Source organism: Gobio gobio (genome assembly GCF_949357685.1).
Source record: "Gobio gobio genome assembly, chromosome: 1".
NCBI classification, from domain to species: Eukaryota; Metazoa; Chordata; class Actinopteri; order Cypriniformes; family Gobionidae; genus Gobio; species Gobio gobio.
The window spans coordinates 63,903,880-63,971,118 of record NC_137097.1 but is presented as its reverse complement, the minus strand read 5'-3'; the positions used below and the strand labels follow the sequence as shown (position 1 = coordinate 63,971,118).

The 67,239-nt window shown below is 39.5% G+C and overlaps 2 protein-coding genes across 3 annotated transcripts in view; both read right to left on the bottom strand.

Moving 5' to 3' along the window:
• dnmt1 (DNA (cytosine-5-)-methyltransferase 1) overlaps positions 1-1,365 on the bottom strand; it is a 22,139-nt gene extending 20,774 nt beyond the window's left edge. The window contains exons 1-2 of the mRNA XM_079834813.1: positions 1,106-1,365; positions 458-500 (exon numbers count right to left, since the gene is read on the bottom strand). Coding sequence (XP_079690939.1) covers positions 458-500; positions 1,106-1,152 — 90 coding nt within the window. The 5' untranslated portion in view covers positions 1,153-1,365. The remainder of the gene's footprint in view (positions 1-457; positions 501-1,105) is intronic.
• A 5,135-nt stretch (positions 1,366-6,500) lies between these two features.
• On the bottom strand, positions 6,501-37,021 carry s1pr2 (sphingosine-1-phosphate receptor 2). Of its 2 annotated transcripts, none has more exons than XM_079834792.1 (2): positions 36,396-37,021; positions 6,501-9,380 (listed from the first exon to the last, which is right to left on the bottom strand). In XM_079834792.1, the coding sequence occupies exon 2, from the start codon at positions 9,282-9,284 to the stop codon at positions 8,178-8,180; it is 1,107 nt and encodes a 368-aa protein (XP_079690918.1). In that variant the 5' UTR covers positions 9,285-9,380; positions 36,396-37,021; the 3' UTR covers positions 6,501-8,177. The 2 variants fall into 2 exon arrangements, with proteins under 2 accessions (XP_079690918.1, XP_079690919.1); XM_079834793.1 differs by lacking the exon at positions 36,396-37,021 and adding an exon at positions 33,422-33,678.
• Between the last annotated feature and the right edge of the window lie 30,218 nt (positions 37,022-67,239).

The window sequence follows — 67,239 nt, the reverse complement described above, 5'->3', positions numbered from 1 at the left end:
TGTTAATTTTAACCTGTGTTGGTGTAATGCATTACTAAGCATTTCATTACTTTTTTACCCATAATAAAGTGAAAGTAAAAATGTTAATGTAACCTTCTCCCTTAAAATACATTGGTCAGTTCAAAAATAAGTTATGCAATTTTACTTTCTTGGAAACAACTAAAATAAAAAGCAGCTTCAAGTCTTCCCTAGTATTGCTCAACTTGTCATGGTTGATACAGGATTTAGAAAGTAATTAGTAACACAATACATAGTAATTATTAGTAGAGTAATCCAGTTACACATTGAAGATTAAGTACTAATTTTAAGGCTTTTTTTGGAGTGGGTTCCCCCTATAGTTTGCAGCATTTAGTTCCTAAATGAGAAGTTGCCTTGATTTAGATCCATGTAACACGCAGGAATAACCCGACCATTGTCTTTGAAAACATTTCAGAAGCCTGCAAAGAAAAACGCTCACCTCATCTGACAAACTGTCTCCACCTTCATCCAGCACCTGGAGTCTGGGAACATGAAGGTAAACATCTCATTAACATTGCACCACAAAGTGACGCTACATTCATTAAACACTTTACATTAGATTGTAATCGTTGATGTTGAGTCTCAACACTTGGGGTTTGATGTGCTCAACAGACGCTAGGATGTGATCACTCAAGTAAACAAATCACGCACGCATATTTATTTAGTTACTAACATCACATCAGATGATCTGATGCTAAACTACACGAAAGGCAGCTGAAATCAGCAGGGATGGGTCTAATGACTTGTGCAGTGATTGAGTAGAGGAAGACAGGAGGCGGGCAGGGCTTCCCTCGGACACATGTGTATTTGGCGCCAAATGTAGACTGACACATGCGAGTCAAATCGCATCAAAACAACCAGCCGCCGCCTGTTTTTACCCACTAAACTCGAGCTGACGGCAGGTAGAGCATTTGTAGCACGGCTAAATGCTAACTACAGTGTAAAATAAGAACTAAAACATTCAAAAACAAATACAGCGGCGGTTATGTGACGTGATCAACGCGAGCAAAGCCCGCGAACGAGCAAACGATCACATCCAGTCTATCGTTATGCAGTTGCTTTTATATACACACAAACAGCACCGTACCGTTCCTTGACATCCTCTGGCAGAGACAATGAGGTCCTGGTAGGCATTTCAAGTTCGAGTTTGAGTTCGATCAAAGGGAATTTCTATGTAAAAACACGACTTAAAACAACAACAAGTAAAACCGGTTATTAAAATCTGACAGTGCCAACCGCAGCGCGCGCTTGAAGGGCTCAACGGGCTTTATGTATTGTCGCTAGCAGCTGGGAAATACGCGCGGGCCGCTTTTTCGCGCGGAAACGCGAGTTGGACGCTACCATTCTCATTCAAAGCACGGGAGACAAAGGTGTCAGAGAAGTTGTGCGTTTCTATTTTGGTTTTAAACGATTCAGATACATTCTTTTGAGTATATGAAAGTATATTGGTATTATGAAAAATATACTTTAAGAGTGAAGGAATGTCAAATCGTAAGTTGTTTTCGAGGATTATTTTATTGTGCCCCCCTTCTACGGATTCAGAAGACTCAACCGATATAGGATGTACCACATTTAGCCTCGCTCAGGGGTGCACATTCACTTTCGCTCATTTCATTAACTCTTCCAGTGTAAATATTTAACACTGCGAGTGACCAATTGAAATCTGAAACCGAGCCGATCAATTCGATTGAGCCACTTCTCAATTAAGTTTATATATTTAGTATTTATTTGTCACAATGTTCAATTGTTTAATAAAGAATACAAAGGATCTTCAAACAAACAGATACACATATAAATAAAAATAAATAAACGCAAGAGTCCTGTGAAATTGAGGTAACGTTACCCTAAAATCAATATAAAACTAATGTTTAAAAAATGTCAGCATTTTTTACAGCATTTCCTGCAATGTATTGTAATATTTATATTGAACTATTCAAAAGAAAAGAAAATCACACAGATGCAGACTAATTGTAAACCTATTTAACAAATGTTCAAATGTTTAATAAAGAATACAAAGAATCTTCAAACAAACAGATAAACATATAAATAAACGCAAGGGTCCTTTGAAATAAAGGTTACCCTAAATCAATATAAAACTAATGTAAAAAAGTCAGCATTTTTTACAGCATTTCCTGCAATTTATTGTAATATTCATATTTATATTGAACTATTCAAAAGAAAAGAAAATCACACAGATGCAGACTAATTGTAAACCTATTTAACCTATAAAAATGTTCAAATGTTTAATAAAGAAAACAAAGGATCTTCAAACAAACAGATAAACATATAAATACAAATAAATAAACGCAAGAGTCCTGTGAAATAAAGGTAACGTTACCCTAAATCAATATAACACTAATGTTACAAACATTCAACAGCATTTCCTGCAATGAATTGTAATATTCATATTTAAATTGAACTATTCAAAAGACAAAATAATCACACAGATGCAGATTTTCTCTAACTATAATAATTGTACACCTAAATCATAACATTTATATGTAATAAAGAAATAAAAGTTAACAAATATTTAAAACAAGTTATTTGTTCTTTTAAAAGTTAAATTGGTTACTTATCAGATTGTGTTTTATTGTCTACACCGACCCCAACCCTAAACCTAACCCTTGCAAATACAATAATTAAAGGGATAGTTCACCCAAAAATGAAAATTAGCCCATGATATACTCACCCTCAAGCCATCCTAGGTGACATTCTTCTTTCAGACGAATTCAATCTGAGTTATATTTTAAAAATTAAAAATGTCCAGGGGCCTGTACCATAATGGTAGCTGAACAAACTCAAGGTTACAGGGTTACTTTTGAGTTGACAAAACCAAACCAATTCAATCCGGCTCTGTTGGTCCCATGATGCTGATCATCCGCTTTCTCTGTAAACTCTGTCAAGGCTTTGATCCTGAGTTTAGGAGTTTAGCTGTGACATCAGTAGTAAACAGCCAATCACATGCTGTGGATCAACTGAGATTCATTTCCCTCTTCTGCAGAATATGACATGATTGAAAAATATTAAGAATTTAAACAAATTTACACAGCAAGAAGAAAAGAGCTGTCTATGAAAGAGTACAACTTAAAGAAAAATCTCACTTCGTCAATGCAAGTAAAAGTTATGAAGTTAGTTTAGTTGATATATAGAGAGAATTGAACATTTAAGATCACATGTAGTCATTTAATAGCTTTATTTATTGATTTTAAAGCTTATTTGTATGACCTTTATATAGGCTATTTATATGAATTTTAACTAAGTGCCTATTAATGATTGATTAACTAAAATGATACATGTGTAATTGATTAAGGGTATAATAATTACATAAAAGATATCTAAATTATTATTATTATAAATAAGCATTGCTAAAAGCCAGACGCTTTAGTCTTTAAAAAACATTTGCTATGTAGTAACCTTTAATTTGGAGTAGAAAAAGGGGGAGTGGCTTTATTGCATCAGAGGTGTGTCACTTTGCTCACAGCTGATTGGTCCAATTTCAGTTTGTGATCTCTCATCCAGAACATAACCTGCCCTGGAGCAGGTTAGCCGTGGAGCGAAAGTTACTATGGAGATGAACACGGCTAAAAGCCAAACCACTTTAATGGTACCTAAAATCCAGGATTGGCACAAACTAAGCTTAAACATATCTAGCCAGCAAAACCGGCTTCATGGTATAAGCCCCTGGTCCTTCCAAGCTTTATAATGGCAGTGAATAGCTTAAAAGTATATCCATCCATTATAAAAGTACTCCACACGGCTCCGGGGGGTTAATAAAGGCCTTCTGAAGCGAAGTGACGTGTTTGTGTAAGAAAAATAAATATCCATATTTAAAACTTTACAAACTGTGATCTCTAACTTGCAATAAAGGGTTTGTTCACCCAAAAATTTAAATTCTGTCATTAATTACTCACCCTCATGTCGTTCGACACCCGTAAGACCTCCGTTCATATTCGGAACACAGATGAAGATATTTTATGTTGAAAGCTGATGGCTGAGAAAGGCTTCAGATAGGCCTCCATTGGCATTCAGTACATTTACTCTCCCAAGACCCATAAAAGGCACTTAAAACGTCGTTACAAAGTCCATCTCACCACAGTGGCTCTACAATAATTTTACGATGCGACGACAATAGTTTTTGTGGGCAAAAAAAAATCAAAATAATACCTTTATCCAACTTGTTATTGTCTTCCGTGTGTGCCTCCACGACGCATGCGCGAGAATATGACGTAGCGCCAGCGTTCGGGAATCCATGAAATGCACACTTAAGCCCCATTTTGAGCACTACGCCGAGACCTAAAGCACGATCAATGAAGAATTCAACAGCTTAGACACGCGCGTCTTCCTCTGCTTGTAAACAAATCGCTTCTGGGTCATGTGTCCGAACGCCGGATCTGCGTCATATTCTCGCGCATGCGTCGTGGAGGCACACACGGAAGACAAGAACAAGTTGGATAAAGGTGTTATTTTGATTTTTTTTTGCACACAAAAACTATTGTCGTCGCTTCGTAAAATTATTGTAGAGTCACTGTGGTGAGATGGACTTTGTTACGACGTTTTAAGTGCCTTTTATGGGTCTTGGGAGTGTAAATGTACTGAATGCCAATGGAGGCCTATCTGAAGCCTTTCTCAGCCATCAGCTTTCAACTAAAATATCTTCATTTCTGTTCCGAATATAAACGGAGGTCTTACGGGTGTCCAACGACATGAGGGTGAGTCATTAATGACAGAATTTTCATTTTTGGGTGAACTAACCCTTTAACTGTCATACGCTCGTTCACGAGAGACTGGCGTTCCAGCGTATATATGACGTAGGACGCTCCAGTGTGAATATGCAAGTTCTCGCGAGAAACAAGTTTTGTTTTGCTCTATCCTCTGCGCTTCTGCGTTCGTCACCCGAACTTAATCTACACCTGCATCCTACATCATGCACCGGAACGCCAGTCTCTCGTGAACGCGTATGACAGTTAATGTAAGTTACAGATCACAGTTTGTAAAGTTTTAAATTTGGATATTTTTCTCACACAAACGCATTGCTTCGCTTCAGAAGGCCTTTATTAACCCCCCGGAGCCGTGTGGAGTACTTTTATAATGGATAGATGCTCTTTATGGACTTCAAAAAAACAGAAACAGCCATTCACTGCCATTATAAAGCTTGGTAGAGCCAGGACATTTTTTAATATAACTCAGATTGTGTTCGTCTGAAAGAAAAATGTCACCTAGGATGACTTGAGAGTGAGTAAATCATGGGCTAATTTTCATTTTTGGGTGAACTATCCCTTTAAATGATGCAATATTGATGTGCGCAGGCCCAGTGGCCATAGCTGTATCCCTTCTAGTCTTTACCCACTGCCAACCACAACAATCTGACAATCATGATCAGCCCACATAATCATTCGTTTAACCTACAGATGGCGCAATAGGCCAGTACATTGACATATCAGTATCAGTTAAAAAACTCAATCTTTTCTTTGGCTGACCACAAGGTGACACTCTTGTACAGCAGTTGTAGTTACTGTTTTGGGTGTATGTCTTCTAAGGACAAACATGTTCTCACATATGTCGAGTGCAGTGGGAGTAGAGAATGAACATTAATCAGGCAGAATGTACTGAGAACAACTTAATATGTTTGCAGCTGTTTAAGCATGGCTGACGTCACTTCCTGCTAACTCTTGGCCATATTCCCAGCTGTGTCGTCTCCCAGGGTGGGTTGCTGTTCCCACCCAGGAATTCTGGACGTTTGACAACAACCAGGCCAGACCATCTTTAAGCCCACTCAGTCACAGATTCACAATCTTTTTTTTTTTTTTAGCTAAGAGTAGCCCCAGCTTATGGTCATGCCGTCCCAGCCACCCCTTTCCCATAACGCCATTCCCATTGATCTCGTCATACTCCCCCTTTCCTACAAAACCCTTCGGCTAAACATCTGCACTCCCAAACCTTGGAACTGGCACTTAATGGATCGTCAGAAATCAAGGCCAAGCAGTTGGGCAATGTTGTTAACAAACAGATTCATGTCATAGCGAGTCTGGCTTTAACCATGTTCGTGCATGCTAGCATTTAGTTTCCCTTTTTTATAGGCTCTTTAGATTTCTGTAATATGTGGGATAAAGCTCTTGTGTTCAGATTGTTAACCCAATACTGCGTAGGACTGAAATTCAAAGCAAATCGCGTAGTGCCATTAATCATTTGTCATGCTCACAACAACCACCTCAGAAGTGGCACTTTAAAAGTGATAGTTCACCCAAAAATAACAATTCTGTCATTTACTCACCCATATGTTTTTACAAACCTGTATGAGTTTCTTTCTTCAATATTTTAAAGAATGTTGGTAACCAGACAATTGACTGGTCTTTTTCCTACTATGGAAGCCATCAACTGTCTGGTTACCAACATTCATTTTTGGGGTGAACTATCTCTAAACGCATAAATGCAAGCATAAAGCAGCCTTAAAAAAAATAACTTAGAGAATGACAATCAAGCAATGACTTTTTTGTATTACTTTATTTAAAAAAAAAAAAAAAGGAATGAACTAATGTGAATGTACCTACATTAGTGTTTGGGATTGTACCGATTTAGCACAGGTAGCTTGCTACTAAACACAAGGCTATTGCACACAAGACATTCTACACGTATACACATTACATACATACTGTACATAGATACATACATACATACATACTTACTTTAATATATTTATCATAAAAAAAACAAGCATTGTTCCACAGGGTAGGCAATGTTTTACATTGAACGGAGTGATAGTGATGCACACACAGTCTTAAACTCTTCATGCATTAAAAAAAAGAAAGAAAGACCAAAATACATTAGACCGGCATTGGAAGAGCTGCCAAAGTGCTTTCCTCTGCTGAACTAAACCGATCAACAGAGGAAACTAAAACATGTTGGGATCAAACGGTGAATGGGTATGATTGTGTGAGTGAAAGTGTTGGGCTTATGACATTAACGTACGAGGACATTAAGGTCAATTCATAACAACAGGAGGAAGCATAGGAAACACCGGACTTCCTGTGGATGCAGGAAGTTAAATTTTTCTTCAGAAGACTTGACAGCGTAACACCGGATATATTTCAGAATGAATATGCCTTCAAAAGAGTGGAAGGCATTTGACCTATCAATGTCTTATCAATGGCCAATCAATTTAATTGTCGTTAAGACTTCACAGTGTGTGCCCCTTCTTCTTGCTGCAAGCTCAATAATCAACAGGAGAACAATAAAGTTCATTAATACTGTCGATCAGCGAAAATGTTCGCTTGTAACACTTCATTCTTATATTCAGTTCCATTCGTCAAGAGGGCACAAAACGAAGCACACGCTGCTGCAGCGACGCTACAACATTGTCATGCCAACAGACCCAGAATTTACACCAGCTGCTGTGAGAAACTCATTTCAGGAATTCAGTAATCGGATACTGATTGTGCTTTCCACGTAGGAAAAATTAGGAATGTTAAAAAAACAAAAGGACAAGATGGACAAATAGAAGTAACATTGACAATTGTACATAGGTTTGCCATACATATTAGTTTTTACACAGGTTAGACGTTCATGCAATACAATGAAGCGGAATACTTTTATTGTCGGTAATCAAAGGGTGTTATGTATATCAAGTAATTCGATAAATACATAGGAAAGGTTCTGCAAGCATGCGTGGTGGTTTGGCTCATGTGGAGTGCATTGTCGATCCTTACTTTTCAATCTATGAACCGTGACAGTTGTAGTCTAACTTGTGGATAGGGTACATCTTGCATTTGACTTCTGGTAGGTTAGTCAGCATATGAGAAACATACAATCCCAAATCGCCCAGAAGTCTACAAAGTGCAATATCTTAAATTTGGATTTTTCACGTTTTGTCAAAGAGCTAAAAAGACATATTCCCATTTGGATTTGCCTTAAAATGTCAAATATGTGATGGTCTTATTCTGTTACGGTCAGAAACCTTTGCAAAGATAGACGCAACTAAGGACACGAAGGAGTCCAGTACCACAGCTGAGATATCTGCTCTAAATGCAAGAGTCCAAAGACGTTGATTGTGATTCTCATTTCGTCCATGAGGTCTCTGAACACTTCTTCTGGTCTTCTGTGCCTCGTCTCCAAGATGGGGTCTCCCCTTAATCTGTAAGCACCTGGGCACGGTGGAGATGAAATCAGACACAGGTAGTGCAGGTCTGCATGATGGGAGTCGACTGGTGTTCGTGTTTGTTGGTGCAGTGCTCCATTGAACTTGAGCTCTTGAGTGGCACCATGCAGCGGTGAGGAGGTCTGCCGCAGTAGAGCAGCCCCCAGCAGCACAGGACCCTGAGGAACTCCTTCCTCATGTCCTTACTCCGCAACGTGTAGATCAACGGGTTCAACGCCGAATTCAGGGTGGCAATGCTGAAGAAGATGTCAGCGTTGTTGAGGATGGGGCATTGCTTCATCTTACAGGACGTGTCCAAGAGAAGGATGGTGAAGGCAGGCAGCCAACAAATGATGAAGACACCCAGCACGATCGTGACGGTCTTCAGGAGAGCGTAAGCTGGAGAATTGGTGGCCTCTTGGTGGCTGGTACGCACGATTAGGTAGATGCGAACGTAAAGGATCACAATAGACAGCAAGATGATGGTAAAGACGGTGACGACAAACCGGATGTAGTATCGGGTGTTGAGAGGCAGAACAGCGGAGCAATCCTCCAGGTTATTAATACAGTTCCAGCCGATAATGGGAAGACCTCCCAGAAGGATGGACATCACCCAGCACGCTCCGATCAGTAGGAACATGCGGCAAGTTTTGTTGGTGCCGTAAACCTTGACCTTGGTGATGGCAATGTAACGCTCTATAGCGATAGCCAGCAGGCTGAAGACCGAGGCGGACAGGGCGATGAAAGCAGTCCCCTCTCGTATGAACCACTGGACAGGCATCAATTTAAATGTCCTAGGGCCTGACAGACAGATGTTGGCAATATAAGCAGAGCCAGCCAGTAAGTCAGAGAAGGCCAGGTTTCCGATGAAGAAGAACATGGCCGAGTGGAACTTCTTGTTGCGAAACACGGCAATGAGCACCAGGAGGTTTTCCAAGATGATGATACTGCAGATAATGACAAATAAAATTTTCAGGGAGCTCATGCTTTGTTTACTGCGGTCATCTAAATCCTCTGCGGTCATCTCCTTGGCAAAGAGATAGTGGACCTCTATGAGGGTCGTGTTGAAGTACTGGGAGTATTTGCTCATGGTGACAGCTTGGCAAATCGCCGCAACCGGACGGCCAGTAGTCATTCACAGGGCAGCTTGTCTGGGCCAGCGGGGCCACAGGAAACGAGACGTCCAGCCCAATGTCACGTCTCAGCGGCCCAGGAAGCTCTTCGGTGTCACCTGGAAACAAATACAAAAAAGAACAATTACTGGCAGGCCAAATGTTAAAAAAACGAACCATGAACAAATCAAGTAATTCAACTTGAAAAGGTTGTAATTTCTGCACCTCTTAACAGCACCAAACAAGTGGGCGGGGCAAAACAACATTAACAAATTTGGGTGGGACTATCTGTATGTCCAAATAATGGCAGACAGGGAAGTGTTCGTTTAAAACTAAACAAACTGGACGATCGTTTAGTTCTAATCTCAAATGATACGCTTCACATAATGAAGTCTTGTCTGACTTTAACCTTAAGATGAAAGCTGGTCAGCCTGTACACATGAGGTCCTGTGTCCATCTGGTATTAAAGGTGTTTTCCAGTGATCAATTACACAAGTCGTCAGCCTAGCCGCATTACCATTTCCACCTGGTATTACCCTGAATTTCAAATGCACCACCTGTGATCACTTGTGTTTGGATTTCGTCTAGACCCTCCCCTCTTTATTTCCTCACACTCTGTGCCGCACACATATATACGACTAAATGCACAAACTCGTGTTACACATCTTACAAGTGAGCAGGAAAGGAAGTGAATGGAAAAGATAAGGTGGGGAGCTGTGATTTCCACCATAGCCTGTATGTTTTGGTACAGGACAGTGAAGTTTGAATTGCTCGTTGTGGCGCTCTCCCAAACACGTCCCAGAATGAACACGTTAGGAGAGCAAGGGGCGAGTATGTGGTGCTTCACTGTGGTCGGCGGGATGTATTACGGATGGACAACTGTTTACACTACACATGTGTTTTCAACTACCGTATGTAGTTCTACTGATCCAATCGCAAAACATTTACGAACCAATTTACACATGTATTTAACGCTTGAAAAATGCATCTTAATAGACCCTTTTCACATTTCCGGGTTTCTCAGAGCGGAAGTCGTCATAGTTGGTTTAAATATTATAGCTGTGAATGAGAGAATACATTAAATATTTTTTTTGTGTGCACATTTGCTCACATAGCAAAAGAAAAACGCCACAGTAGTGATTTCACAACTTGAACATGTTATATTGCACACTGTAAACACAATCAAAGCTTCAAAAAAACAGGAAAAATGGGACCTTTAAAGCATCCGTGACAACTGGAGTGAGCATGCTAGAAGAGCGTCTGTGACTAGAATCTAGAGTCTGCTGCAGACGTGAGAAAAAAAAACAAAACATGAAAGTCTAACAAGCTTCCTTCTTGTAGCGTGTGCTAGGTTTTATCTAAAGCACAAGCCGTAGTCCTGCATTGATCAGACACATGTTGGACACCTAAAATAGCTCAAGTAGAGTTCTGGAATTTCCCTTCTGAGTAAAGGCTCCATGCCAGAACTGTCCTTCAGCTACAATCTGTTCTTGCCCCATGAACTAAGATAAAAGTGCACGTGACAGACGGTCTTCTACACTTATGCACAACTGCACTATATGTAGGAGTGGATGCTTAGCCTTACTTCTCACAGACTCACGGGATGTGTCACATCATCTTGTCATCTGAATGTCTATCACATTTTACAAGAACAACCAAGATCTCCAAAACAAATGACGAGTGTCATCTCCACAAGGCCACAAAAGGCAATAAACTTTCCCCTAAACTAAAATCCCCTTTCAACTGCTGATGACTAAATACACAGTGGAAATGCTGAGATTGACATTCTAAAATGTTTAGTAAGAAATAATTGATGACGGACTGCTGAATGCATAAAAATTTATGCACAGATTTGAGTAACAAGGTTCTTTGTATGAGAGAGTCAGAGAGTGTGAACAAGCAAGTGTGATTACCTGCGTCTGGTTTCACAGACGAGGCTTAAGCCTAGTCCCAGACTAAAATGCATGTTTGAGGGGTTTTAACTGAAAGCAACTTGCACTTTTGTCTCGAGATGCACAGCAGGAATGTTTTTTTAAGGCACACTTATAAAAGCTACTTAATTGTCCTAATTTAACTATGGCCTAATCCTGGCTTAATCTAAGCCCCGTCTGTGAAACCGGGCTAGAGTCACATTATTACGTTTAATTATAGTATATGAGATTTTAGACTGGACAGCAGCTCCATTCAGCTTTTGGCTAGCTGCTAAACTTGCGTAATTTTGGAATTGTAATAGTTTGGCATACGATTTGCCTTTTATAATGTGGACAAGTAACATGCAACTGTAATGCCATCAAGACTGCAACTTCTTTATTAGCAACAAAGTTGTGGAAAATGTAACAACATGCGTTCCCCCACTTTTCAGAATGCTTCTACACGCCTGCAGATAATTTGTCCAAGTACTATTGATGTACAATTATAGATGGATTTGAAATGATAAAAAAACAAAAAAAAACAAAACTATTTTCTAAATATAGCTAAATGATCTTACTGTGTGAAGAATACATCTAAACGTACGTTTCATGTTTACAATTTTTATTAAACAATTTTTAATATTCCAACTCTATCTTCTGGTGAAACAGCAGATTTCTCTTTCTTCTGATTTTAAATAATTTAATTTAGTCCACTTAAACCTGGTCCCTTTCTTACTACCGATTGCAAACTCGCATTCAGATCTGCCTCCATCCAATCAACAAACTATGGATAGAACCAAGTGACTGACATACATTGTTTTTGTTTTTTGATAGTCCATTTCACTCTGATGTCACAATACGGGGGAAAAAAATCCATTTACATTGCGACTTATAGAATTATAGATTTAAAAATGTTTTTTTTACTAACATGATGGTTAATAACATGAAAGAAATTAAGTGTCAAACCACATGTGAACAGGCCTTTGTTTCAGGTCAGAATGGCAAACAAGAGATATCCAGGAGATAAAGCCACAAAGTATCTTTGAGCTGTGGCCTAGTGGTTAGGCACAAATGCTCACTACATTGAGCCCAGGGGCCTCATTTATAAAACGCACAGATTTTTCTTAGAGTGTGCATAAGCTAAAATCCACGGCAAAGTTCATATTTATAAAAATGGTCTTTGACGTGAAAAAGTGCTTACCACCACGTCAGGGTCTGAGCAGACGTACACACTTGTCTTCATGGCAGAGTCGGTAAATACTTCAGATATTTGGAAATCTATAAGCAGTAGCAATAATAATTATAGTAATAATAATAATAATATTATCCTGATAATAGTTATTGTCCCTAATAATAGTTATTTATCCTGACAGATAAATATACTCTAATTAAATTAGAATAGATAAATGTCTGTCACCCATTATTATTATTTTTACATGTGCAAATATCAGCATCGACAAAGGAATAAAATAAATAGGCTTACACGAAATATGTTTCATTTCAATAATAAACACATTAACAAAACAAAATCTGCAACAAGTGTAGGCAACACTGACTGACGCGCTCCACAAGTTAAAGGAATGTTTTTACAAAATTAAAGCACAATATTTTGTTTTTATTGTAAGTGTACACAAAGAGGAGGGGGGGGGGGGGGGGGGGGGGGGGGTTAGTGTACCTTAACCGTGCAGCAAATGTTTTGAAAATAGCCTGAAAAATGTACTTTACAAATTGTTCAATTAAAAAAACTTTCAAAATGTTTCAAAATAAAACATAGCCTGCATGGTTGTTCAAAACCCTGTTAGCATAAATCTGAAACCATTAAACCACAATTTCAAGATCATTTGCGATTTATAGATTTCACATGTGAAAGGGCACGTTCGTTTTTCCAGAATCACACGTACACACATTTGAGAAATGATCTTAGATCAAACGTAGGACAGTTTCTACGCAACATTTTATAAATGAGGCCCCTGGTGTTGTGTCATGTCCAGATGTCATCTCTCCTTAAACTCCGCCTTAATTTCCTGTCTGCCCACTACTGTCACAAATGACAAAAGACCCAATAAGTACATCCCATAATACTTAGAGTGAAGTCTGAGCACAATGGGATGTGCTTTGGTGTATACTTACATACTCTTGTGAATAAATACAGTGGACGAATCAAGATATTTGCCTAGAATGTCTCTCAATTCTTGACTGAATGTGGTCCACTGCTCAAGACCAGAGCAAAGCTGCCAAAGCCTCAACACTGAAAGATGCAAATCCCCCCGTCAGGCCAAAGTCACTGTAGAGACTATGCAACCATGTGGAATGGCATCTGTAGACAAAGGCAGGAATCTAAGACATCTGTGTGTGACGCACACACCTCACTTCGACATCACTGTTTGCTGCACAAAGTTCAAAACCCCTCACATGCATACTCACAGATGCAGACTTATGTAAACATACCAGGAAACGCGTCTCAGTCACCTACACAAACACACAATAAGGTACAGCTGCGTAGACAGTGCCACAAGCCTCTTGCCAAATGCCAATAATATCCAGCAAGGCCATTTCCTTGAGCAGCAGCGAAGAACAATGGCCTCCTTGTCCAGGTTATGTTTCACTTGATACTCTCCAAAGAGACACTGTGGTCCAAAATTACACCATGCACCAACTACCAAATGCAAGCTCTACAATTCAAACTATTTTCAGTAGACAATCAACAGCTTATAGCATCAGGCCAAAACTTAAATTACCCATCAAAATGTGCCTTCTCAGAAACCGAAGGATGCGCTACAAAACTGCTCTACGGTCCACCCACTGAAATTTCACTCTCAGAACAGGTTTGAGTGGGTAGTTTCGCTGCTGACAACTTATGTTTGTGATTTCACCCGGGCCGTCTGCAAGGTCTCGCTCACATGCACTCTGGGCCTCTGTGTTACCTTGGAGACCTTTGCCGACTTTCATCTAGGGATTTGACAGCGTGCGAAACCTGATGGGCTGGTTTGTCGGCAGCGCAGTCTCCGGCCTGCCCCACTTAACCATTATCCCCACCCTGTCCTTCAACTGCAGACTGGCAGGGATGCATCTCTAGAAGCTGGTCTCTGCAGTCCAGCTGGCTAAGAAGAGCAGTCTTCCTGTACACAGCTATGCTGTTATAGGCCAGAGGAAGTGTTTGTGGTGTCAAAAGACTGACATCCTGTTCAGACTTGATAGCTGACTGGTGGAGAGAGCAAGACAGTTAATGTGGGAAAGGTTCAGTGGAAGCGAGAGACACAAAAGCAGAGCAGAGGAAGTTTATTCGGATTCTTACAGGTGTAATACGTGCGGCAGGAAATGAGCTGAAGCACAGCAACAAGCCACTTGTTTGGTGTCAAATGTGCGACAGATAGACATGGATTAAATCAGAACTGTCATCATAGAGGTCACTGTTACAATTCGTAAGGCAACCATATGATTTCTATCTCTCGCTCCAAAATCAGTGAAACCTGAACCCATGACCCGAGTCTTGTGCAGGACCTCGCCCACATCCCCGTGACAAGTTGACAAAGGCCCCAGGTGTTGTTTGCGCTTCCCAGCAATACCTGATAAGCCCCAATTAGTCAGTGGCGTCTGAGCAACCGTGTTTCCCACAACGCACCTGTTACCTAGCATCGGTTGGACACCAGTTGCCTCTTTCTCCAGAGAGATCTTACATCTTTGCAGCTTTGCACAAACCGCCAGCAACCACGCACAGTTGGAAAAAACAAAACACCTAACTGACAGATGTTTCACTTCAGCTTATTATGGCTGCTTCTCGTGTTTGCCAGCACGTACATGTTAATTCAGCCTTATTATCATAGATGTTTGTTTATCAGCATATTTTTTCACACTCGCTTTAAACCACGTATTTTAGTCCAGATTGAGTGTCAGCCAATCTGCGGTCTACAGTAAATAGAAGGGCAAAGTTCTCTTTCTGCGCTAACGGTGCTGTTGTGCTTCAGACCCAGACACGCTATTGATTCGACATCCTGTCCCAGTCGTGATAAGTATCACCATCCACATGACCGCGTTATTTCACCTCCACCACAACTGCACCATTACCTAGAGCTTATTATGGTGGAATTTTATAACACATCAGGTTAATGCGAAGCACATTAAACTGCAAACCATACAAACGTGTGCCAACGAGCAGTTGGAGGAAACCTTTACCAGAACAACAGTTAACGTACGCTCAAAAAAAACGTTCTCTCGGGTTTGAATGCATTGTAGAGGGACTGTAATAGAAGTAATATCAAAATACAATCAGTTCATTGCACATGATCATTAAACTGATTATCCCTTGCCCTGGAGAGCTGTACAATTACGTCATACATAATTGAATTGATTCGCTGGCTGGTTCCATAATATCAGATGTAAAAGGGTGAAGCAGAGCACTTACAAACGGGTGGGAGGTAATGGGGGAGGAAAATTCCATCTGTTTCGCCAAAAGAGTTATGAGTCAAAGTTAGTCAATACAGTGAAGGTGATATAACACAGAGTCCCAAGACCACAAAGCTCTATTCATCACACTCCCATTCCACCCTGCTAATGACCCAGGCCTGACATGTACTTCACAGTCGGCCACTTCCACGACTGGAAAAATATGTCTTTTAAAAGTATATAGGCCAGTTTACAAAACCAATACTTCTGGTTAAGGACTCTGATTGGTTAACACAGCTTATCACACAATAGGCTTGCTGCGGTAGTATGTGTTACCGGTATTACGTGGTGTTCGGCCACACATCCATTACATCACTAACCAATCATGACACTGTTGTTTTGCTTTTTTATAGGAATAAAGACTATTTCGTTCAGATGGACAGCAGACGCTACAATTATAAACTGAAAGCGTCTGCTCTGCTCCATAGAGCATGAGCTGCAGAGTCGCAGCATCAGTGCAGCAGGAGTCAGATTTCACTGATCACATGAAGAGAGTAAGGAGAGATGACTGACAGGATGATGATTGTGGAGGATTCGGTGTGCAACAGATCATGAGCACCATTAGAGATGGGCGATTCTGCAAAAATATCATATGATTATTTTCAGGAAACTCACGATTTTATTTTGCAAGTGACTGAGCATTACAGCCTAACTAACTAATTCCCCTATTTAAAAAAAAAAAAAGTAGCCTTACAAGGTAACAAAATAGAAAAGAAAAAAGAATGACAGGCCACTTATGATTTATCTGTCAGGCCATCTGTTTATAAAATGTTTAACTGGCAAGGCTTTAAAATCTCATGCAAATAATAAACTTCCATGATTGTGAATTTCACAAAAAAAATCGTGATATCGCACACTCCTAAGCATCATTGATAAATTGTGAAAGTGTGCGGTCAGTTCCACTCCACCCACATATAGACAGCAGCTCCCTGATGCCAGGAATTACAGGCCTATAGACAGAGTACACGTGATCATGAATTCAAACATGCATTCAAAATACAACCCCCACCCGGTGTTATCAGTAAGACCTGTGTTGTCGCAAGTTTATATATTGGTGTGAACATTTCCATCCTTAGCATGCAATAATCCATACTATATTCATACCCGTTCACCATATCACTGCACAGCTCCCATAGAATTGTTATTTTTGTTGCATGTCAAAAATGTTAGTCTGTGATATTTTTAGAACTATAGTAATGCAATAGTGGTATAATATAATTGGTACCAAATTGGTTATTTGCTGAAATTGAAGTTTTTTTAATTATCGATATTAGTCACTTAATCAGTCTTAGGGTGCTTTCACACTAGCAGTTTTGGTGCGCACCCGGGTTCGATTGACGTCAGAGTTCAGGGTTTGGGGTACGGTTCATGTGAACTCCGGTACGGTTCGCTGCTGATGTGTACTAAATCGCGGAAGTGAACCGCTATTAATGGCAAATATTAATAATAAAAAATGTTGGTTTGTGTATTTCACTCATTTTCCTGGCAAGCGTAGAGCTGTAAATCTCATTTCTGCTCATCTTCAGTGTTCTTTAGAGCATTTGCAGTACATTCGTGGCAGATAGACGCAAGTGCCATTACCTAGTGAAGCTTTGGAAACAAAACCAACGGTACAAAAATACAAAAGTGAGGTGAGCAACACTATGCATTTTGCTGCCTTCACGCTCGCTGTCATTACTAAGCAACCAGGTAAACAGCTGCTGCTTTGATGACGCAAACGCACCCCGGTTCGGACCCAAATAATTTAATATGAGCACAGTCCAGCGGGGGCAAGGGAGAGCAATCGAACTCGGGTTCGGTCCAGGCAATCGAAACAAGTGTGAAAGCACCCTTAATTCCTCAATGTTTACATTTATATTATAAACAGCTAAAGCAATAGGGTCAACATGTCAAGGGTCACTGCATTAGCATTCACTTTCTAACAGAAGATCATTTAATTCCTAGAAACAGCCTTTAGTTGATACATTATTCACAAAAAGCACAACTTTAGTGTACCTTACTGCTTGAACATACAACACAAATATTATACAAATGCGGTGTTTATGAAATCTCATCTGAAAGGAATGTGACAGGTCAAGTCAATCTGTCATGTCAACCTCTATTGACAGTATTTGTGGCATGCTGTTGATTACCACAGAAAATTATTCTCAGAAACACTGCTACACTGCTGTTCAAACGTTTGGAGTTGGTACAATTTAAAATGTTTTTGAAAAATGTTTCTTATGTTCACCAAGGCTGCATTTATTTGATCAAAAATAAAAGTAAACATAAATCTTTTCGATGTTCTATATCTTTTATTATTATCAAAAGTATATTCAGTGTTGGTCGTGCTGCTTCTAATGTTTGTGGAAATCATGCTACACTTTTTTTCAGGATACTTGATGAATAGAAAGCTCAAAAGAGCAGCATTTACTTGAAATCGACATCTTTTGGGACATTATAAACTCTTACTGACCCCTAAACATTTGAATTGTATGTACAGCAATGCATACGTCATTGTATGCTTGCCCCCTACATACAATTGCACAGCTGTCAATGCATGTTTGAGTGTTACAAACTGTGGTACAAGTAAAACAAAAAATGTAATGTGGTAACCTGACTTGCATTTACCAAAACATTCCTTTATAAGCCACACAAATGTGTTTCTAGTGCATTGTTTGCTGGCAGAACAAAGGCTGTGGGTTATATAGTCTTCTTTCAAAGTAAAACCACGAAGTGTAATGTCTGCATACTGTCCTACAATAATGGCACCGTGACTAGCTGAGCTGGATCTGACGTTGCATATAGCCTCATTCTCACGAGTCAAGACACATATAGGCAGGCTGAAGCAAGCCTTAACACAAATGCACGCCGACCATCGTTGCGCACTCTGATGCCGCCGCTCTGCAACAAAGCCCGGGGCCTCCTCTAACTGTTTGACAGAGCGTCTCTCCATCATAACCATGCATCGATCAGCCGTGCGGAAATGGCAACATTCCTAGAAATGAAGTGTATTTTTAAAGGGATTCGCGTCAGAGTTCTCGAACCGAGACAGTACTCCTACAATGCTGACAGACAGACTGTTATGTAACAGACTGGCCTGAAACCAAAGCGTAGATGTTAGTAATGAGTCATAACATAATAATGCATGAGGTTCCTTGCTCTAAGGGTACGTTTTTAATACCACATATTGGGGTTAAACGGATCGTTGATCTGTGACCCAGGCTTCATAGCTCGGCATGTTCGCGGATTAATTGCAAAGTTTAACCATCATAGAGTGAAAGTTTAACAATTGTACGTGTTTTGTCTTGAGCTTTTTTAGACCATTCGAGCGTAAGAAGAGTCGGGTACTCACGTGCTATTATCTGTGCACACAGAGGCACGTTTTTAGATATATAGCACGCAAACACTGAATTGATTCCTCTTTCGCATCTCCTTGCGCTTGAAAGGACTAAAACACAAATTGTCTCGGCAAGTATTCTCATAAACATTTGTCATTTGTGTCTCAAGTGAATGTAAACAGTTGAGAAAGAAATCAGATGTTGCATTATGCATTATATTAGATCTGTGCATTTAGCTCTTAAAGTGACAGCAGCCTATAAATACCTGCCCCTAAACAAGTCATTAATGTTAAATCTAATTTATTAATATAAGGACTAATCTACACATTAATCTACATCTATATTTTTCTTACTGACTGTTCACTTGCATTAGTAATGTTTGAACTTTATTAGTTAGGCTAGAAGTGTATTTTGTGGTATTGACAATCGTAAAGTGTGCTTTAAGTAATAAATGGAAAGCAAAGTGACATTTGTTATCCCCCAATTATTTATTATTGTTATTTTTTTTCTTTGAACCATGAGTTTTGTGATCTGTTGAATCACTTCCACATATGTTGATCCTCTTTCAAAAGAACTTCTTTCAAGAAAAAAATTCTATTTTCTTATTAAGTAAAATTATTGAGTTCTTTTTATTGTTGTTTGCAAAATTATAATAATAATATTTATTGGATTTTATATTGTGAGTGACTGTACTTTCAAATATTATTTAGAAAATTATTTATGAATTAGTGAAGAGTATTTTACAGCAACTAAATATCTGAATTTTGCCATTATTTTTTAAAGAACTGTTAAAAGCACGCATTTAGAGAGAATTCCCCTTTTTTTCCACAGTATCTTTCCAAAGTATTTTTAAGCGATACACTGCAAGCAAGTATCTATAGTTCTAGGAAGGTGAAATGAAAATAATATAAAATATATATATATATATATATATATAAAATGACCATTTATGTTAAAAATAGGAGATAGGATAAAATAATCATGCTTAATCTACTGGTTTCTGACCAGTCTTTAGAAAACAGACTGAACAATGTCATTTTTTTAAGTGATGTTTTATTAAATAATTTCGGGAGGAGCACGTTCAGATAATTAAACCTAATTAAATATAAGTGGAGCACGTTCAGATAATTAAACACAAGTGGAGCACATTAAGTTAATCAATTTAATCAACGATAAGAGGTGTATATATACAGCAGATTTACCTCCTTTCCGTTGACAGTTTTTTAGCATCCCTCCACCACCCCATCTCCTCACTTTAATAAACTCTTATTAGATGTCAACACAATCCATAATACAATGCAGTCTAGCTCCAGACTATCTCTATCACGGGGGGATACTCTGGGTTCAGCCCGAAATTCAGAGCCCGGAGCCCTCCCCCGGACAGCACGTCAAATACACATAATCTTTACTCTATTTAATTTGATGCAAGTGTGAACTCGTGAAAAACACTTTCATTTTTTTTCCCCATCCTGAAATTTAGGGAGAACACTGACCACCTAGAAGAATAATAAAAAACAAAAACAAAGTAAAAGCAAGAGGAAGTTTCTGGAAAGTTTTAGGGAGTCTGTCCTCTGAGATTTTACTATTCTGACTCATCCGAATGCAATAAAGCACAAAATATCTGCCCTCAGCAGCAGACAACAGCCTCCCTTGAAATGATTTTCACTCTTATCTCCAGGACATGGATGAGCATCAGGCATTTAGATAATACAGAAGCTAGAGGGCAGATCAGAATAACACAACAAATGACAACATTATCTGCTTCTCATCTGTACAGGCAAACGTATAGACATAGACACAACACTTCAGTAAAAGACGTACACAAAGCTATTATGTCTCAAGACTTCACTCGTTATTTACACGGTATGTTGAGCTATAGTGGCTTGCTAGTAAAAAAAAAAAGTTTTAGCTGCAATACACACTCAAATGTCTTCAAGAACGTGGCAATAATCTTTGAACAGCTTCCAAGTGCAGTGCTTTGCAATGGAGCAGATACGGGTGATTTGAGATGGTCTGCTACTTCTCACGTACAAGAACTCTGAGGAGAACTCCATAGACATTTTATGAAAAAGCATAGCAAAAAAAAAAAGTTGCTTAAAGGGATAGTTCACCCTGAAATGAAAATAAAGCCATATTTTACTCACCCTGCTATTGTTCTAATGCCCTATGTCCTTCTATATTTTTCATACCTCAAAAGCAGAAATTTAAAAAATAGTCATGCACGCGTTGCTATAATGGCAGTGAATAGTGACCAGGCAAAAAACATTACAAAAATGTCGTCAGCACTGACTCAGCAGCCCCTCACGCAATGTTATCATGACAAACGGTACACAATATTCACTTCAGGAGGTTTTATTATTAGCATTATTGTATTATTTCTTATTATATACCTTATAGAAAAGACGAGAGTCGCGTTTGTTTCTATTGAGCCTGATTTCTCAAAATGGTGTGTCTGTGTGTGTGTGTGCGCACGTGTGTGCTTATCCGCTGACGGCTCGCACTCATCAGAGTAACGGCCGAGCTCAGTGTTTTGTTTCTTTCTTGCAAAACCTTATAGTATGCCTCCTGAACACTTTCCATATATGCAGCGTGTCTCACTGTATCATTGCGTGATACTTTTGTATATTTTTGTAATGTTTTAGCCTGGTCGCTATCCACTGCCATTATAGGAAGGAGCACGTGCAGGACTGTTTTTAAAATTTCTGCTTTTGAGGTCCGAAAAAGATAGAAGGACATAGGGCAGGGATCCTCAAATCTGGCCCACGAGATCCACTTTCCTGCAGAGTTTAGCTCTAACCCCAATCAATCAGCCAATCAATACCTTCAGGATCATTAGAAAAATCACAGGTAGGTGAATTTGATCAGGGTTGGAGCTAAACTCTGCAGCGCATTGGCCCTCCAGGGCAAGATTTAAGGAACCCCGACATAGGGCATTAGAACTATAGCAGACTGAGTAAAAGATGACTTTATTTTCATTTCAGGGTGAACTATCCCTTTAAGTTTGCAACATACCAAATAAATCCCAGCACACTGTTGTACAAGTTCTGATGCAATTGTACAGAGCTGTTGTGATTTCACCATTCATAGCAGCTCTAGAGCCGAAATAGCATCCTAAGGGAATAATAATTTCTCTTTTTCTACCATTTTTAGATGTGTATAACGAAAGACAAGATAGGAAATTATCATAGATTTACATTTACATTTACATTTATGCATTTGGCAGACGCTTTTATCCAAAGCGACTTACATTGGCCTTAATACTAATGGCCTTAATATTTGTGAAATATTATTACAATTTAAAATAACCGTTTTCTCTTTAAATATATTATATGTCATTGACATGTTCAGCATCATAGAAATGGGATTGGGTAATAATAATAGCCAGACTTGAACTCGGGTCACTGCATTAGCATCACTGGTCAACATGGCAGACCACGGTCACTTTCTAACAGAAGATAATTTCAATATCGCTAGGGCTTACTCGGATGAGTAGCACGCACCACTAATTAGTCCCTCATTCCAATAGACCACCTCTACCCCTGAAGAACAACCTGATATCAATCTACACGTCTTTACTTCTCTCAATTAATTCCGCTAATTAAGCGTTTGTTTAGAGTTTATGTAAAGCCCAGGCACCCTTTCATGGCCAGGAGGCAGTGGCAGGGTGCCAAACAGACTGTGTTCTGCTATAGTAATCCAGCGGGATTTGGAAAGTTGGGTATATGTTTGCCCCTCAGCTGCACGGGGGAGGGAAGAAAACGGTGTGAGAGAGAGAGCGAACTACTATTCCACTCAGCTTACATTTAGCTGCTTTATTTCCTCTCAGAACGTTAGTCAATATTGTGTGGCTTAAGTCTATTCTTCACTTCTCAGTGTCCTTTCCTCCCCTGCGAGGCATACATAAACAAAAGCCCATTAGAACGCATGGTTTATATTTGTAATCTCTGTTTATTTGCCGATGTGTTTCTTAGCATGTGGGCGAATGGCAACAGGAAACGAAGAGCACATGTGTAAAAGGAAACCGTGAAGTGGAGAAACTCTCGGTCTCACATTCTGGACAGTGGGGGTAGTGCTGGACTATGCATATTTTGTGAAATATTATTACAATTTAAAATAACCGTTTTCTCTTTAAATATATTATATGTCATTGACATGTTCAGCATCATTCCTCCAGTCTTCAGTGTCAAATGATTCTTCAGAAATCATTCTAATATGATGATTTGATGCTCAAGAAACATCTCTTACTTTTAGCAATGTATATATATTAGTGCTGTCAAAATGAATGCGTTAATAACGTCAAGACAGAAGCTGTCTGCATTTATTGTCGATGTGAATTAAGTCGTCACCGCAGCACGTCGAGTTTAAAATATCACTTAATGGCGAAGCATACAACTGATGCAGAGAGCTCTCCTCACCCCCCTCGCCAAAGGCAGGCCACACTAGATAGTAGTGGAGACGGATGGACAACTCCACAAGCATAGACTCACCACAACGATAGCTAAATGTGTGGCTACAGCATGTAGACCAGTTAATGTAGTGGAGGACGAAGGTCTACTTGAAATGATTTGCATTGCATATGAACTACCTTCAAGAGCCACCATTACAAGCAAGATTCACAACTTATATGAAGTGGAGAAAGCTAAAGTTGAGGAGGCGTTGAGACAGACAAACACGGTTGCGGTCACCGGAGACTACTGGACTTCAACCATAGCTACCTGGGTGTCACAGCCATAGACTGTAAAAAAAATATGGACGTAGTGTCCGTGAAGTCACCCATAGGATTCTGAAGAGCAGTTTTGAAATGTAAAGTAGGGTCGAGCTGGCCGTTGCCATCTTGGCAGCGCGTCACTCCTGGATAACAGAAAATGGGCAAAGAGGCGGGACGTGGGCGGAGCTGAGGTGACGCGATGACTAGCAGACAGCAGATAAATGGCTATCCACCTGTCACTCAAAGTGGCCACGCCCTTAATTATGCAGAACTTTAAGGCTTTATATAAATGTAAACGAATGAAGAAAAAAAAAAAATCACCCCCCTCACAGTTGTCATGAAGGGCAAAATTAGATATATAGACCAAAACCACAATTTGTACCAGGCTGTAAACATGTTTTATTCTACTGTAAATTGGGGCATTTTAACGTGGGGCTCAATGAGATTCTGCTCCCTTCTGGAGCCTGTCTCTAGTGGCCAGTCGATGAATTGCAGTTTAATGCTGCCTTCACGTGCTATCGGAAATTTCCTAATTCCCACTTTAGAAGTCGTGATTACGAGCTTGTTGCATTCAAGTGCTTTGTTGTCGGAGTGAACAGGAATCATGGTGGACACCAGGTTATTCATGCCTATTTATTGGGGAAATCTTATTAAAACCAACATCATATGTAGTGTCCCATGCACCGACAACCATATAAACATTCCAGATAGTCCGCTTTCTGCTGATTCTGTAATTTCAGTCAAATGCAGGCTATTTTCGCTGTGTACCAAACATACAATACGCTTCATATGATTACTCTTACATGTAAATATGTACTACATTAATGTCAAGATAAGACGACCAAGCTGTTTTGGAAAAAAAAAACAATAAAACCACACCTGCCACAGCAGTAGTTCTCCCCGCCACCATGTTTAAAGCTTATGACACGCCCATCTCGGGAATTGGGGTATCAAAATTATTTCCGAACTTCCCAGTGGTAAACACGACATCAGAGGGCGTTCATGTGCAATTTTTACCTAGGAAACTCGTATTTACGATAATTCCGATAGCACGTGAAGGCAGCATTAGTCACTTCCATATTGGCTTCAAGAGAAACTGCGGGAGGTTGCCGCTTGGTCACAGCACATTATTTTGACACACACTGGGAACTTCGGTCGCACGCTTTGACCATTATGAAGACAGACGAGAGGCACTATGCTGACGTTTGCGCTGAGAGCTTTCTGCAAGTAGGCAGCCAGTGGAACATTAACCTCAAAACTAGCATAATATGACCACTGATGGCAGCTTCTGTTCGAGCATATGCCTTGCATATCACAGTTCGCCCTGACGTGCGAAAATGTAAACAGGCTTGTGTAAGTAAAAGAAAGAGAAGTAATGGGAACCTGCTATTTCTGTTCTTTTTTTTCATGCGTTTAATAGACATGAGCAAGTTCCTTGAAAAACATCTATGAGCTTTGATGCATGTCTAGTCTTCATGCTCTGTTGAGTATGGTAATAAACATACATTTGCATAAAACATCCATATTTGTCCATACCCATGTTGATTAGAGTATTAAAAACTTGAAAAGTACTCATTTAAGGTACACTTAGAACTGATAAAAATGTGTGATTAAGTTGCGATTAATCACAAGTTAAGTAATGACAATCATGCGATAATCACGATTTAAATATTTTAATTGATTGACAGCCCTTATATATATATATATAGCTACATTTACAGGTTCACTCTTAACTGTCAGCCACAGGCTCTTAACTTATGTGATTCAGATTCGTGATGGACTCTTTGCCCGCCCCCCAGCCCCCCTACGGTTTAATGTCTACTAGATCAAAGGAACGGCCCACAAGAGGGTGATTAAAAACATCAGGAAGGATTAATTTAGTACCACAGCCATGGTCATGCCGTCTCTAGTGCTCATTACACAATTAGCTAATGCAATCTTACTTCATTATTTAATCAACCAAAGAACCTACTGCTGGTTTAGGCATGTCTAGACCTTCAACGTCAAAGATGAGAAGTCCACACATTAGCCGGGCACAGGAAGGCCACATAATGGAGTAAAGAATAACTAATGTGTGCTGAATTATTAACTGTCAACTATAAAATAAATAAGGACAAAACTGAGAGCACTGATAAGAGTTTTAACGCAGCAGCATCACCTCAGTATTAAAGCCACACAATCTGTATGTTAAATCTAAACCGCAGAAGATCAAGTTTCACTCGTTCGGTGTTTCTCACACTTTTCTGCTGTTGTCTCCACATAGGAAGTATCCTTTAATGAAAGGTCCTAGAACAGAAATCGCGCTTGCTTTGTTCTACAGCCCTGCTCCTGTTCCCCCGCTAACCCCACCCATGCTCATATTCTTCTGCTTTATCATGGGATGTGTGTGTCCCGTGTGTGTGCTCATGTTCGCGACAGACGGAACACTGCAAGATCTTTATGACAACATTGTACCAATGTGCAAATGGGACCCGCATGTGTTTCTCGCATGTGTCAGTTGTGCATGGTACAGTTGAGGTGGTGATATAGCGTGTGTGCGTAAGAGAGGGTGCTTTTGGGGGTTGTGGGTGTGAATGAAAGAGGGGGAGACTCCACAAAGGAAACAGGCACCCACAAAGACGAACAAAGCAGTCTTGATTGCCTTTTGTGATACGATGCTGTATTATGGTCTGGTACCTTTCATCCAACAATGATGGGATAAGAAACAGGGTGGGGGAGAACTGAAAGTGGGTATGTTAAAAAAGTGCCAAATTTATAACAGATGCATTAAGAAAGACTCCATATTCATGTTTGTGGGTGTGTTTAGATTCAAATATTCTTTGTATTAAATTACGTTAAACACAAGTATTGGCTATGTCTCAAAAATGCACAATGATCTTCCATTTTTCCCAGACCCTCCTGACATATTAGATCACGTCCCTTAGGGACAATAAAGACTAGATTGCCTCACAGATACACAGAGACGTTCAGTCTTTCATGATAAAAAAAAAGAACGTTTTACTTCCCCTCCTTCGTCTTATATCCTCCTACTATAGTCAAACACTCAATGGCGCACTTCGCTCTTTGTCAGAAGCATCATTCAAACCAAACGACACGTCCGTCTTTGATTTTTGAACCAAGAAGATTTGGACTGCAACTTCAAGAAACTATAATCTTCTATTAAATTATATAATATAAATATAATAATACATAAAATAATAATAAAATGTATAGGCCTATTTCTTATATAATCTCAAATGAAGTATATTCCAGCTTCTTCAGCTCAATTCTGCCACCACCTACCCACCATTTTTGTGGAACAAAATGTCAACGCTCCTCTTTTCCATGCAATGTTTAGTCCCATTGCAATTTTGCTTGGTTTATTAAAAAAAACTGAACCTTCATGTTAAAAAAACACCAGTAGACCAATGGGGATGCAAGTGGCTGCTAGGAGGTCTGCAAAAATGAAACATCAAGCATCAAAAAATTTTACTTTTCCCAAATTTTACATCATTACAGTTCCATGGCCCATACATATATATATATATATACACATACACATACATACATACATACATACATACATATATACAGGTTTTTTCCTACATTGAAAATTTTTTGGCGGTCGGCAAAACAAATTTTTGTCCCGCCAAAGCCTTATTTGATCAGTTATTGTGATTTATGAGTGATGTAGAACAGATGACTGCTGCACTTGAGTACATATTACGTTAATCAAAATCAAAAGGTCGGAAGACCGAATCCATGTTGCATGTGGCGCTATCAGACGTCTTCCTTTAATTACCGCTGGGTGTGAAATGCGCTCAAAAAACATTGACTGATTCTCTGACCAGCTGACATAAAGCATACTTTATATAAACAGGAAACAAATCCTATCCGGTTATGAAGTGTTTTCTGTGTGTTGACAAACCTTTCGCGATGTTCTAAAGACGGGATTCACACACAACGCGCCTGCTAATGTCCGATTCGCAACCTAATGACTCCTTTGAACCGAATCATTTTAACGACTGGTTAGAACTGATCTGTCCAACACTGAACTCACAAATCAGTTTAATCATTTACTCAGGACAACATCTGAAATGAAAACACAAGTGTGCTTACCCAATTTAGCAAGAGTGGATAGTAAGAATTATTTTTAATCATCCACAGTCTTTCAGCTTATTTATGTGGACAATGTGTAGTAAAATAAATAGCCTAAAATCATTTAGTTTAGACTGGAGTGAGGCGAACCCAGAACAAATTTGTTGTTAGCTAGCTGATTGTATATGGCAGAAAATTGTATATGGCAGAAAATTAGGCTATTTGTTCATTTTTTTAATACTATTTTTTAATATTGATATGATTACCAAAACAATTATCAGTAAATAGTGTAAAAATGAGGAACAAAAACAAACATCAAGGTATCAAAATAAGATAAGCAAAAGTTACAAACTTTATTTGAATTTATTTCAAATTTATTGTCAGTATTGCGCTTGCAGATCAAGTGGGTAGGGTATTTTTTTTTTACCGTGCGTGTGTGTGTGTATGGATGACCATGTCTGTCAGCCACCACCGAAGATCATTTTTGACCCAGGAAAAACCCTGTATATATATATATATAAATATATGTGTGTGTGTAATTCTGCAAACAACATTGTAAAATAGTATGCATGATATTATAAAGACAGAGTATGAAGGCCTTACATAAATACATAAATATAAATATATAAATACATAAATATATTAAGAATAAAATATGGTCTTTCCATGGCATCAAAAAGCTTGAAACCCTCTGCACGAAAAAGCAGGAGTTTTGCTTTTCTATTTTTACATACCTTTGGTTATGTCTTTTCTTGCTTAGGGTGCCTAGTGAGTCTGGACTGCCACTAGTACCCTCAAAAACAAGTGGTGCATTATGCCCTTTGTCATTTCATTTCCCATTGGGTGTGGTTTGGTTATCGATCCAAAGCAGATCAAATTCAACAGGCTAATCAGAGCTGGATATGTTACAGGGGGGGGGGGGGGTCAGAAATCATATCATGTGGGCCTTTAAGTGTATTACTGGCACAGCAAGGCATAAATCTAATATACAACATTGTCTGAGTATGTTTTTCTGTACTATTGAGTTTCAGGGGCCAGGCTTTGACATGTCAGCGCATTTGTGTTTTGTTTTGTATCACCACACATAAGTCTTATCAGTGACCCGTGCGTTCGCCACGGGTCACTTCAGAAGACATTTGTAAAGAGACCCTTCTCATCGTCGAGGGAGATGAGACCAGACCAGACCTAGGCTACGGATTACACAATATCAACGGTTTATTTGACTGTTTAAGGGAAGTGAGACCATTTTCCCCCCACTGGAAATGTCTGAAATCCTCTATATTTTAGTCTAAATGTTTAGTGCAAGTTATGCAAGAATGTTGGTTTCAGTAAAAAAGACAAGATGAAGTTGTGCAACATCTGTTTCAGCAAACTATTGGGAAAACAAGTAAGTGCAGTAACATCCCACTAGAGAGCACAGAGCCAGGCTATTATCATGCTAAAAGCCCCCATGTGGGCAGGATCCATGTCTTTCTGCCTCTCATGGACATTCATGACTTTGCGTTAGCATGAGGATGGGCCTGATCCTATCACAGATGCCACAACTGAAAGAACAGGTTTGATGGACAAAGCCCCTCTCCACAATTTAATCTGCCAAGCTCTGGCGAGCAATCCGGCTCTTCATTCCAACAGGGCTTCCTCGGTGGGCTTCTTCCAGGTGCACAAACAAAAGCAGTCAGGGTAACAATACGCTGTCTATCAAGAGGGGGAGGGTGTGCGGGTCTGGCATGCCGTTATCTCTTTCAGTACCTGCTGGAAACTTAATGCAGTTGGACGTACTGATGCCCGGTAGACGCTTGAAAACCACACTGTGACCACATCACTACATATCCAGCACTTTATGGAGTACTTCAAGCCACAAATCATTCAGAAATGTTTTACGGCTCACTAACACAAAAACGATCTCCAAACCTCTTCGTGGCCTGTAACACGGTTAACATTATCATAGCACAAGAGTGTGCCAGATTTACAGAGGAAACGATGCCGTTTCTTTACTTCTGAAAGCTGCAACATCATTTCAGCACACAAGTTATTACGTGGTTTTGCTGGTTTTACATTCAGCGACTCGACACAGTACCAAAATATACAATTTACACAATACAAAAAATGTGCTTAATAGCTCAAAAGGAAAATTCTGTCATCATTTACTCAACCTCAAGTCTTTCCAAACCTGTACGACTGTGTTTCGTTTTTTTTCGTCCAAACAATAAAAGTCAATGGTCTCTGATGCGATTTGGTTCTCAACATTATTCAAAATATCTTCTTTTGTCTTCCTCAGGAGAAAGAAAGTCATACGGGTTTTATAAATCATTATTTTTGCAAAAAAATTTTGGGTGAACCATTCCTTTAAAATCCAACTTAAATTCGAATGTATTAATATTAACCTGGTTAAACAGGTTAACATGCATAAGCTCAACAATATGCTAAATGATCATTACATGATTACATAAATGTCTCGTGAATGTCATGCTCTCAGCAGCCAGGATGCACAGCCTTTGACATCATTACAAAAGGTTTTCTAACTACCCACAATTATACGGCTAGTTGATTTTTTGTTTGCGTTAGCATTTTTTCCCTGTAGTCTGCAACACTTTCGGGAACTAATATGTGACCCAGTTTTAATGTTACAACCCACTAGTTGAGAACCACTGAAACATATTATACAATATATTGCCTAAAATACACCTTTCTGTTGCTGTTCTGAAGTTAAGATCTGCGTACACCTGCATCAATGTTAAGCCGGATTTGACGTTCTACTGTATATGGCAGATTTATATCAGTTAGGCGATGTTTTGCTAAATTAAACCCATAAATAGTGACTTTGCACAGATGCGAGACATGAATAGAAAGCGAGACCTTTAGAAGTTCTTCCATGACTCCAAAACTGTCCTAAAATGGACAAAGTCTTTCCCCAACTGAAACGCTGCTCAGTAAATATTTAGAACGTTTCCCCTGAGCCTTGTCTGTGTGAGACAGACAGATTGGGTTAAGTAACTGCGGTGTATACAACATACATTTATGGGACTGTGTTTGTGATTGTCTTAACACTAAATATGCATGCTACTGTCTGTAAATGCAGTAAGAAAGTCACTTGATTGTGTGTGTGTGTGTGTGTGTGTGTGTGTGTGTGTGTGTGTGTGTGTGTGTGTGTGTGTGTGTGTGTGTGTGTGTGTGTGTGTGTGTGTTGGAGAAGGTTAGCAGCCCAAGCAAAGGCAAGTCATTGCAGCGACACTCCCAGTTCTTGGCACAAATACTGCAAGCTCCATATTGCCGGCTGTGAGTTGTAACTTGCTCAGCAGCAGCCTCCAAAACAGAAGGCGTTTATTTTGTTCCAGCTGCCACACCCAGCAAAAGTGTTTTTCGGCAGAGGAAAGATGGCATGCTGCCTTATAACAGTGCAAGCCCTAAAGCACTGGAAACCCCAGCCTCTATCAATTATCACCAAAGATATTGATTAGCATAACTGGAAAAAATGCTGCCCTGGTTGACCAGACATGCATTGATCCCATGCGCGCCAACTATTCTTAGTTCACCCTGAACAACACAACATATTGGTTCGTCAAAGACATGCCTTCCTGTGCAAATTTCTTTTGTTCTCAGAAGAGTACACCCAAAATTGATTGTGACCATTTTCTTAACTGCATATTGTTTCAAACATAGAACATTAAAGTTTAGTTTTTAGGTTATTATCCTTGCCACTCAAAATTAAAAGACAAAAAATGTATGTAGTTATTGACTGAAAATCTTGACATGAACCGATTTGTGAACGCTTTTTTGAAGTCATTTCAATGAATCTGTTCACAAAACCCAAGTTCTCTCAAGTTATGACTTAAAATAGAGTGCAAATATCATATTGACTACTTTTATAGTGCTACTTTTTCCCCAATCCTCAATCACATCCATTATATGGCAGGGCATTTTGCAACTTATTTCTTGCCTACATTTTGTTAGTGGCCACATGTCGTCAAACAAACCAAAAGTGGAACGAAACCGCGCTTCTCGCTTGAGCTGCGCAGCGTGGACAGGTTATCAGCTCGGAGCAAGTTTGCCACACAAGTCCTGAAAAGAGAAGCCAAACCGTTTTGATCGCTCCCCGGTGGTTGGTCCCAGTATAGGTCATAAACCCCGCCCCTCTCCAAGTAATCGACTGGGATGTGAGACAAACTAAATCAAATATTACTTAAAAATATATTTTTTCATGATTGACAGCTTCTCTGAGCGAAGTAGTCACTGAGGCACCAACTGACTTTTTTCGGGATTTTCAGGAGGAGATTGGAGCTTTAGCTTAAATTTCTACATTTCCATAATGGTATATTTCACACAGACATAAGTTGTTGTTCTGCAGTAAACTCTACAAATCGATTCTCCAAGATTCTACAGTGCAAGAGAGTAAAGGTGCGTCGTCCATCTTTTTTTACAGTCTATGGCTCGGACCATTATTAGACAAGGCAGCGCAAGCTCAGAACAGGTTTACTCACAGGCCAATTTCGATCACGTCACGTAACACCGTTACTACACAGCGCTGCGAGATCTAGGGAGAAGCATTCAAATTATAAACTCTCTGTTATAAACTTCAGATATCAGATCAAACAACGTTTGACCAGGAAAAACACTGTGTCATGAACAAACAAGTTGTAGAAGGCTTATCAGTCCGCAAATCACCAACATTCATCATAGATTTAATGTAGTAACGCTAACTGTAACAATGGTATTGTGGCAGAAATAGTCAAACGTTTTTAAATTAATCACTTGAGGGTTAATACAACCTTTTGAGAGTGAAATTCAAGCACTTTTTTTAAAGAACTTACAAGTGCTTCACACTTTTTCCAGCACTTCAAAGCTCTAAATATTAAACAATTTGACACTTAGAACCGCCAGGGGTCGTTGTATACCTAAAACTGCCAGTGTTGTATACCAAAATTTACCCATGCACATGTCTACTGTTTTGAAATGGCTAAAAAAAACATATTTCACTGTATTACGCCACTGTCTTCACACAGTATTGTCTAGAGTCATTAAATGATTATTTTTTTGTCCTGTTGTTTTATGGTAAATGGTAAATGGACTGCATTTATATAGCGCTTTCAACAGACCCATGGCCATCCAAAGCACTTTCACATATTTGCCTCACGTTCTCTCATTCATACAGAATGACGGTGGTGTCAGCCATGCAAGGCGCCATCCAGCTTGTCGGGAGCAGCTGGGGTTACTTGCTCATAGACACCTCGACACTTGGTCAGGTGGAACCGGGGATTGAAGGTTTGTAGACAACCTACATGAACCACTGAGCCACAGCCGTCCTCGTTTATGTTCTAGGCTATTTTAAGCAGGCCACACTAAATCACTGAATATAGGCTAAACCAGACTGCCATGACAACAAAAACTAGAAGGAAATAAATAGGTGGAATAATATTATCAAATTGTGGCTCAAACTAATTATCGCTATCGTTGCCTAGTAACATAGAACATTAAAATATAAGTGGCACGAAAATGACAGCACGGCACGAAGGTAAAGCACTTATAGGTATAAATGCCCCCTTTTGAATCTGGTTTTATGTAAAAAAATTTAACAACAGGTGATTGTAAATAACACAATTTTAGTAAAAGTCAGAGACTGGGAGCCCGTTCTAGTGTCACATGTTAATATTATTAGTTACTGCACTTATTAATGCAAAATAATAGTAATTTTATGATTAAATTACCTTTATGATAAAAATCCCCCACCCACCAGCACTTCCAAATCAGGTGCTGGTGCCATCATCTCTAGTAGCACCGGTGCTACTTCTCTCAAATGTTAGTCCTGACTAACACCCAGGCCTGATTTGGGAAAAGAGAGATCGACATGAGCAGTTGCGTGATTTCATTTTTGGCTGGACTATTGTTTTAAATGCTCAGCCTGAGGGATTCAGTTTTCCTCAGAGAGGGCTCTCTCGGGACGTGCTGTAAGCGCTCTGTGCCTGTTGCCAAAATGATAAACGCAAAAGTCCTTGAGGAATCGCTCCGCCCACACAGTGACCTGGCCCCACCCGTAACCCCTCATGTGACCAAGCCCAAAAATCCCACACTTCCAGTTCCCACCACGGTCTGCAACATTTATTTATCTTTCCGTTTGCTTAGATTTCCGTTTATTTATTCGCTTTTTTTTATTTAACTTCGCCTCATGCACAATCCCTCCTCATTGACGTCTGCATGCACATATGCGACCTGTGGGCACGCGGAGCCAAGTCATTGGGAACGAGCCTCATTCTGAAACACATGTTTCTGGGACAGGGTTGAATGAAGGTCAGGGGAATTCAGGAGAAGGCGCCATCAAGTAACAATCAGACAGTCAACCTGCGACGCCACTCATATCTGAAGGCACAGCCTTTGCTGTGTCACGCTTTGAAATGAATCCTAGACGAAAACTCTGAGTGGCTCAGGCTGAGTCATAGTTATGCCTACTGTGGAAAGTCGGCAGACTTCCACGGAATTGAAATGCCTGTCATTAAAAAAGCCCTTCACATATTTAGGCTAATTTGATAGCAAGTTCCTGCAAAATCCAAACAGAAAATACAAAAAAAGTCTGGAGTGTCTGGTGATAGTCTATTCAAGGTACAGTGGGCAATATTAAATAAAGACCACAGCTGAAGCCTCTCTCGTGTAGACATGGGCTGAGAGTGTGAACGTGAGTGAAGGACGCCGGTGGTGGTCAGCTGAGACAGCGTGGCTGGTTTTGTTCTGGTTTAATGAAGCATGGCATCACATGATGCCAACGCGGACTGCATGCTGCCCATATCAGCTCTGTCTACAGATCGGATCGCAGCGTGATGAAAATCTGCTTTTTAGGCTATACTACACCCCACCATCACCTGAAAACAAGAGCCCAGACAAGAATCAAGACAGATCCAACACCTGATATTCCGGCTCATCTTAATTTTCCCACTTTAGTAATTCTGTTTCCATCCAATAAGTAGTTCGCTCTCCTTTAAAAAGCATCCAGAAATCCCCATGTGGATCTGCAAGCACTCTGCATGCAGTCACAGAACAGAGGAGATAATGCAATCACTCCATTGAAAGCTTTTAGAAGAATAACGTGACCTAGCACACATTTCACATTCACACTTGAGAATGACGGATGGACAGCTCTCAATGTGATAATCGATGTTTCCTCTCACATATCAGCTTATCTTGTATAGGGAGGCATTGTGTACCACAAAGGCAGATTACAAAACATCTCGACCCCATCCCTTTTTTCTTGTCCCGGAGAGAATGCACAATTTTGATTCCAAGTCAGACCCCTCAGAGAGGTGTCGTTAGTGAATGATTATTTTGGACTAAAGGGACGGATGAATTTCATAGCATGACCTAAATTCAGAAGCCAACGCAATGGCTTTTCAATGTAGCTTTGGATTCCAGGGGAGACAAAAATCAGTATGTACAATAGAGCTGACCTACATCTGTACAATTGTCTGGTTTCATAATAAAACACAGTCAAAACCTTAAAGGGATAGCATACCCGAAAAATTTTAAATTTGGTTAAGTGGATCAAAAAAATCGGACACTAGACGCTGACTTTTACTATCAAGCTTCATTAAAAAAAAAAAAAAGTCTTGCAACTGATCATTATGCATGTTTGAATGTGTGCAAGCATGTTTGAAATCAAAGATTTTCAACGAACTTTGAAAATGAAAACTTCACAAGAATCGGGTTTCAGGTGATGTAAGATGTCACTTTTTTATTCTATGGAAGAAGAAAAAAATGAACTGAAAGTGGCACAACCGTTTGTGTTTCACAGATGAAAGGACGTCATACAGGTTTACAACAAACACGAGGATGAGCAAATGATGACCGAATGTGCATTTTGAGTTGAACCATCCCTTTAAAATTCTGCCAGACAACAATATATCTTGTGTTCTGAGTAAAAAAAAATCCCCTAAACATAGGGGGAAAAAAACACCTTACAAGTTATTAAATGACAGAATTGTCATTTTTAAGGTGGACTATCCCTTTAAGAAACAGACACTAGACTCAGTCCAGCAGCATAATTCCCACAATAGAGTCTTTTGTCTTATTAATACGAGCTTTAAGAACAATGCCATCCTTACGGTGACGGATGGACGAATCCCCACGGCGTGTTTTGCAACGGCTAGAAATATCGCCAAGCTCCTTGCGTGCAATGAGCTCAGCAAGAGTCCGTCCCTGTTGACAAATGCTGGAATACACATGAAGTCCAGCAGGTCTGGATGATGCAGGTCAATGTTTAACTGCATGCGTGTTATACATTACACCAGTCACGGAGTGCCTTCTCGTAAACGATGCAAAACACTGATGCATGTCACACTTAATATTCAAACTGACACTGGTGGAATATGCATGTTTTGAGAGCTTAGATAAGACTCTCACACATTTCATTATCAGATCACTGCTTGCGAGGAAGATCAACGACTGGGCTGAAGATGATAGAAACGTGTCTGTGTTGACAAATGAACACATCACAAGTTACTGTTAAAGAGTGAAATTTGAGGAAAGTCTCACACATCTGTCTAAAACATTTGCTTAGGGTTGGTCATTAGCCACGTTAAAATACACAGGTCTATCGCACTGTTACAAAAAATGAATGGAGATAAAGTTATTGTAACACTAGGGAACATTTGACTGTATGAGATATCGTTAGTTAGGCTGTGAAACATAACTTACCCCATGTGCGATGTCCGGCGGAGAGAAGAAGCGCGTGCCGATGTTTTTAATCTTCATTTACAAAGTTTACATGAAATTCCGTAATTCCTGGTCGCTTGGTCGAGCCTTCAACGGTCCGTTTGGGAAAGCGCCAAATGATTTAATAAAAGTCAAAACTTTTGCGAAGTCAATGCTTCATATAATCTAATCATTAATACAGCCATGGTTGAGATAGACGTCCAAAAGCAAGATATAAACACTCTGCGTTAACGTCTTTAGGACGCGTCCATTTGTGTTTTCCGTTTAATAAAAAAAAAACAAATCGTTAATTCCACGAGCTGAACGCCAGAACAACAGCTTCGCGATCTGTGCGCGGCGACGTAATACACACACACACACACACACACACACACATGCACGCTCTCACTCACTCTCTCTCTCGCACGCGCACTCCAACTCGGCGTTGAGGAGCGTAGGACGACTGGGTAATGGTTTTTACACCCCTAATTTGCCTATACACGAAAATACATGTATTGCAATAACATATATAATTGCAGACGGTCGCATAAGGATGTTGTCTCCACACGATGAAAATGTTCAGGATCAAAAAGTCACATTTATGGTAGTATTTTAGTTTCTCTCTCCCCAGGGTAGAAATGAGGTCCAGATGTTTTTGTTTTTTTTTGGTTCCACCTCCTCACTTCCTCTCCACTCTTGAGTTGCTGAGGGTTTTTAGACTTAGTTTTGCCTCTGTTACATTTTTATTTGTCTCTTACATTCACAACATGTATCTCATTGACATAGAGCTATTGATTTTCACTATATTGCTTCAATAAACGTTTTTATACTACAAAGGCAGCAATAAATATGAATGCTGCTTTAATTATATGGAGCGATATTGTGGTAAAGTATCAAGTGGATTGCTATCGATTGAATTGATATATGTTAGGGTGTGCACTTTATCATTTTCCTCTTCCATAATTGTGGATTGTGGTACTCCCAAACTTCTGGAAGCTGATGTTTATGTATGTGGCCTGAACGACCAGATGCATTTGCACTTGGCACCATTGAGAATGTTTCGGGGCAGGGATTTACACATGGTTTCTTACTGTTATCCACATTGCCCTGGCTTCAACATTAAAGTCATCTTGTTTCAGTGACCTACACTATCAAGATTGCATGTGGTCAGGGGGTAATTATACGTCATCTGCACATACATGTGTAAAGCACCTTTGCTGAGTCACTATGCGCTCGGCTCAACGGTTGATTTTTCTTCTTCTTTTTTTATCGTCACTGATGTGTGCGTTGATATCTGCCAGTATAATTTTTTTTGTCTTGATGAACACGTTTCGCCTCAGGTGTGTGCCGTTTAGTCTAGGCTTGTTTGACATTGAGGCTATGTTGTATCGTGTTCACACAGGGAGGGCAGGTATGAATCATTCAAGATTTGCTTCACTGAACTCTACATTTAAATTCAAGCTTTCTGGTATCAAGAACCCAGTAATAAAAGACATTAATAAGGACCATGTGCTTAATTTCACCCTAATAAACCCCTCAAGCGTGTATGGAAATCAGTGAGTCATCATGAATAACGACACTTCCACCTCAAAGCTATTCCTGTTTCATTTTAAGCTGCATTGTCTGAGGTGATTTCACCTCTTTGAGATATAAATAATCAAATATGAAATTCACGCCCCTGTCTAGAGCAGTCTGTATGGATTCGGAGGTTGATACTTTGACAAACAGATTGATGCATATCAGAAAAGACCAAGAGACTCCGGTTTGAACTCTACATTTCTGTCAGCTCGGGGGAGGGGTCAGGAACCCTGACCTCATTTCCTGTGGTGACTTCACAAGCCGTGCATTGTGTGTGAGAATGTGACAGGGCTCCTGGGACTCCTCCACATCTGGCAGCTGTTTTGACCACCCCCATCCCTTTCCTCCACACCACCACTACCACCACCTGGAAGATCTTTCAATGTTCCTGGTACTCACCTCAGGAACTCCCCCAAAATAGCTCAATTGGCTTGAACTTCATTTCCAGGCCGTCGTGTATCTCACATGCTCTGAATTTGGTCTGCCACACTCTGGTTTGCACCATCAGGTTTTACCCAAAGAAGTTCCGTTTTGATGTGGTTTATGCCAACGTCTTTTGCGTGTGCCTCACCCTTCAGAGGACAGACGTTAGCGGGCATTATGAGTTCCTCTTTATAAAGGAGAACAGGTTTGTTTTTCAGAATCAATTTCATTGCTATTTTCCCATAAATGCTTCAGGCACTATTTAGGGACATTTAACACACTTCTTATTTCTGTTTTAGTGAAACGTCACATTGATGTCACTGTCTCTCTCACGGGGGCTTCACGCACATGTTCTCGCTAGATGCTCTGAGAGGATGCTGCTAATTTTAGATTGTACCTGACGTAGGCAAAATCAATACATGCTTCCTGTTTAAAGTTTGAATATGAAAGGCTCATATCCTCTGTCATTCTGCATTAAAAGATGTTTAGTTTAGAACGAATATAGGAATAATTTAATAGTTGAATCCTCCACTATGCGATTCTCAATATTAAAGGAACATGCCAACTTTTTGGGACTTTATCTTATTCACCGTATCCCCCAGAGTTAGATAAGTCCATACATACCATTCTCATCTCCGTGCGTGCCATAACTCTGTCTGACGCACCCACCGCTAGCCTAGCTTAGCACAAAGACTGGAGGTGAACGGCTCCAGCTAGCCTATACTGCTCAATAAGTGACTAAATAACGCCAACATTTTCCTATTTACATGTTCCATCTTCCGTCAACATAACCAACGTGACAATCTGCTTGCACAGAGAACGTGCTGGGGACTATTTTCAGGCGCTGTGTAATATCATTGCGCCGCTGCTGCAAAGTTCCTTGATTGTTACTCAGGAATGAGAGTATAGTTCCTAGCCATATTGGTCAACTTTAATCGTTTAAGAAAATCGCAACTTTTCATTTTCCGTCAGTCTTAGTACACAGTGTAACTATCCCCCTGTTTCCGGGGGGCGCTACGGTAAAAAAGAACGTGGTTACAACTTCCGGTGAGGCGGCAGAAGTAATACCAATGGTATTTTGTGTGCTAGTTAGTGAAGAGGCTAAGTGTTTTTTTGGATCATTGGCAAGGTTTCAAAAAAACAATTTTTACTATTCTTTTTATCAGATGGTGCCACAAGGGTTAAGTGAAGGTTACTTTGAAGCAACATGAATGACACACACTAAACATTTCAGTTTAGTAAATGTATTAGTTAATGTGTTAGTTCACCCAAAAATGAAAATCCTGTCATTAATTACTTACCCTCATGTTGTTCGACACCCGTAAGACCTCCGTTCATTTTCGGAACACAAATGAAGATATTTTAGTTGAAATCTGATGGCTCTGAAAGGCCTCCATTGGCACAATGCACTGTACACTCTCAAGACCCTTAAAAGGTACTAAAGACGTCGTTACAAAGTCCATCTCACTACAGTGGTTCTACAATAACTTTATGGAGTGACGAGAATAGTTTTTGTGCGCAAAAACCCTAAATAACGACTTGTATAGTGATGACGATTTCAAAACACGGAATCATGAAGCTTCGAAGCGTTATGAATCAGTGAGTTGAATCAGCAGTTTGGATCGCCAAATTTCAGCAGTTTGGCGGTTTGACACGCGATCCGAATCATGATTCGACTCACTGATTCATAACGCTTCGAAGCTTCATGATGCCGTGTTTTGAAATCGTCATCACTATATAAGTCGTTATTTAGGGTTTTTTTGCGCACAAAAACTATTCTCGCCGATTCATAAAGTTATTTTAGAACCACTGTAGTGAGATGGACTTTGTAACGACGTCTTTAGTACCTTTTAAGGGTCTTGAGAGTGTAAAGTGCCATTGTGCCATTGGCGGCCTTTCAGAGCCATCAGATTTCAACTAAAATATCTTCATTTGTGTTCCGAAGATGAACGGAGGTCTTACGGGTGTCGAATGACATGAGGGTAAGTAATTAATGACAGAATTTTCATTTTTGGGTGAACTAACCCTTTAATTAATAATATCACAATACACAATACAATTTTCGTTCCCTTAATTGTCCTTACTTTACTGACCTTCCACAAAAGTGCTGCTGTAAGACTACAATACCCTGCAATACATGAACAACCCGCTGTCTGTACTTCACCTGTCACTGATGCTAGCACCCATGCCTTGTGAGGGGATACGTGTAGGCTCAGGCTCGGCTCAATGTCCCCTTTTAGATTGTTTTCGACAGATTCAAATTGCTCGTCTCCTTACCATCACAGGCTACTGAATCTAGAAAATAGCTAAAAATGCTACCGTACGTGACACAAGGCCACTTCTTCACGTCATCCTCCCAACCAACTACCATGGAGGGTAAAGGTACTGTTGTTTCACCCTTTTGAAAGTTCGTTGAGGTTGTGTTCCCACATTGTTAGCAAATTTGGAGAGCTTGAATGACTATCAACTGTTGAATTTCAATAAGCTATGTTTCCATCCACCTATTTTAATGCGCATTTTGGGATATCGCATCAAAAAAAGCTGAATGGAAATGCCTAGATGCGCATGAATTCTATAAATGCGCATAAAAAGTTTGAGTCGGATACATTTTCTATCCGATACGAAAACGTGCGCATGAACTACGATGGAAATGCATAATGTCCCGCTTGTTTACTTCGAACCGGAAGACGCTCCCACTTTTGACGCAAGGCTTCATGGGGCGTAGGAAACTTGTGGATACAAATCACAACTTGTAAATAGGAAAATGTTGGCGTTATTTTGGCACTTGTTGAGCAGTAGGCTAGCTGGAGCCGTTTACCTCCAGTCTTTGTGCTAAGCTAGGCTAGCGGTGGGTGTGTCAGACAGAGTTATGGCACGCATGTAGATGAGAATGTGGTGTATGGACTATGTATGTGTGTGTGTGTGTGTGTATAGTGGTATATACAGATTTCTCAATGTTAAGTGGTCTCATAATTTTTTCCAGAACTGTATATATATATAAATATGCATTTATTTTTTGACAAAACAAGCATTTGCTACAAAATTTGCTACAAATACTTGATTCTGGTCAATTGCAACATTCTGAAGTCAAATATCTTTGTATAATAGTCGCTATACTTTATACTTTCATTGTGCCAACTAATTAGCTTTGCTCCGTTAGTATCTTGTAGGCCAATATCATATGCAGCCTCTGTCCACATTATAAAATCATTTAAACTCAAATCAATATTCAAGCATCTACTGTATACTGTTGTAGTTGTGTATGAACAGTCAGTCAGCCATTAATTATTGCTAAATAAACCATAACCGGGTGATCAGGAACTTGATGTAATGTGATTATAATGATCAGCTGATTGTACTTTAACCTTTACATATATCTGGTATGAGTATTGTGCATTCAGTTATCAGTGTAAACAGAAGTAAAAGAGAATATACGTATATATTCTGTGCTAGATAATTACAAGAAAAATTATGTAGGAGGGAAATACAGAACTGAGCTCACATTTCATTTCCTCTCCTTAATAGAGCGGCAACACCTCCAGCATTTGCAGATTGGCATCCCCCCCCCCTTCCTCTGTTTCCATCTTCAACACAGATCATTTATATTTTTAGAACATCAGTAGATTCTTCTGTCATGTGGTCTGCAGTCGTGTGATCAAGTGAGTCTGATGTCTTGTGATGAGTAAACAGTCATCGATTTGTTCACTTCGCATGCTATTGAATATGTTTGAGAGAATTTTGCTTTGTCAACTTTGCTGTGGCAATGTCGAGAGTGCCGAAAAAACCCACAATGTTTACTTTTTGGTTGCTTACTGTGGCCTGTTGCACACACTACATGAAAGCATTGTGTGCAAATAGTAGTATTTATATCGGGCCCTAGAAGAACACATGCAGTGTGTACCAGTGTGTCAGAAGTGAACTTGTTGCATGCAAAACTCGACTTAGTCTTATCATAGCATTGACCCTGATAGTGTTTTCTTTGTATTAAACTGGTATAGAAGAAAGTATTTAAATGAAATAATTATAAATAGCATCCTTAAAGGGATAGTTCATTAATTACTCACCCTCATGTCGTTCTTTTGAAATGCAAATGAAGATCTATTTAATGAAATCTGAGATCTTTCTGTTCCTCTATTGACAGTCTACGCAACTACCACTTTCAAGCCATAGGTACTAAAGACATTAAAGTAATCCATGTGACTCCTGTGGTTTAACCTCAGTTTTATGAAGCTTTGTTTGCACAAAAAAACACAATTTACCACTTTATTTACAAAATATTAAACTCCAACACGCGTTCACTCTTGCGTTGCATCATGGAGCTCTCGTGAACACCCGTTGTAGATTCATATTTTGTAAATAAGCTGGTAACTTGTTTATTTTGTGCAAACAAAGCACTCGCGCCACTTTATAAAATGATGGTTAAACCACTGGAGTCACATGGATTACTTTAATGATGTCTTTACTTCTGGGGCTTGAAAGTGGTAGTTGTGTAGACTGTCAATGGAGGGACAGAAATCTCTCAGATTTAATTCAAAAGACCTTGGTTTGTGTTCTGAAGATGAACAAAAGTCTTATGGGTTTGGAACGGCATGAGAGAGAGTAATTAATGCACAATTTTCATTTTAGGGTGAACTATCCCTTTAAGTAAAATAATCACAAAAGGCTAATAAACTACATTGTTTCGCCAAAATGAAGTGAATCCAAGTGAATCCTTGCTTTGCAAGGCCACAAAATGTATCATGGCTTTATCTTGCCAACTGACTTTGTGACAGTTTGACACCATGTTGAATTGTAAAGTTTTTGAAGAAACACTCTATGGTGAGGTGTCTGTTCTTCCACTTCTTCCCCTTCAGCCGTTACTGCAAAAGTAAATAATGGCACCTGGAGTCAAGATGCCTGATCTCTTCTTCCTCCTAATCATCCATTAGTGGCTTAAGTGTCAGTCGCGCCACATGTCTAACAGAGCTCACAGGTTGAAATCCCTCACGCCCCCCTTCACTCATACCTTTTATCACCTGCTCATTTTCCTTTTTATAAGACCAGCTTTGTTTTTTGTGGAACGGTGCTTAAACCATTTAATGGTTTTGCACAGCTGCATGCATGACGTTTTCCAGATTGTTTGTCCATGGGAGAATGAACAAACTCATCTAGCAGGTGATGCCCCTTATTTATCAACAGTTCGCCATCATGTTTTCATTCGTATTTCAGTGACTGCATTTAAACCATTGTATAAGACAATCATCAGTTCAATTCTTCCTCACAGGGATACTAGCAGAGCACATAAGTCGGTTCCCATGCTCCATAATGTGTGCTGTTTGAGTATGTGCGCATGTATTATGTTTACATTGGGTTTAAGTATGTGATGTTTAACTCAGGGCAGATATAAACAACTGTAAGGCCCAAAAAGCACTCCACCAGGGGGGCGTCAAGAGGAATAGGAGTAGGGTTTTGTGGCTTCCTGGAGATTAGGCCTTTATTTACAGAGAGGTGCTCAAGTGTCCTTAACACAACACAATACTAATCCACAAGTCCATTTTTACGCTTTTCTTTATTAACTACATTACTGAGAAGACCATGTTTTCCCTAAGAGGGCCGGTCATTTGTATGGTAATACGAGTCCTATAATGTGATTTAGCAAGGATTTTGAAGTCCCAGCCAGTCAGGACTTGCTGTCGTCGTATCGGGGATTTAAAACGTGTGAAAAGCACAACAAGGCCGGTTTGTACTGGTTTGAGGAATAAGTAATGCAACAAAAGACATATGGGTGGGAAAAGAGACACCATATTTTTTTTCCTGATACTTTATCTTCACAAACTCTAAAGGCAAAATCTGTTGTTTTGACCTGTAACCATATGGCAGCCATCAGTTCTGTGGCCCCTTTGGCTTGGAAACCCAACACTGACAGACATTCACTATCGCATTCATTATCTGACTTGCGCTGGATCAGAAGAAGGTACTTGAGTCTAGTTCCTGTGTTCTTGCCTCGCTGAAAAGACCTGCATAGCTGCTCACCAGCATCTGTTGTGTTTTGGATGCTGGTCCCCAGCATGGGTGCTGGTTTTCCCACCAGGCTTCTTAACTAACTTACCTAGCAAGACTTCTTTTGACAACCCACTTCACCATGATGGCGCACCAGCCAAGTTTTCGGTGACTGGGATTTTTAACCAAGAAGGATGTTCCTGGAGCAACATCCTTAATGGTCCTGGAACAACATTCCTATTTTAGGGGTATTTATTTTGGCAAGGGTTACACTGCCACATTATTTTAAATCTGTTGCAAAGCTACTTTATATTGTTAATCATATCTGTCACAGTTTAGTTCAGTGGTAACTCATCACGTTCAGGTGTACTCTGTGTATAAATATCCCCAGTCAGTTCCTGTTTATTCATCTTCGTCGTGTGAGTTTCTTTTTCAAAGCCATTACGTTGTGACAAAATCATAGCTAGGTCGGATTTTAATCATCTTTTGTTCAATGCAAATACCTCAAAAATATACACTACCATTCAAACGTTTTTGAAAGAAGTATCTTATGCTCACCAAGGCTGCATTTATTTGATCAAAAATACAGTAAAACGGTAATATTGTGAAATATTATCACAATTTAAAACAACGGTTTTCTATTTGAATATATTTTGAAAAGTAGGGGAGAGCCGGGCACAACCTAACGCTTTTTGACTGTCTCAGTTTGTGTAAATTCACTTTTTTTCCCACATTCATTTCCCACGTCTGGTACAATAATGTGGTTTTGTTTCATTAATACAGGGGTTACTTTTTTCTTGATTTACCCCGAAAGAATGGAAGTGAAATGTGACAACATGCCCCGTATGTGGGGTACATTGTAACATGACCATATGACAGCTTAAAATGTTTTCTGATATAATTTAAAAAAAATATCCAAGACAAACTAAAATATTTTGTCAATAAAATACAATTATTCACTTTTTCAAATAAAATAAGGGCATTTTTTAATCATTAAAATGATTAAAATATATATTTTATATATATATACATACCCAATTTTTGAGTTTGACAACAAACACATCGCTTTACAGCTATATAGCATAGTTCAACACATAATAATAATTAATAATTTCTGAACATTGACTCTCAGTCATTATTCACCCTTTTCTCATGGTTTCTCAAAAGAATTTATAAAAGTATATGCCCCACCTGCACAACTGGGATTTAAACTCGGCTTGTGTCTTCTGCTGGTGAGATCATCATTAAAGAACTATATAAACAGTTAAATAACAGATATAAGATTAAAATAATATCAGATTTGTCTTATTTTAAATAAACACAAAAAACAGAGATGAAAAATAAGCTTAAGAAATGTACTTTTGCTATGGTTAAATAAATGTTCCGTAGCCTAATATCTTCCAAATATTTTTTTTAATTTTGCCGCAATGTTTTCTCGAAATAATGTTGATATGGCAACTAAATACACTAAGTTTCATCATCCTCACATGTGTGGAAAGTGTTAAACCATGCGTGTTACAACTAACCCCGCGTTAGGTTGTGCCCCGCTCTCCCCTAATTTATTCCTGTGATGTCAAAGCTGAATTTTCAGCTTCATTATTCCAGTCTTCATTGTCACATGATTCTTCATAAGTCATTATAATATGATTTGTTGCTCAAGAAACATTTATCATAATTATAAATGTTTAAAACAGTTATGTTACATAATAATTGTACGGAAACAGTGACAGGATTATTCAGTAAAGTTCCAAAGAACAGCATTAAAAGTAAAAAGGTGTGTGTGTGTGTGTGTGTGTGTGTGTGTGTGTGTGTGTGTGTGTGTGTGTGTGTGTGGGCATGTTTTTGTGAAATATCAGGACACAAATGTGTATAATGACATGGGTATGACACAGGTATTACAAAAAGAGGGTGAAATATGAGGACGTTCCCCATGTCCTCACTTTTCAAAATGCTTATAAATCATACAGAACAAGTTTTTTTTCACAGAAAGTGAACTGCACAGTCTCCTGTGAGGGCTAGGTTTAGGGGCAGGGGCAGTGTAAGGGGATAGAAAATATGGTTTGTACGGTATAAAAACCATTACGCCTATGGAAAGTCCCCATAAAACATGAAAACCCAACGTGTGTGTGTGTGTGTGTGTGTGTGTGTTTGTGTATAGTACTTTTTTATATTTTTACTGATGTATTATACACTCACCTAAAGGATTATTAGGAACACCATACTAATTGATTCAACAAGGTACTGAAAGCATTCTTTAGATATTGATAGGATCACATCTTGCAGTTGATGGAGATTTGTGGGATGCACATCCAGGGCACGAAGCTCCCGTTCCACCACATCCCAAAGAAGCTCTATTGGGTTGAGATCTGGTGACTGTGGGGGCCATTTTAGTCCAGTGAACTCATTGTCATGTTCAAGAAACCAATTTGAAATGATTCAAGCTTCGTGACATGGTGCATTATCCTGCTGGAAGTAGCCATCAGAGGATGGGGACATGGTGGTCATAAAGGGATGGACATGGTCAGAAACAATGCTCAGGTAGGCCGTGGCATTTAAACGATGCCCAATTGGCACTAAGGGGCCTAAAGTGTGCCAAGAAAACATCCCCCACACCATTACACCACCACCACCAGCCTGCACAGTGGAAACAAGGCATGATGGATCCATGTTCTCATTCTGTTTACGCCAAATTCTGACTCTACCATCTGAATGTCTCAACAGAAATCAAGACTCATCAGAACAGGGAACATTTTTCCTCGTGCAAATTGTAGCCTCTTTTTCCTATTTGTAGTGGAGATGAGTGGTACCCGGTGGGGTCTTCTGCTGTTGTAGCCCATCCGCCTCAAGGTTGTGCGTGTTGTGGCTTCACAAATGCTTTGCTGCATACCTCGGTTGTAACGAGTGGTTATTTCAGTCAAAGTTGCTCTTCTATCAGCTTGAATCAGTCGGCCCATTCTCCTCTGACCTCTAGCATCAACAAGGCATTTTCGCCCACAGGACTGCCGCATACTGGATGTTTTTCCCTTTTCACACCATTCTTTGTAAACCCTAGAAATGGTTGTGCGTGAAAATCCCAGTAACTGAGCAGATTGTGAAATACTCAGACCGGCCCGTCTGGCACCAACAACCATGCCACGCTCAAAATTGCTTAAATCACCTTTCTTTCCCATTCTGACATTCAGTTTGGAGTTCAGGAGATTGTCTTGACCAGGACCACACCCCTAAATGCATTGAAGCAACTGCCATGTGATTGGTTGATTAGATCATTGCATTAATGAGAAATTGAACAGGTGTTCCTAATAATCCTTTAGGTGAGTGTATATATTATATTATAATGCATCCTTGCTGAAAAAAGTAAGATATAAAGAAACACTTTTTACTGTTGCGGTAGTATATCCTCAAGCTTACAGCAGATTGATTGAAATTAAGAATTGAAGATGCGGCTCGTTTTAATTCAAGCGTTAAAATTTGAGCTGAATTGGCCACACTCCACAGGAAGTAGAATTTGAATTACATCAAGCCATCAAAGTTTGTCTTGACAACCTTTCTATTTAAATTTTCATTTTTTTCCCCTTCTAGTTAAAATAATGATTTGTAGTTGCAGAAATTGTAGTTCATATTACTTCGTCAGTTCAATTCCTAAATCTCAACAACGTTGGTCTGTGGTCAGTCAACATTCAGACATGCTAACACGCTTCATGTGTACACAACCTTAAGCCACAGTGACAAATGATGATAGAGTTGGGACTATGTTTGTCAGAAAGAAAACAAGATATTGCTAAATTATAGTCAACATGCAACCAACCACAACAAAAAAGCAGAAACCGGCAGGGACCAGCAACTACGCTAGTGCGGTTTTTATTCAGCAGGGTGTTTAGGTATTAGAGAAATCAAAATATCTCATGCAAATTTCCAGTCTGTCCATATGGATGTGCCCTACACTCGCTCTCCACAAGTAAAAGGAGCCCAAGGGCGATTGTACGGCAAGGAAGATCATGTTCACAGCATGTACCTAACATATGGAGCACTCTTGACCCCTTTGATCTTGCAAACAAATGATCTATAATGGAGATCCTCATGTGGCCTCTCTACATGGATTACCATTAGGAATCACTTCAGCCTCCACAGAGCTAATCCAACATGCTCCCAACGGGACGCATTTCTTTCAGTGGGTAAAATGACAATTCTGAGGTTCTTTGAGTGGCAAATTTGGTCAGACTGAACCCAGATGCACCACGCATCCAATGTTTTGCTGTCTTAATGAAGCACGGCAGCACGCAATCTGTGGCATAACTGTAAAGCAGTCATGCAATTTGACCCAGAACTCCAGAAAGGTCAGAGAAAGAAAAATAAGTGATGGAGGAGAGAATCAAAGAAGGTTGGGAAAGGAAATGAGACAACAGCTGGACAGAAATTTGCGCGCGTGCATGCGGAGACGGGAGATGGAGGAAATGCAGTGAGGTGGATCAGTAGAGGGTGAAACAGGCTTTCGTAGAGCAGGTCATGCATATAACGGCGGAATCCAGAACTGCCAGACACGGACATCACAGAGATGTGTTTTCAATTAGTCAAATCTTGAAATATAACGCATTCTTAAAAACACAGAAATGTACGTTTTACCATTGCACTGGCCTTCACTCCAGCTGCCCTGAAGACAGAGCTCAAAGTCAGAGGTCAATGTCAGGGGTCATCTGATAGCGGGGGATACGACTCGGCCCAGAACAGAGGCTTTATTCTGTGCCTGTTGATGTTAGCCATCTTCACTCTGTGGCCCCCAACTTCCACATACACACACACCTGCAATTACGTCAAACAAGCTTGATGTTAAATGGCACAATTATGACCAAAGGCTGTGGTTAAGAAATTATAGCCCAATTGGCAAAGCAGTACAGAAAATATACACTTGACATACTGTGCAAATTGTTCAGTTCCTATAAAGTACATAGTGCCCTGTCACACCGCACTGGGCCACGGCCATTTTCATCAGCACGAAAGAGGCTAACAACAGCTGAATCATCTGCGTATTTCACAATAAATCTATTTTCAAGCCTACTTCGGCAATCATCGGGAATATAAAATATATAGGGGGGGGAAAGCACGCACCCCTGAGGGGACCCTGTGGAGGAAGACAGTACCCCTGACAGACATCCTACATTGTTATAACTTTATTTCATAATGTCAATCTACTAACATTTGTAAAATTATATATATCTATATATATATAACTAGACAATGGACTTGTAGTTCCCTGGATTGAAACAGGAGGGGGAATGTTTAGGGTTAGGTTCCGGTTTTATTTTATACGCTTTAAAAAACGGTTGTTTAAACTCAGCGGTTGGGTTAAATGTTCTCTCTTTATTTAACCCAACTATTGTTTAAAAATTACTACATGGCTGGCTTAAAATGAACCCAAATAGAATAATTAAAAATCTGACTCATAATTACTATGGCAACAATAATAGTCAGAAGGTGAACATTTATTAATCAGCAATGTAATAAATGTTTATTGTTTAATTATTATTCATAAAACATATTCAGGGTTTCTGCAGGTTCCACCAAGTCAAATTTAAGACTTTTTAAGGCCTTTTTAAGACCATTATGAATGAAATTTATCACGCAATAAAAAAATGTTTACAAAGGAAATGCAGAATCATAAAATTACTCACAAAGCAAATTAATTTATTCAAATTGAACAAAGTATCAGTAAACTTGTACTTCCCCGCAGCTCGATCCCACCAGAATTTCACAATATATATAAATATATTTTTTGGGTGATTTGTTTGAGAAAAATTACTTCGGTGGTAAAAATGTTGTGATGGTAATTTCCAGAAATGTACATGTTTTTTTTTTTTTTTTCATAATTAGGATGCCACATTTATCATATTATGTTGGATGCACAATAGTTACACACAACAATAAAACAAACAAAATGCATAAATATTGTTTGGTATCTTACAAAAAAAAAAAAAAAACGCTAGGCCAGTGGTGTGCTATCTAGCTTTAATAACACGATCACTTATAGGGTGGGAAATATGACCAAAAATCTTACAAGTAGGCCTAAACCACAGCAATAAGCAACTGCTTAATAAGATCTTAAGTAATTAAGTAATTTTTCAGAGTGTATGCTTTTGAATAAAAAGAAAAAACTTGTTATTCTTTCATGCTCAGTTGCATTAAGATTTCGAAAAGTTTGTGGTTACTGTTGTGCTGATGAGTGGAGATTATGTTTCGAATGTGGGCGGCTACATGGTGAAAATGGTGTGTTGCTTCACTCAATGAGCAAAAATATTGATGCAGTGAAGATTCTTATCTTACTTGTTTCTCCTATGCATTGCATTTAGTTATACATATATATATATATAAGTTATACATATATATATAAGTTATACATATATATAAGTTTTATATATATATATATATATATATATATATATATATATATATATATATATATATATATATATATTTAAATGTAAGAACTTATGTTAGTTCGATCAACAAGAGTGAATTACTCACAGAATCATTCAAATGAAAAAGATGAATTTTACCTGTCAGCACAATTCGCTCTGTTACTGTATGTCCTACTGTGTGGAAATGTCTTAGGCCCTGATTCAAACACGCAATCATTGCATTCAAGGTGGCTGTCAGAGCAGAAACTAAAGCTGATACCATACCAGGTGTAAACAAGGCCATAATGAGACATTTCACCTTAAAGAAACACGCTGACTTTTTGGGACTTTATCTTATTTACCGTATCCCCCAGAGTTAGATAAGTCCATACATACCATTCTCATCTCTGTGCGTGCCATAACTCTGTCTGACGCACCCAGCACTAGCCAGCTTAGCACAAAGACTGGAGGTAAACGGCTCCAGCTAGCCTACTGCTCAATAAGTGACTAAATAACGCCAACATTTTCCTATTTACAAGTTGTGATGTGTATAGTTACATCGTGTACTAAGACCAACGGAAAATGAAAAGTAGGCCGATATGGCTAGGAACTAAACTCTCATTCCTGCGTAATAATCAAGGAACTTTGCTGCTGTACCATGGGTGCAGCAGGAGCACCAAAACGTGCAAGACGCAAAGTAATATTTTACACAGATGCCAGCATGTTTTTCCAATGAGCCTGGGTTGCAAAAAAAGATAGACCTATCTACTATCTGCTTAGTATTTATTCACTTCAAACTATTCTCAAACTATCTAACACGATCTAAAATGTGATACGTTTTGACATTAGAAAAGGGGAACCATTAAAATAGAGATCATGGTGAAGATGACCATGCGCACTGCTCAAAATGAAAATACTCATAAATATTGATGTACCGACGCTTCAAATAACTTATTTGAAGCTTCCAAGCTTCAAAAATGATCCAAAAAAGCACCCTTTTGAAGCTTGAAAGCTTCAGTCCCACTACCTATTGTGTTGCAAAGAAAGAAATTCAAACCGGTTTGAAACATCGTGAGGGCGAGTAAATGATTGAGATTTTAAACTTTTCTTTTAATATTGATACCGCCGTGAGTGTGTCTAGTGTAAAAAAAAATTTAAACCCCTTGTAAACCCCTTGTTTAGCGTGCCAATAAAACGTCTTTGTGTCTTGCAATGTATACTAATGTAAGTATCATAAAATAACAAAGACACCGAAAGGAGACAACATGATGTCTGGGCTCTAAATGTCGCACTATCCTGACAGAGCTTCCAACAACTCACTCTGAAGACCTTTTTAAGGTCCAGACAGTCAGGTCCAGACAGAGATGTGACTAAATCTGCCAACTAAATTCCCTGTGGTGTTTTAGTGCAGATACTTGATAAAAGGTATATTGCGCCATTGTGGTTTTGTGCACAGCATGCATTTTTTTTTACACAATAAGTGTGATTGTGAAGGGAAAAACAATAATTATTAAGTATTTCCTAAGGGCAATGCATTTCCAGACAAGCTCACAACTCAGTTAAGGCATCTTTATTTTGCACTATTCAGCATTCAGTGGTATCATACTTCTTCTTTCATGGTTTTAGACTATCTAAAAATATAGCCAGCATGAAACGATCTTTGATTGCACTTTGTTTTAAAGTCTTTTTGTATGAACGCCGAATTATGTGTAGCAGGGAGTGGACACAGCTTTGGAAAAGTTTGCTGATGTTGTTACAGCTGTACCATAACTAGAATATGACTTCACAGACCACAGCCAATCAAAACGAAAAGAACTCATTGGCCAGATTCAATCAACAGAGCAATAACACCAGCTATTGAAGTCAAACTTATTGCCAGTGTTTGGGGGAGAAGTTTAATATCTGAACATTTGGCAGCAAGGTTCCACATAAAACTGAAAAGTTAACTTGCGATTGCTTTGTTTTGTCATATGGAGTAACACAAGCAACATTAAGGAAGAGTGGACAACATCAGCTTTCACCAAAGCCCTTCTTCCCCACTAACATTTAGATTGTGTTAGTTAAAACTGCTCGGTTCGGCTCTTCAACCACATTCGCAAGGCCTAGAGTGTAGGTTCCTTACCACTGTCGCCTTTGTTTTGCTTAGTTGGGGACACTTAATATTCAGTAATATTATTGATTTGACTGCACTGACACTTTTGGATGAGAGCAAAACTTAAAGGGATAGTTCACCCCCCCCCAAAAAAAATTATCTCATGATTTACTCACCCTCAAGCCATCGTAGGTGTTTATTATCTTCTCTTTTCAGACGAAAACAATCAGAGTTATATTAAAAAATATCAATGCTCTTTCAAGCTTTATAATGGCAGTGAATGACGGCCCTGATTTTGAAGTACAAAAAAGTGCATCCATCCATCATAAAAGTAATCCATACGGCTCCAGGGGGTAAAGGCCTTCTGAAGCGATGCAGAAGATCGAGCAAAACAAAACACCGGTCACGAATTAGAAGTCTAAAACGAGAATTTTAAAAAGAGAAATGTTAGAGGAGTTTAAGTTGCCCAGTCCCATTTGTTTGAACCGCGAGAGGCGTCAAAGCTTACGCTACTCCTACGTCATACATCATGCCAGCTAGGGTATACTCTTTTGGCGTAAGTCGACTTGCATAGGCCGTCTGCCGTAAGCAAATTATTTTACTGTATAAAGTTAAATATAGATATTTTTCTTACAAAAACACATCGCTTCACTTCAGAAAGCCTTTATTAAGAGTCGTATAGATTACTTTTACGATGTATGGATGCACGTTTTTGGTCTTCAAAATCAGGCTTGAGGGTGAGTAAACCATGGGATAATTTTCATTTCTGGGTGAGCTATCCCTTTAAACTGAATTGAGCTGAATGATGACACCACTTTTTCTGCAGAGCTGATTCGACTTTGTTTCATAATTGACAAATTTAGCTACATTTACACTGTTATTGAACTGCATTTAATCAACTGTGAACTGGCTCCAAGTGAATAACGACGCTATTGTTTGCTGTAGAGCTTATAGCTGAATTGAATTCATTTCATAATTGATGAATTTTACAGTTATCGAACTGAACTGAATCAACACTGAACTGACTTCAGCTCAATATTGACACTATTGTTTATCTGACACTATTGTATCACTGTAAAGCGGATTTGAAACTATTTGTATTGTATAAAGGGCTATATAAAAACGACTTGACATGCAGTACTATGCAACCATGTTGCAACCATCTGGTTATCACTCTAACACGCTAGCTTTTTCCTTCTGAAAAAAAAAAAAAAAAAATCCTTCTTAGTAGATCTTAATCTAGTAGTCAAATTGCACGGATGTGCTACACAATCTAAAATGAACTAAATTACCTTGACAGACTCTTTATGCACCAAATCCAAGACTGGGCTAAATTATAATCATAGTTGATGACTCAAAGTGTACAGGGAAAAGAGGCAGAGCACTAATCCCTGTAGACTAATGGGAGTTTCTACATCTGGCAGGTTTTAGGAAGGGTGATGTGAAAAACCAGGGGTGACACCTAAATCAGCCCAGTCTACTCAAGTCTTTGTTGAATTTCAGTCTTGAGGTTCCTGAGGCTTAAATCTCTGTGTGTTTATGTGTCTGCGTGTGTCTTGTGTTTATGTCATAACACAAGCTTCTTTGTGACCGTCTACTGACAAGTTATGCAGAGTAAATTCCAAAGTTTATCTAAAAGTTTGAGCTTGGCATGTTGCAGCTGCTGTGAAGAATGCTTCATAAATTGAGGAACACCATTACTTGATAGCCCCTCAGAAGACTGCTGTTCATCACCTCGCATAGGAATCCTGACAGGGTTGTCTGTGCTGGTGCTAACTGAAAGCAGATTGTTGCAAATGGGCTGAGAGTCCATGTTGAAACAGCGGAACGCCTTAGATTACGACTGTGGGTGATTAAAAATGGGGGATTGTTATTTTGTGCGTCATGCGTTGGCGCAGATGCTGACAATAATATTTTCTTCCTCTTTTGCCTGAGAAACTCAAACCAATTGTTCTTCTTAGCAAAAGAAAAAGTACCATGGTGGTTCTTTGATGATATTACAATGATACCCTGTTCAAAAACCAATAGGATTGTCCTGTTTTGTGAGTGTAGTGTCACTGTCACACAATTGCAAAGAAGTCATGCTTCGGTTGTATTCTTTGACCATACTCTCCTTGTCCTTCGAAAACATCCCACTCATCCTGCTTTTCCATCTCAAGGGTGGCTGACTCCTTATGTTCTCAAAACAAATGACTCAGGAGAATATAATGGTCGGTCTTTAAACAAGCAAACCTTTCACCTTTACCTCGCCCTTCCTAGCTCTCCGCACTACTATGGGTCACTGCCTGAGGCATGTCAGAGTTTACACTTAGGATCTCCGATCTCAAATATCAATCCCTTTGACTCTTCAAGGCTTAACTCTGTGAGGAAAACGGATCCATCCGGAAACATTGGGTATGTAACGGAAAACAGTGGGCAGGAGGCTGTTGTGCAGTCAGTAGGCCTCAATAAACTCTCACACATCTGGGAGTCAATTGATTTAACAGCCATAAAGAAATATGGCCTCCCTCTTCCTCCAGTGTGTGCTCACCCTCTGAGCCTCCCCACGCGCTTCCAAAAAGACTCTGGATTCCAGGAAAGTTGAAGTGGAGCTCTCGACTCTATAAATCAGCCTCCCCCTGTGACAGAGGAACAGGGGGTGAGGCCGAGAGCCATCCACCCCTCTTCTGAGAGGGGAACTGGACGCCGTTACACGTTCCCTGTCTGAAATTGCCCCCTCAAACTCTAGTCTGTAAAGCTTTTTATAGCCCTAGCCATACTGCCCCAGAGGTGTCAATGTCAGACCACTTCAAAAACAGACCATATTCTTTTAGCCATTAGTGTCGGTCCATGGCCATGGTGCCGTTACCACTTAACTGCCTGTAATCAGCAGAGCTCCTGCTTCCCTTTACCAGCTCTGGTATGCCTCACTGACGGGACAAAAAGGTGATGACAGCAGCTCCAGACACAAAGGATGAAGGAGGGATAGATGACTAGATGTGTCTGGACGTCCAGGAAGGATGAGGTTGATTTTTAATGAAAGGTGTTTGCGTGATTCAGATTTCGGCCTACGTAAGGTGTATGTGTTTCCACAGGGATAATAGAAGAACCTTCAACTGACACGTTGTAGAGGCCAAGCCCATATGAACCATAACTTGTCCTCACATGCAGATTAAACTTTGAGAAGGCGATTAGTAATGGGCAGGATTCAACAGTGAATGACACATCCATCAAAGCATGTGCACTTAATAACACGTGGCTGAACTTACACAAATAACCAAAAACAGTGAACACCCGTAAACATTTCCGAGGTGTTTGTTTCTTAGCAGGACAGGGCAAAGGATAGTTAGGTGGTACAGAAAGACTTTGCAGCTGATATTCTCTGTTACGTAGCCTGGTGGGGTGGAGCCACTGTGGCCTGCCCCCTCTCTCCTGTGGGACATTCTGCCTGTGCAAACAAACCAACCCCCGGGCCTCTGGTCTAATGGGAACCAGACTTACCCCAGCACCAAGGCCCAGCAAACTCCCCTCTTTTTGCACACACAGTCATCATGGGTTCCAGCTGAGGGACGCAGTCTAATTATCCCAAACAGACCTGAAACTATTCCCTCTTTCGTTTCCCACATAGCAGAGCACCATGGTGTCCCACCTTTTAAGGCCACTCACCCTTGTGACCCCTCAAAAACAAAATGCATGTACAATAGAGCCAGAGGCATCATGCAATGTAATTGTGGAAATTGATAATTACATTTGGCCCAATAAATGACTTCCAATTAATTATCCCCATGCAAAAAGATATATTGTACTAATTATAGCTTAAGGCAGGGGTGTCCAATCCTGCTCCTGGAGGGCCACTGTCCGGCAAAGTTTAGCTCCAACCCCAATTAAACACACCTGAACCAGCTAATCAATGTCTTATTAGGCATACTAGAAACTTCCAGACAGGTGTTGAGGCAAGTAAGAGCTAAACTCTGCAGGACAGTGGCCCTCCAGGACCGAGTTTGGACACCCCTGGCTTAAGGTCTTCACTCAAAATTAAAAATGTATATTCACCGAACATATATATTTTTTTAAATCCATGTTGGATTTTAAGTCCTATGTCCAAAAAACTGTATACACATGTGCAAAATTTGCCAGAGGAAGACCGTTGGTATGAAGATTTCAAATGCGAATGCGCGGGAGAGCTAGCAGAGCCAAAACAGCCTTTGCTGAAGGCCGAAACAAACAAGAGAATAGAGATATTCATCTTCACAAGACGTTGGTGAGTATTGAGCACTGAAATTATCCTCCAAAGTTTTGCTTTATGACCCGGTATGATGTTTTGTAGAATCATGAGTTTCTGCATTAATTGGTTTCATGATTATGTTCCCAGTTACCACATAATAATTATGATTTTCGGTAACACTTTACATTAAGATTCCCTTTGTAAAGGGTTTATAAAGGAGGTGTTCATTAATGACTAATTAACTAATTTACAAATGCATTATAAATCGTTGATAAGCAGTTATAACTGCATGAATAAAAAGGGCGACTTTAATGCAATGCCTGCCAAATAGTGAGCCCTTTTTAACTCACATGTTATAAATGCTTAATACATGTATTTATTCACACTTATTTAACTCAAATAATATTCCTGATTCCCGAAGTGAACAGGTTTCCACTTTACATTAAGGTTCACTTTCACAGGTTATAAATGTTTGTAACTCATTAATAAATGGTTTGCAAGTGTCCACCCTACATTAAGGTTCACAATTAACTAATAATATTTATTCAAGTTATCGTTTTTTTTCTCTCTCAAAATAAAGTTTGATCGTTTCATCTTGATAAACGAGAAATCCGTTTTTATACACTGCTGTGGATAGGCATCATGAGCTTTTTGTGGAATATCATGGGTAAGACGGTAACTTCTGGTAAGGAACATTTTAAGAAAAGTGGCAATCATGAGATATTAATGATAAAACCACACATCCAACACCCTTCAGTCTCACTATGATAGTCTATTTTTACTGCATCATTAACTAAATCGGGAATCTGGTTTTGAGTTGAATAAGTGTGAATAAATAGATGTATTAAGCATTTAATACATGTGAGTTAAAGATGGCTCACTATTTGGCAGACATTGCATTAAAGTCACCCTTTTTATTCAACTGGTTATCAACGATTTATAATGCATTTATAGGTCATTAATAAACACCTTTATGAACTCTTTACAAAGGGAACCTTAATGTAAAGTGTTACCTGATTTTCTTATTCGTCCATTCATTATATAATTAAGTAACTTCTGTTCTGTCACTTGCCAGATGTGATGCACCTTTTCATTTTTATTTGCAGGTTTTTAGCCTATGCAGTGCTGCTTGTTCTTCACCACATCAAGTTGTCTACACCACATTAAGACATCCATCCTGTTATGCAGAAGAATGTATTCAGAGTTGTTCCTCATTTCAAATAAGGTATTTTACCAAATATCCTATGCTGGAATTGATGCAAGTGATGTGATAAAATGTCAACCCTGCTGCCTGTGTTCTGTGTTTTGCTTGATATATTTATATGTTTTTTAAAGCATTTTTGTCTTTTGGGACAGTGAGAAATAACCAATTGTTACTACAAAATGGCATTACAATGCTCAACATATTATTATTATTATATCTATCTATCTATTGTCCATCCTGTCTAAATATTTTAATTTCAATTGATCATGTTTGTTTGATTTACATAAAGGAATACAAAAGTTTTTGCATAAGCAATTGCATGTTTTTCTTTGGTCATGTCTCATCTCACATATGGCAACACACGAGTCAAGCCCCCTGAAAAAAACAAAGGTGCATGATGTCCCTGCGCAGAGCCGTCAATCTCTTTCAGGTCAGTCAGTCGTCGTAAACTTATCAGACTTCCCACCTCCAGTCATTCAAACACAATGTTCTTTCCTTCATCTCTCCTTTCTTCTCTAATGATTCATCTCTCCAGTTCCTGTTTTCTTACTTTCTCTTTCTTATTCAGCCGTCTCTTTTTCCATCTCACTTTCTCGCTTTCTTTCTTTTCCACCCCCCACATCTCTCTCGTCTCCTTCATCTCCCTCTCCCCTCTTTTTTCCGTCCCCCACCCCGATGTTACAAATATTCAGTTTCAGTTTTTATCACTCTGGTAAACTGTTCCATAATGGTGCACTATTGTGTTTGTCCTTGGCCGTGTGCTGCAGTTACTTTCCTAGTAAGATCATGGGTTTGTGGAGGAGGCCTTGTAAGAGTGACTCTCTTTAGCAGCTGCAGAGTAATGAGTTGAGCAGCAATCTAATGTGTAATACAATTTCCTGCTCCAGACGCCCTGGGCACAAGGCAGCACAGTCCATCATGATTCTAGATTGTTCACTGTTGGATGATACGAGCTGAATGATCTCATTGTGGTGTTTATGGGTTATCTCTGAATGTTCAGCCAGTTGTTGCACTGCTTTTTATTTGAATGGTCCATTTCGCAACAGACTGAATCACAGCACAAAAGAAACTAATGTGGAAAGTCCTCCAAAACGCAATAAGCCTCCACATGCGATGCGCTGTTGCAGACACAGGGTTTTCCCCCCATGTCTTATTAACAGAAAGTCTTTTATGCAGTTTTTTTCCTTCAAAAATATTTCTGTCGATCAGCATGCTACTCATTCTGAATGCTTTCACTGGCTTTTGGCCTACGGGCCACCCTTCTTCTTTTTTTTTACTCATACTGAGTGTGGTACAGTTGTGGTGTGGAATATCGTATATGTATGTTCAGTTCAAACTGTGTGTTTTTTCAAAAACAAGCAGTGGATAATATCTAAAACATATTGAGGTTTTGAGGTATAAGGTCATATTTTAATGTCAACAAACTGGGAGATTATGTCTTTTCATTGGTTCCTCTGTATCTGAGCACAGACCAGTCCTGACAGGCTCAGATTGGTGTGTTTTCTGGCAGGGCTTTTTCTTGTTTTGTTTTAAGCATGGTATAGGAGTGGCCTAGACCAGACTTACCCTTCTGGGGAAGTGTGAATGTGTATATCTGAGTCTATGGTTTCTGCAGCATCAGCAGGAAGACTGATAAAAACCTGCCTGCATGTTTGGTTACAACACGACTGTGGTGCATTATCGAATGAAAGGCAGGTCTCTGTGAAAGGTGTGATGTGCATTCATCGGAGCTGCTTCTTTAAGAATGTAAGGTGTAACCTGAGGCTTAGAATACCAGTTGCTTCATTGATTTGTCTTGAAAGTATTTACATAATCTCCTTATAGCGTCTGGAAACTCATTTCAGATCAATACACAATCACTTGTATCTTTCCTGTTTGCAATGTCTGTTTTCCTGTACGCAGCATTTTCGCGTCACTCGATTTCTTTCTTCTTCTTCTTTCTTCACCCCCTACAAACAAGTTGGACTGTTTGGAGTGGCATTTAATCATTGTAACGTAATCTTCAATTTAAAGATTTCAACAAAAAATGTGGATACTTAAAGGTGAAATTCAGCTCAAGGGAGTGTTTAATGAAAGTTTAAGTTGGGGGTGTTTTCAATCTTTTCCAGATTGAGTTCCAACAAATCTGCCAAGAAAAGGATTCATGCATGCATTGTATAAAAATGTGCTTTGGTAAATAGTTTGCATGTGTGTTTTTCTCTTTATCCGTTGTTTTCTTTCTGCATTTACAGCCGTATGAGATTCTATATGGCATACAAATGAACGACGTGTCCCATACCCATCAGACTGGTGCATTTTAGCTTAAAGGGTTAGTTCACCCAAAAATGAAAATTCTGTCATTAATTACTTACCCTCATATAGTTCGACACCCGTAAGACCTCCGTTCATCTTCGGAACAGAAATGAAGATATTTTAGTTGAAATCTGATGGCTCTGAAAGGCCTCCATTGGCACAATGGCACTTTACACTCTCAAGACCCTTAAAAGGTACTAAAGACGTCGTTACAAAGTCCATCTCACTACACTGATTCATCTCGGCTCCATCTCGGCTCACTGATTCATAACGCTTCAAAGCTTCATGATTCCGTGTTTTGAAATCGTCATCACTATGTAAGTCGTTATTTAGGGTTTTTTTGCGCACAAAAACTATTCTCGCCGATTCATAAAGTTATTTTAGAACCACTGTAGTGAGATGGACTTTGTAACGACGTCTTTAGTACCTTTTAAGGGTCTTGAGAGTGAACAGTGCATTGTGCCAATGGCAGCCTTTCAGAGCCATCAGATTTCAACTAAAATATCTTCAGTTCTGTTCCGAAGATGAACGGAGGTCTTACGGGTGTCGAACGACATGAGGGTAAGTCATTAATGACAGAATTTTCATTTTTGGGTGAACTAACCCTTTAAACTGATGCAGCTAGGTCCATTTTGAATGAGTGTAATGCTCCCCCAATGACATTTTTGAGGCATGGGACCCTGGCAGAAATACAAACAAACAGTCTTGATCACCATCAGCAATTGGGAATGGAGCTCTAGACGTTCTGTTTCTCTCATCAGGGTATTATTAGACCAGACGTGCTCCATCAGAGCAGCGTGAATACACAGTATGATTTGTTCAGAAATGCCTCCATGGAGGATACAACTTCATTACACCATGTCTTCTTGCCTTCCTTTGTCATTCTTCTCTTACACGGGCCTCTCTAACTCTCACCACGTCTGCTGCCACGTTTCCAGATGCTACGGGCCCAGTGTTGAAATCATTTTCTTTATGAGGTGAAGAAAAAGGAATTAGCATCCAACACTGACGATGTGGCAAAAGTGAGAAACAACGGAGTTGGTGCTTTCTAACACCCCCAAATCCATCTCCCAGTGCTCTACTCCCTCCCACCACCAGCTGAAATATTCAGGGAAGTGTGGGATTACTTTCACAAGGAGAACTTGAACCCCTTGACTTCCTGCCCGCTGATGAGGTCACTAGTCTCTGAGGGAGTGTCCGTGAAATGCCTCGCGCTCAAAAACAGCCCAGCCAAGGCCAGAGAAGAGCGGGGGCTGGTGTAGTCAGAGACGCTTTGGAAGCAGATGAACGAGAGGGGGGAGTGACGGAACTGTGCACGGCAGGGGGGTCTGGAGGTGATGATGAGGACTGTATCGTCCAGGGTCCGGGCACTCAGCCCAAACACAGTGTGATTTCAGATTATGGCACATTTATGGGGGTGCCACATGGAGTAACAGTGAGTGTTAGATCAAGTTGTGATCGTCCGCTGTCACAGATGGGTCCTTGAATGACGCTTTACAGGAGGGAGGATCCATATTGCTGATAGATATGCTGAAGTAATGTTCTTTGCCATCCTCCCCTTAGGCTTTTGTTGGAACGCCTTGAGAGAATAAGCCTTTTGACAAATCCAAACAAGATGAATGCAAAATCCCTTGTATGAATGTACTGTCTGTGCAATGTTCGATGAAATAAGCCCAGTTACAGACTCTGCAAGCGGCGTCCCATTGCAGCTGGGCTGATGTCGCAGAGGATGAAGGCCTAGCACCTGGTACGCCACACCAGAGGCCGGCTCATTTTAGGTGGGGGCCAGTTGCACACACAAAGCCATCTTGTTTGAGCTTGTGGTCCAGATGGAGCAGCTCTTTTGCCAAGGATGCCGCTTTCCACTTCCTACACCAAAATGAAAAGGCCAGTCCTTTGAACAAAGAGTCATACACAGCCACGTTCATATCTCTTCATCTGTTTCGTTCACTAGCTGCCTCTCATGCATGCATGTTTAACCTCACACTATTTCACTGCAGTGGAATAATGACGGGAGAGAGTCGCACTCTCCCCATGAGATAGGCTTTTTCTCTCAGCCCTGCATGGGCAATAATAGACTGATGCTTTCCAGATGCGGTCTTCAATGGCCGTACCCGACAGTAGAAGTGCCCCTCTCGCGGGAGCCCTAACGACGCCTTGGGGGCCTTTGAGAGGGAAAGGTTTGAGTCTGTAGTCTCCCCCCATAGCCTTTCCCTTTTTACATACTCGTCTCCCACCGCAATCACAAGCTGCTGATCCCTGATCAGCACGGCTGAAGGTCAAAGGGACGGAGCGCAACATTCTTTTCTCAATATGGTTCAACTTGTATTCCGATTCCCATGCCATTTACACCACAAAGTGAACCAAAAGAGGTGTAGATGTGATTTGTTTTTAAAGATGGGACTCCCTATTAATTGCTTTTCAACAGATCTCTAATCGCCAGATAAACTCATGGGAATGTGACCTGACCATGTGACCTGTTTGTTTTATTAAGGCAGCGGGGAGGGTGATGAGAGGCTGGGAGGCAAGGCACGGGTATCTGAGCTGTGCAAAGCATCCTCTCATGTTTCGTGGCTCAAATGGTGTCCATTTGCCTCAAATTCCTCCAATTCCAAAGCTCTTGTAGCGGGGCCCCAAGTTGATCTTTTGGTGATGCTGCTCTGGCTTTTCTCCTGGACCCGTTTCCATGGTACTTCTGAGGGCTGTATCATCAGAAACAAGTACTCCATGTTCCCCAAGGGAGAATCCACAGCAGCTCTCAAGTGCAGGTTCGCTTGACCTAACTTTCTCTCTTATAGAGAGCACGAGATCTGTCTGAGACAGACTGTTCTCACAGGAAGAAGAGAGGGCGGGATTTAGTCTGAGAAAAACAGGCCCGTTGGCTTTAATCTCTGTCTCGGTGGAGGCCTGGAAGGGCCACTGGGGAACATCCAGAGAAGCAAAACCTTTGGTCTGTTGGCATTCCATGTTAGTCCTGATCAAACCAGCACTCTTCATCACTGAGTCTTAGTTTTGGGAAGTAACTAGTTACAAGTAATGGCATTACATAAATTAATTACAAAATAAATGTAACTGTAATCTGTTACAGATACTGAGAAGTTAAATGTAAAGTTTACAAAGGGGTTTACATCTGAATATTTTCTGTAAAAATGTAGGCTATGTTGAATTATATTAATTTGCGGCTTTGCCTGTTTTTGATGTGCACGATGCCTCCTGCCATTTAAAGGCCGCTTAGTAACGCGATGCTATTCTGATTGGTTGTTTGAATTTGCAGCGCACCACGTCTGCCAATTACATCAATCCACATTACTGCTGAAACCATTAGGCTACAACCTGTCTGAGAGTTTCCATCATGCCGAGTGATAGAAATGCGTTCCAGTGCTGGAAATTTAAGAATCATTTCATCCAGAAATCTGTATTTAACCTCAGAACGATCTCAAAGTAAAAAGAGGTGCTAAAGTCTGATTTTGTGGTGGCTGCGATTTAAAATGTAATTATTATAATTCAAGTGATGAAGGATTTTGAAAGTCTGACAGTAATCAGTGTTGAGTACTACTGTAAAGTTAACCCTGCCAGGATTAAAAGTTTGAAAATGTTAAACAGTTAAAAACATTTGTTTAGAATTTAGAAAAGCAATCCAATGTAATCAGTTACATTAATAAAGTAAATATGTAGCCAACACTACTAATTTTAAATAGGGTAACTTGTAATCTATAACCTATTACATTTCCAAAGTATCCTTCCCAACGCTGCTTAGTCTTTATATATAACTTCAAATTGTTTGTAAAGAGACCTATCATATTGAGGTGGGCCTTCTCAAATTAAGATGAAACATACTTAAAAGAATGCAGCAAAACAAAGACCAAAGAGACCATACAGAATAGCAACTCTTGAGGTGTATGAGTAAAACTCAGGCTCAGTTCAGGAACGGGATGGAGCAACTCCATGAGAGTATGTCCATCTGCAACACACACACATTGTGGAGCCCACCCAAAACAAACAAACAAAAGTTAAAGACTCACTCTCTCTCTCTCTCTCTCTCTCTCTCTCTCTCTCTCTCTCTCTCTCTCTCTCTCTCTCTCTCTCTCTCTCTCTCTCTCTCTCTCTCTCTCTCTCTCTCTCTCTCTCACTCTCTCTCGGTTTAAAGTTTTAGGGGAAAAAAACAGTTTAACATGTTTAGCATCCTGTTACAAAGTCCTCCTCAATAATGAGGCACTTAATTGCTGTTTTGGATAAAACTTGTGAAACTTGTCTATTTTTCCCGCTAATCAGCTTGAACTAAACAGCTAAAGCCTAAGGGGTGTGCAGGGTGGCATCTGACTGGCCACCCTGGGTGCCACACCAAAATTTAGATCGCTATTTCCATTTCACTTCCTATTGAAATAAGCATGTATTTTGACGTGTGGCGGCGCGGCACATTGTTCATGTATTAACGTTGAATATTAAGAGAATATTATACATAAATAATATTTACGAATATTAGAACGTTTCTATTAAACGACACAATTTGTCTTAAAACGTAAATGTATAATTACTTCACCGTAGGCTGGAGGAGTGTGTATAGACTTTTTGAAGTATTTTTCTTTCTGTGTAAAGTCTGTGTTTATGGAAAGATATTATATAGGCCTACCTAGTTTGCGCTTTTTTGTTTCTGTTTGTGCAGTTTTTACAGCAAAACACATCGATGCCACTTTTTTCATTCTTGAAGTGAACCTTTTTGCCTGTATGGTGATTAGATTTACTATTTTGCATTGCCGCTTTGAACATGAGGACGCATATGGCACTTCATCAATAGACCCTTTTTACAGACTGTGATGACGCGTTTTAACGGTAATCCTGTCTTTTGTATATAAATTTTTTTAAACATTTATGTACATTTATAACACTACCAATGTTCCCTCTAATTTATTTTCTCGCTGAACAAAACTTTTCTCTATTGGGCGGACATTTTGGTCACCTGAACAAAAACATACTTTACCTGTACAAACGCACATAAAAAAGTGGTTTCATCATGCAGTTATAACTTTTAACTTTAATGTGCCATTTCTATTTTATTTAACCATTGATGTAACTTAGTGATATATTAAATAAAAAAAAATATTCAGAAGTCACTAAATTAAGCACATTTTACAGTGCTGTTAACTGTAGTCTTCTTGACCAAGAAATAATATTAAAATCTCCCCCAGGACAGTTCAATTCTTTATAATATAATATAATATGAAAGAAATTAAGGAGTTACCCTGAGATGGTTCTTAATGTGTTTTTGTACAATTTAAAATCATTTATTGGCGACAGGCAGCATTAAACCATCTACATTAAATGAAAATCTTGGAAATTCATAAGCAATAAACAGCTTATGAATTTCCAAGATTTTCTATATCAGGGGTTGTCAAACTTTTTAATGGCAAGGATCCCTAAACAATCCCCTTGTGAGATCAATTCTTTATTCGGCTTACACTATAATACAATTATAATAGCCTATAATATAATATAAAAACTAATGGAAGTATTTCAACTGATAGTATATTATATCAGTTTAAATGCTTCAATTTGTTTTTTTTTTTAAACTAACTGAAGTAATGAAATAGATCAAATAGCTAAATATGTTCAAGGGAACATGTGAACTCTTTTATAGTTTTCTAAACATCCCTGAAACCCAAACCACACACACATCTATTTAAACTGATGTGTGTTACTTTGGTGTTTGCTCGCTACACTTGTGGTGGGTGTGTAACTGTAAATGTCTGTTTTATTACCGTGCTGTGTCCATCATCTGTTATTCCAGCACTTAATCAAGCCACTCTTCTTTAAAACATGATGAGGTTTTATTCCACGTCTTTGAGTTTCTCGTTGCCTCTCGGTTTGAGTTATTTGGACTGCTCACACTGCTCACACGCTACATCATTGTCTTTCTATGAAGCCTGTGCACGTTCACCAGTTCTAACACGATAGCGATACTAACTCTGTAGCGGTAGAACAGAGCACTGCAATTATTTCTCTAGGGACGGGCGATACCACTTATTTTGTTTTCAATACGATACCGATACTTATAAGGCCAGTATCACCGATATCGATACCGATACGATACTTCTAAAATGAACTTTTATATTATTACATTTATTAAATTATTTAAACTACTAAGAGTAAAATGGGTAAAGTTACCCAACTTAACATCATATTTGAAAGAAATTTTAACATTCAATATGCCTTAATTGCAACTTATTAGATCATATTTTTGTATACACATGGTTAAAATATGTTTACGTGTAGTGGTAACCATGGAAATCTACAAATACTAGTTGAACTACGGTCACTGTAGTACTTTTTTTTTTTTTTCATAAGGGACTGCCAGTGACAGGAAGTTGCACTCATAAAATGCAACCTTTTTATTCTGATAAGATTGATATTAACATTAGTTACAGAATAGAACATGATCAATATCAGCTTTTAACATTCAATTTAAAGAGTAATTGCTCTATGTAGGCTACAATTTATATTTGTTTATTGTGAAATAACTCAAACATGTTTTTTTGTCTGCTGATGAGTATTGTTCAGAGCTGCGTTTCCAAAAGTATCAATGGTTTCTTATGATAGTTTTGGGAAACGCTGCTCTGTTTGAATACAGTGTCCGCAGTGAGCGAACGCTCTCTCTGTGATTGATTGGTTCGGTCTTGCAGCATTTGCGT

Coding starts and splice junctions, on each gene's coding strand:
- s1pr2 (XM_079834792.1), bottom strand. CDS start 9,284: ATGACTACTGGCCGTCCGGTTGCGGCGATTTGCCAAGCTGTCACCATG.